This window comes from Ambystoma mexicanum, chromosome 3p (genome assembly GCF_040938575.1).
Source record: "Ambystoma mexicanum isolate Mex_15411 chromosome 3p, UKY_AmexF1_1, whole genome shotgun sequence".
In the NCBI taxonomy this organism is placed as follows: Eukaryota; Metazoa; Chordata; class Amphibia; order Caudata; family Ambystomatidae; genus Ambystoma; species Ambystoma mexicanum.
Window position 1 is genome coordinate 492,900,963 of NC_090925.1, and position 72,089 is coordinate 492,973,051.

Consider the following 72,089-nt stretch of genomic DNA (forward strand, 5'->3'; position numbering starts at 1 on the left):
CTGATAAGCACAAATGCCAGAAAGAAAATGTGCTTTGCCCTAAATTGTACCCAAAGGGAGAATTTGTTTTTTTTTTAGCAAAGTCAATGAAGACCTACAATGACATACCAGACAACCATTCATTGTTCAGCAGAACAGCAATGCTCTTTACTTCCTACTTTGCCCCTGACTTGCAAGCAGCAACACATGCCAAATGGTTACAAATAACCAGATGGGAGCTACTGCAAACAATACATGATGCAGTGAAGTGGCACTATGCAATTAAAGAGGAGTTGACCTCAGTCATATTAATGAATATCTATGGGAGGGGATGGGAATTTGTGCCAAGATAGGCTCATCTTGCTGTACATACTAGCAAACAAGCAGAATGGGTCCCTTCGAGAGGCCATAACCACCTTACAGGAGCTACACACTAAGGTGGAGTTAGATGTGCAAGGCATTGTAAATGATGATTGGTCTAATTACCAGTTTTCATGGGTACCCACCTAGTTGACAAACATATTCAAATTATTACTGACCATACTGGTACTGATCCTGACCGTTTCTGTGTCCAGAAACAATATAAAAAGGCTAGCAGTAAAGCTTTGGAGATGACAATAATAGTAAATGTGCGTGATCAAATGTACGGATATACACAGATGAACCAGCCCGTATGTACCCAATGGAGCATCCTATTGGACCCCCTGGTACAATGTTTGAATGTTCTGTGGACTCCCACAATTAAACTGAACATTGGGTGGATTGTGCAGGGAATGGAGACTTCTGTTTTAGGAAAATGTGGTCCAGAACAATACATACCACAAGGAGGAGCCTGAGGTGGGTCATGAAAATATAGCTAGCAATGAATGTCTACAATGGGATGGGCAGAAGTGAGGGGCTGGTTGATCATTTGCACAGAGGTGGGAGAGGTGGGAGAGTAATGGAGAATATGAATATGCAAGTATCACCTACTGCCCCTATTAAGATGAATATGCAAGTACCAATTCCTGCCCCTACTCCTCACCATTATCGTACAGGTGAGAAATGATGCAAGCTGAGGCAGCCCTTCTGCCCCATGAATTTAGGGAAGAGAGACGAGACAAACTAAGGCAAATTCCAAGAAGCAGTACTTTAAAGTCAATGTACATGCCTTTCCCAGAAAGACTCTCAAATACCAAGTGAGGTACTACTATACAGAAAGGGCAGATGAAATTATGGAAAGATAAGATGCAGCATGCTTCATGCGTATGACAGATGCACAATGTGAATGTAACATAAACATGCGCAAATATAGGTCTCTAACATGGAAGCGAGGAGTGCAGAAGTACGGCCGTTTTCCTTCACAGAGCCAACAGCTTGCCTAGTAATTAGAAAGTCCTCAGACAAGACGCTGAATTCATTAAAACACATTTATTTTAGAAGCTTTGACGCTGCACAGACATTAGTTTTCAGCAAGCACCAAGGTCAGATGTACGGAAGGGAGTAATAGATGTGCAGATGTGCAGAATGCAAGACTGAGATAACAGTTCCCATGACGAGATAACAGTTCGCTGGACGAGAAGCAGTAGGAGCACATAGATGTGCAGAAGCTTTAGATTAGTGTGCCAAAAGACTTTATAGCGTATAGATGAAGGGTGTCTCAAGTTGTCACAAAGAGTACAATATACATGTTAGAATCAGCTAAATTCCCAGTTAATAGGAAGACATTAATTATCCAACACTGTCCCCTAACACGTGATCAAGGCTTGAACAACACCTGCTATTCATTACGAGCCAAGTACAGATAAGAAACCTGCTGAATCTTCCTAGGAAACATGCTGACGTGAGATGATACACAAAGCCAAATATGAAGGAACAGATAGGCCACGTGGCCTGGGAATGATAGGGAGTATTTGTAATTGGATTTAGTGCAGACCATGGACTTCTCTCTACCACTACCCTAGGTGTCTCTCATACACTCACATCTCATTAACATGTCCAAGGTTTATGAGTGGGGTGCAAACAAAAAGAAATCCCTCTTGCCACACTACCCATGGAGAATAAGGCCAGCCAATCAGTGGCCAAATTAATGATTTAGCGAAAATATTATTTATGAAGGTTTGGGCTCAGGAGGAGCCATCAGATATGTATAAACCAATGAAGAAACTAACACTAATGTATTCCATATCTATTTTAAAATATTAACCAATCTTAACTATTTATAAGTTTTGCTACTGATATCATATTATGATTTCATTAGCTTACGTATTCTTTGTACAAAATCTGCTCACACTCATTGTAATGTTGAGAGCTGTTTGAAAGCTGTCCCGGCCGAGATTCTGTTTTTTGAATAAAGCTGGGTTTTGTTGTGCATTTTGAGTAGTTTAGTAAACTGGAGCCTACCTCTACATCTTAATGAGGCCCTTTATCTTTTGTAATCTTAGGGCTATTAAGGAGGCTATGCACCACCTAATGAATTGTAATAATATTATCCTTGTATATCCTGTGTATAAACGTCCCAAAGGGACGTGCGTGAACAATGCTACCCCTTGCTCCCACAACCTGATAGTGTGATCCTGGGCAAGTGGCCATGGCACTGTATCTGCTAACTTTCAATGGATTCTGTGAGATTTATTTTAGGTTATTACTCCTCCACTTAAAAGGAGGAGTAGTAACCTAAAATAAATCTCACAGAGAGCAAGGGGTAGCATGGTTCACGCACGTCCCTTTGGGACGTTTATACACAGGGTTCCAGTTGGACACTGTCCTAGCGCCTTTGGCGCCAGGGTCATGGAGAAACATAAGCAAGACTCTTTATTATAGGCAGGAGTGTTTTTCAGGAACTTTTCACGTGTGTGCAGTCAGTCCGGGTGTGGCTTTCCATCTAGAGCTGCACGTGCAACTTTCCATCTATAAGCTGCATGTGCAACTTCAAGGAGTGGCAGGATGTGGCAAGCAGAACAGAGCTGGTGGGTGTGGCCTTAAGAGCTCAGCTATAAAAGCCAACCCAACCCCAAGGTGCACAATTTGCGTTAATCTGCATTTGCATGCAGCGTAACACATACCGCTGCCTGGGATAAGGCAGCAATTACCTTTGGGAATCCAGTCGCCAGCCTTCTGTACATTTTGCAAGATAATTATAATTACTAAATGGTGATAGAAATAGGAGTAATTTTTATTATTCGAGGATTTTAAGATTTAAGATGAAGATTTCAATCTTGTTTATAGTCTACTGATTATGCATTTTATGTTTATTAATTGTTTAATTTCCAAGCCAACTATGTATTAATGTAGGTTTCTGCTGTGTGGGAAAATGTTGTGTTTACCCAAGAAGAATGTTTTTTGTTTTGCTGCATTAGAGTAAGCAGCAACATATGAGAATAGTACTTGTAATCTCTTTGGTTTACCAAGACTTTGCAACATGCATGTTATAGTTTAGGAAAGCCAGGAGGCTACGCACTGATTAAGAATAGAATTTGAGAACTTACCAGTTAGCCAAATCCTACCAATGCAAATAAATGGAGAATGGTTCTCATATTCCGACAGTATATGTTCAGTGTTTTTTTGTTGTTGACATTTTCAACATATTTTTAGAGATACATTAATTTGCAGATCAGGACTTTTAATAATGGATTTAACTCTTCAATATTTGGATAATCTTTTGGTGGTGTGCAGTTACCGGAGACACTCCACTTGTGTGTTGTCCCATCCATAATACTGCTTTCTGTAATAACTTCTTTCGTTTTCCAAGCTACTTTTGTATCTCCTATAGGTTCCAGCAGCATGGATGAGGCACACGGTACCAAAGGCCTACAGAGTAGCTACAAACCAATTTAGGAGCCATATGGGAATGTTGAGAGGTGGAGTGGATAGAGGGAAGAATCAGACAAAATACCTTGTGCTACCAGGACATATGAGAAGAGGGCCATAAAGTCAAACTAGAACGCTCCTACCAAAGCAAATACATGGTCAATATTTCTCTTAGCCACAACCTCTCAGACCAATTTTCAATGTATTTATTTGTACAAACGATGTTTTTGATTTTCCTTATTATAATGCCATTCACGAGAGCACACATTATAGAAAAATCAATTTGGATACTTATAATAAGGTAATGCAATAATGACCTGATCTCATATACAAAAGCACACTGTATAGTTTGTGCAATTATCAAAGTGAACCTATTATACAACAGCAAATTTAAGTAACATCACTAGCTTATGTGGGCCTCATCTGCTGATGATTACAATGGGCCCATATTACAGGTCTGAGATAAAGCCTGTGAACTATATGCGGTTGAAGTCCGCCGTAGATGATGTTATAGTGATTAGCACCCTGGGCCGAATCTCCAATCTCGCATTTGACTGTGTGCATGTTTCGCATACATGTTGGGTTCCATGCATATAGAAGTCAGGCCCCAGTTGAAGCCTCACTTTGTTTTTCATGGCACAGCAACCAATAGCACATGCACTGAGGCAACAAGAGCAGTACCGTTGCAATTCTGGGGACATGGGGGAACAGTAGGGAGGTGAGAACTATGACGTTTCCCTGCAGGCCGTTTTACCAAAGCCGGATTCCTCCAGCACCATTTTCGACCAGCACCCCCTTCCCTAACCGCTCACCCACCCTCCATCCCTACTCTCTGCCCTATGTTTCAAGTGGTACCCCCTCGCAGTCCCCAGACTCCTGGCCTACCCCAGCTTTCCCTTTTGTTTCCCACATATAACACATGGATACACTTAAACATGCCCACACCACGTCCTGGTCCTCTCATCACGTTTGCCCTGTAAGATATGATATGATATGATATGATATGGCATTTGTAACGCGCCTATACACAGGTGTTTCAAGGCGCGACGAGGCAGGGAGGGGAGGAACAAGGGGAGACAGACAACGATCCTACTAGGCCAGGTGTCATTCAGATCGCGCAAGTGCAGGGGTGTGGGAGGGGGAAAAAGTGCAAGGGGAAGGGGAGGGGGGGAAGTGCAGTACAAGGTAAGTGGCGTAAAGTAATAAATAAATAGGGCCAGCTGGTGGCAAGTGCAAGGTAGGTGCAGAACAAGTGCTGGGAAAGGGGGGGGCTGTAGGGATACAGAGACAGTCCCGCAGTGCAGAGGGGTTCCAAGGCATCAGTGCAAGTGGAGAGTGGCTGGGCCCAGGACCAAGGCCGTTAAGAGTGGTCCAGTTGCAGAATCAGTGCAGTTTCAGTGAGGACTATTAGCTGTTCAGCAGGGGAGAGGGAGAGAGAAAGCAGAAGCAAAGAGGAAGGTTTTGAGGTGCTTCCGGAACCGGAGATGGTTCTCCTCAAGTTTCAGGGAGGCAGGAAGGCTGTTCCAGAGGGAGGCCCCTGCCGCGGAGAGAGATCTACCCCCAGCTCGTTGCTTCGAGAAGCAGCTGACCCTGAGGGAGTTGGAGGCGGATGAGCGAAGGGCTCGGGAAGGAAGATATTTGGGAAGAGAGAGTTGAAGGTATTTAGGACCCAGGCCCCAGAAGGCCTTGTGGACAAAGCAGAGGGTTTTGAACTTTATCCTCGCAGCCACTGGGAGCCAGTGTAGAGATTTCAGTCCTGGAGAGATACGGTCCCTGGGCTTGAGGCCAAGGACAAGTCTCGCAGTTCTGTTCTGGATGAGTTGCAAAGGGCGGAGAGTGGAGGCAGGAAGATTAAGATGGAGGCTGTTACAGTAATCCAGCTTCGAGAGAACCAGGGCTCGGGAGACAGTGAGCTTCTGGGGGAAGGAAAGGAAGGGAAGAATACCTCTGAGGAGGTGCAGCTGGTAGTGTGACTTCTTAGCAACGTCAGAAATATGAGGAGAGAAGGAGAGTGTGGAGTCGAAGATGACCCCAAGGTTTTTTGCCTTGCAGGTAGGAGCAGGAAGGGGGCCAAGGGAGGCAGGCCAGAGAGCTGCAGGGAAGGAGGGAGTGGGTGTACCGATGAGTAGAATCTCAGTCTTACTGGCATTAAGGCAGAGGTCATTGGCGGCACACCATTCCTGGATAGCAGACAGACAGTCAGAGATGAGGGAAGGAGAGGGGGAGGCTGAGGGTAGCCTGAAAATGAGCTGGGTATCGTCCGCACATACAATGTTCCCCAACAGGCCGCTCTTCGGTGAAGGCAGCCTGTCTGGGAAATGTATTTGATGTAACTGGTAAATACCATGAGGTGGAATGTAAAAGACGTGGTGGACAAAAGATTTAGGAGTACCAGGGCATAACTGCAACAACGAGGTTGATGAAAGAAGGCCTGAAAAACAAACAGCTTCTCTCCTACAAATGGTAAATATTTCTCTTAGCCATATTCCACCATCCCAATTTTCGATGTATGTATATTTGACTTCACCTCACATCCATAGTTATGCTGTATACCCTATAGAATTAACATAGTGTGCTTATGGCACATTGGAAGATTTTATCAACAACACCCTCTTCAGCGAGTGGTGGCATTGATTTGGTGCCCACTTTACAGGCATTTTGCCATTCAGTGAAGCCTATAGAAGGGGGCATCATTGTTATTAATACCCTGGTCCTAAGCGCCAAGATGGTAATTGTACATACAAGTTTAAAGAAATATCCAAAGTCTGTGTATGGGTTTCAGGAAACACTAATACCAAATTATATTAAAGCCAGGCCCCAACCAGACTGCCTCTTCCATTTCGATAGACACAATTTGTTTCTCACCAATGCTCACAAATGGTAAAAATTTCTCCATATCCCGTCAACAATGTTTGGTTTGTTTTTTTTAAATAAAACATTATAAAAATGCTGCATATTTTAATGTCATTCAGTGTAGCAAACGAAAGTGAAAAGGAATGATGGAGTCTTGCATTGCATTAATAAAACACTATTGGCTTGACCTCAGTTTCACAAATCACAAATATGTTCTGTACTGTGTACACGTATGATCAACCATGTACACAATAGTGGCAGTTTTAAGCAATGACAACCTCTTTAGCTCTCATCTGTCAACATAACACAGCATATCCTTTTTCATTAAGGACAAAAGAAGGGGTGCTATAACCCTTGAGCACGGTGTTAGCCAAGCCAACTGCCCAAGGCGCATGCAAGTCCGTACACTTGTTTATGGCTAGCAGTACGTCTTCGTAGCCAAAACCCAGAGCAAAACGTGCCATACCAATAGTAGTCAATCGGTGTCTTGCCAACGGTTGTATCAGATTCCAGCCTTTTAATATGACACACCCATTGGGATTCGGGCAGGGGGTTTAACTCCACCGAGGAAGTGTCAGCTAAGTGCTGCTGATAGTAACCAAAATGTTGTATTGTCGTTGCTTCACAATATAGAGAACAAGAAGCACAAATTTGCATTCTTTAAATTGCTTTTATACCTGCGGAGCCAATTCTTGTAACGCATGCAGAGTTTATTACACAATGCTTTCCTTCCTGCCCAGGCTAAATTATGCCTTCTCTGGGTACTGCGTATTGCTCTGCACAGTAAATTCTTATTTGCAATGAGAATGTGAAACAGTCCCCTTTTTGCGAATACACACACACGTGGGCCGGATAGACCACTTTCATGGAGTCACTCAGCATACTTTGAAAATCCCAATAATATGTATCCAAAAAGGGATCAATGTCATGACTGTACTGGGAGAGCCAACTTTAGATTTGTTGACATTCAAATCAGTCACAGTACCCTTTTGGTCTGACATTTCTAAATAGTTCAAGTCATGCATATACAGTTTACTAGTCCAGCGTTGACCCCAGGAACACAAGTTATTCCGATGCATGGCAAGTTGTGTGGGATCCACTATAGGCTGGTCAATTTCCTCATCATGTTTAATTAACAATTTGCCAGTGGAGGTGCAGCGTGCGTTAAAATCCCCTGCAACAATCACATTGCAATTTGAGTGGGTAGCCACCTATGTTGCTATAATATCATACACATGTAACTGGAGTTTTTTTTACACAACATCCCCAGGAGGATTATACATATTACTAAGTAAAACATTCCCAAAGTGGGAAGATGGATGCTCAAAACCACGCTGAGAGCAGTGGGTACAGACTTAGTGGAAAATAAATCTCTTATCATTAAATGGGCTTTAGCCCCTACAGCCAATCACTCTATAGAGCAGCCAAGTATGGCTTTAGCAGGCCTGCAGATGACTTTGAAACCATCAATCAAAAAAAGGTGGCAAGCCCAAGAATTCCTGTAATATGAAGATATCGACAGTCATAATCCTTTGCATGCTTTAGGATCACATAGGAAAGATTGGTGCCCTCTAGTGTTCGAGGACAAGAATGTGTAGCTGCTTGGAAGGGGAGCCTGTCATTGCCCACTGGCGGACTTGACCACCCAGTACTAAGACCGAACACCCAGCGGGCCCTCAATCACAGCTGATTTACTTCATGAGATTAAATAGCTCTTTCAGAGACGTGGCCGGGATGTATGGGGGAGCAATATTGGTTTGCAGCTTCAGCTGTATTAACTCAGTGGAGGGTTTCTCAAGCACATATTTGGTGGCGCAATCACGTCAAAACCCAGCATAGCTCACATACATCAACTTAACAATTATCAGAGACACAGATTCAATCACCGCCCAATTTAGAGGGGAGTCAGCCTCAGGCAGTTCAACATTGCCATAAGTGAGGGGATTCCATGGAACAGTCTTACAAAGAAATCACGATTTAAGAAGGGTCTCTCTACAGTAGGGCAGATTTTTACACCAGTTTAACCCACTTGACAACGGTGGGGGGGGGGCGATTATTACATGATCAGGAGGGCACTATTCTCTCAGGGTTCTCTTTCCCCTTTTCCTATGCCAATGTTTGTGCCAGAGGTCTGATGTCCCGGGGCAATGGATGGGAGGCCACACAGTTTGTCAGGCCCAGAAACTATTTGATATATGTCCAAAGAGAACATGAGATGCTCGTATTTGGTGATAATTTACATATTGGGACAGCCAGAATGGAAATATCTTCTTACAATGGTATTAGTGGCTTGATGGTCAAAGCAATTATGAGCGAGTTGTTTCATGGACATACCAGCATGAGTGTATTTCTGCATGCTAATACTGCCAGACATGGCTGTATCCAGAGGGACATGTTTTCTTACTAAGATATTATTGACCCTGAATGCCTGTAGTATAGGTGTGTTGTTACATGGGGTTTCTGGCATATAAAGTTTCATAGAAAAATCAAACATTAGAGTATAAATGTGCTAGTGGGAGGGGATAAGTGCCTCGTTTATGTGCAAATATTCTTAGCAATGAACATATTTCAAATATAGCCAAAAATTCATGAGGGTTTTTTATGGTATGCGAATACTGGCACATATTGGTGCAGCCAGTATGGCATTATGGCAGTACTGGAATCATGGGCAAGCAAGCATAATGTATAATTACATGGGAATATTTTCAAATATTGGCACAGGCAGCCAATGTTTCCTGACTAGTGCATCACTGGCTAGATGAACAATGCAAATGAACAATGCAAATATGTGTGTGTTGTTACATGGGGTACTGGAATGGGAATGAGTGTGTTGTAACATGTGGATAATGCCACATATTGGAGTAGCCAGATTGAGGATATCTTCCTACAATATCATTATTGCCTGTATGAGCAAAGCAATAAATAATGAGGGTGTACTTGAGTGTGGATTCTTATACATAAGTGCTCTGGATGGCTTGGGGAAGGGGTTTGATGCCAAGGGGATGGCTGAACAGGTGCATATGGAATTATATGATGTATGGCCAAAGCAAACATGACATTTTTTTTTTTATGTGGAAATACTGGCCCATACTGTAGCAGCCAGCACGGGAAGGTTTTCTTACAGCAGCATTACTGCCTAGAAGGCAAGACAAATATATGGGCCTCATTACGATTTTGGCAGTAGCCATGCCGCTATTGGTGGCATGGCTGCAACCAAAATCGGGTCCTGGTTCCCAGAATGAGGAATTACCGGGCCATTCCGAGTTCGGAGGGCCCAGTAATTCCTCCCTCTGGGAACCCAGACCCGGGCACTCACCATTCCCATTCAGCCCAAATAGGGCTGAATGGGAATGGGAGAGGGAGCAAACAACGGGCCGATTCCCTTGTGGGACCAACTGTGCACGTCTGGTGCAGAGGGGACCTCGTAATCAGGCGGTACGGGGTTGACGGCGCCGGCACCTTTACCGGCGCTATTAAGCCCTTAGTGCCTGACTTGTAAAGAGGCCCAATGTGTGTTGCTATGAGGGGATACTGGCATGAGTCTGTTGTTAAGTGTAAACACTTGCACATGTTGTTGTAGCCTGCATGAATATGTATTTTTACAATGGCAAAGTGAATATGGGAGTGTTGTTACATAGGGATAATAGCATACATTGACCCACCCAGCATGGACATGTATCATACAATAGCATTACTGACTATTTTTGCAAATCAAACATGAGCTTGTAATTATATGGGGTTTCTAGAATGTGTTGGTCAATTCAACATGGCCACGTTTAACTGCAATGGCTTTACTAGTAAAAGGAAACATTAGGGCGTTCTTACGTAGTGATACGGACACTTATTGGCCCAGTCAGTGTGGATATGTTTTCTTAACATGACAATACTCGCTATAATGACAAATTATACACAATGCAGTTCTTATATGTGGAATCTGACTGGTGGTGCAGCCAGCATGTACATGTGTTCATGCAGCAGCATTATAAAAGGTAAGCAACTAAGTGCTCTTACATGGGGATATTGGAACAGTTAGCATGGACATGTTTACTTATAGTGGCATGTCTGGCATTATGGACAGGACAAATACAACTGTACCCTATGTGCCATGTACTTTACAGTGGCATGCTGGTAAAGGCATTATGTGAAGGTGTTGTATAATGCCATTAGGGCTTATAATGAGGATGGAGACATTGTGCAATAGATGGGGTAGTGGAGAGTTACTACAACATCTATATGAATGATTTGTTTTGTCTCCTTGTCCTGTACATTTGCTGTGTGTGAGTGAAAGGGACTGAAGATGTGCGTGGAGAGCTCTATGCACACTTCCATATTGTAATGCAAGCAAATTTGCACTCATTTAGAGAAGTTATATTTGATGTAGATCAGGGATTTGATGGGTACCCCTAAGCTATGGCAATATGTATTGACTTCTTGGATGAAGAATGGTATACTTTCTAGGAATGTGTTATTTTTACATATGTTGTTATGCTTTATGACGAGGTTGCCATTACTGTGATAAATCAAGGTTTTTCCTCGACTCACACAAATAGCGTATCTTTTACCCTCTGTGACAGCGAGGTGGCAGACTAGAGGCAGTCTGACTGCACACTCTAGACAAGAGAAGCGGTTGGTGAAGCCTACAACATGCAGCAAAATACGCTGCCATCATGGAGATGGAAAAACAATTATCAGCTGCAGGAACAAGGCTTCCTCACCCTCATAATTGAGTAGCAGCACCACTAAAGTAGCACAGTGGTAGAATTGTAACCTTCCATGTAAAGAGACCCGGGTTCAATTGCCCATTAAGGATCTTGGTAAATTGAATTTAAGTTAATAAAATAAAAACCACAAAGACATGGTGAAAATGTACCAGGGGAAGAAAAACACTGAGAGCTGCCCCTACCACCAGAGGCATTGCTAGGGGGGGCTAAGGGGGCTATAGCCCCTGGTCTTTTGGTTGTAGCCCTGGATAGAATCCCAGGAGCAACAACCAAAATGGTATCTAGCCCCCAGTCCTGAAAGTTCCGACATTAGTGTAACCCTGGGTCTTTTCCAGAACTAGCAACACCCCTGCCTAACACATACCCAAGAGGAGCAAACCAGATAAATTGGAGCAAAGCCCTTATATAGAAAAGTTAATTGAAACTCTCAATTGACCTAACTGATATTTGAACTGACCAATAGGGGATAAACTGCACTGCAGTGCATATCATGTAAGCACTACTTGTTACAGTTAGGGCAAACTAGTTGACTAGTGGATTACTGTATATAAAGAGAGTCAGTTCAGTTGCAATGTGTCTCAGCTGTGGACTGGTTCCCTGTCTTGGGGGGAAACTGTGGAGAAGAAGACTAAAGCAAGGAAAGGAAGCTTGCTTTGTGTCTGAGGATGACCGTCTTGTGTCTGGTAGGTGCCCTGCTATGCTGATGAGGGAAACCTGAGTTAGCCAAGCTAAATCCAAGGGGGTAGAAAAGGCCTGTACCTCTCTGTCTAGGATCCCATAGGAGCTGGAAGAATGGCATCCTATGCTAACACATGGAAGGGGCTAGGCAACCTAAAGTTCCCCAGTAAAGGAGGGACTGTTGACAGCTGGGCTACTGCTGGAGGGGATGAGGTGAGAAGGAGTGAGCCCAATTTGAAGGAGTGATCCCAATTTGAAGGAGTCATGTATAAGACTCAACCCCTTACCCTGAGTTCAAGAAACTCCAAGAGATGGGTCAGCGTGAAGATAACCCAAGAGAGGGGAACAAGAGTTAGTTCAGACACCCTGGAACAGGGATACGAGAGAGTAAAACCATGAGTGGAGCTAAAGAGAGTGTGAAGCCCTAAAGTGGAGGAGAAAAAACACTCCAGAATGGGGTAGACAAGTCAAAATGGCACGAGAGCTGATCAGAAAGAGAGACTACAATATCTCAAGTAAGACTTTCTTTGGAACTACTTTTAAAACACTTAGCCATTATACCGGTATCTGCCAAAATGTTCTATCCAGGGATACCAGAGTGGGAGTAAACCTGGAACAGAAGCAGTAAAGCATCTTTTTAGTCGATAAACCCTTTAGACCCATGTGTGTTCATTTTTCTAGGAAAGTGATAGGCCAGTTTAGGATTTGGGCTGAGACATCTTGACAATAGTTTATTTTCCTTGAACTTTTGGGGATTTTAGAATAAGGAACTTATCTCTTAGAGTTAGTTTTCATTATTTTAGTTTGTCATTTTCTTTGGAGCTAGTGAAAGAGTTCAGACTAACTGTAAAAAAGACAACAAAAAGTCCAAGTCCTATTTCTGGCTTGCCACCGTACCCAATACGTAACTCATAGTACGTGCTGTTGGCAAGAGCTTCATCTTGTGGCAACCAAAATCTCGGTCTCTGTGCTATTTTTCTTTCTAAAATTGTAATGGATCAGGAATAGCTACTACCCTAGGATGTTGCATGACTAGTATGTACACTGCAGACATTGTTAAAGTATGCACCAAAGGCATCGTATATGACATATGACATCAACGACTTCACTGGAATGACATTACCCAAGACATCACTTGTGACATCACTCATGCCATCACTAGAAAATAGAAGTATGAATATTTCATGTTCTTGATTTAAAAATTTGGGAGACATATTTTGCAGGTAGAAATGTATTGTATGCTAAAAGGGGTTAATTATACACTACAGTATGTCATGCAAGTACATTAGGTGCAGAAAAGTATTTTACCTCCTCCTAATATCAATAAATAATTTCTTTCCAAATATAATTGATGTTGCACATAATCTACAAGTTCATACATTCATACAAGATCATCTTTGTATGCCTGCATCATTTTCAACCACTTTGGATGCTCACAATTCATTGCTCAATGGCTCTGACTCCATACTACTGCTGCATTGTAATGTGGAATGATTGGCGTGTTAGCTGAAATAACACATTCTACTCACACATTTCATGTAGAATTGTTTTTTCATGCATATTTTGAATGCACGATAACATTGATGGTGTTGCTCAAAGCTATAGTAACAGTGAAGTCAGGCTGTAGTTTGTTGATGATCCCCGATGCAGGAGAAAGGTGTGTGTTTGTTTGGATGCATGCTTAAACATTGTGGGGCTGATTCATGGAACACATGTGTGCCTAAAATCTTGGCGCAAGCTGGCGCAAGCATGAAAAATCAAGCACACCCGCATGCGTGCGACTCATGGAAGGGCCTGCGCGTGTTCACTGCGGGATGTGCACCAAATCCGAGCATTGCACGCACGGGCGCACACGTCACAGCAACCAACTGAACGCTGTGCGCGACACGCACTGCGAAAGTGCACCACATCGGCGCGCACACCAAAAAGAGGGTTTGACACAGGGAGTAACACGCGGAATGGGGGATAAAATAAGGGAAACCCGCGCACGCTAAAAGACGCACACAGGCGTCAACACGTCCACCACACGAAGGCAGGCGGAAGCGTCCCCGTGCACAGTATAAAGGTGCGCGCAACAACAAACACGTATATACAGCTATGATGAATGCCCCATTTGTCGCAGCACTGATCGTGGGACACCGCAGGAGGAGGAGAATAGCGAAGCCCTGCATTATTTTGCCCCGGAGCAGCCTTTTTGGGATGCCTGACGACCAGGTCTATGGCAGGTATAGGTTTCCACCTCATATCATCCTAGACCTGGTCAGGGAGTGGGAAGATGACCTTATATCCCCCACCCTGTGCTCCCAAGCATTGAGCCCCTTGGAGAAGGGGCTCAATGTCCTGCATTTTTTGGCCACTGGGTCATTTCAGTGGACAACTGCTATAGCGGGGGGGTCTCACAGCCCATGCAGTCACGCTGCCTACAGCAGGTGTTCAGTCCGCAGGCACATATACATGCGCAGAACTCCTGCAGAAATGCAGGCCGTGGTCCAGGACTTTCACAGGGTGGCACACTTCCCCAAAGTGCTTGGTGCCATAGATTGCACCCATGTGGCCCTACGTCCACCTAGGGCCACTGAGCACATCTATCGAAACCGCAAGCACTGGCATTCCATCAACGTGCAGATTGTATGTGATGCAAAGGGAATCATCACCTCTGTCTATGCAAACTACCCTGGCTCAACCCCTGACAGTTTCATATACAGAATGTCCGCCCTAAGCCGGGCCCTGGAAGCTGGGAAGCATGGCTCCTAGGTGAGTACAAATGCCTGTGCACATGCATGCATGTCACACACAGACAAATACACAAACCCAAATAATCACAACCATTACCATCTCCCCAAGGGACAGTGCCTACCGTCTGAGCAACCACATGATGATGCCAATCCGTAACCCACCACACCACCCCAGCTAAGAAACAACGCTGCCCATATTGCAACCAGGGCCATAGTGGAGTGCACATTTGGAGTGCTGAAGTCACGCTTCCGCTCTCTTGACCGCTCTGGCGGACAGCTACTATATGCACCCCCAGTAGTGTGCAGGATCATTGTGGCAGCATGTGTCCTGCACAATGTTGCAACACGGCAGGGTGTACCAGTGGACATAGTGGTGCCCCCACATCCCCAACCACAGGCACAGGTGCTGCCCATGGGAGGGGAAAGGGCAAGTGGCGAGGAAGCCTGGAACCAGCTTGTGGCCACAATTTTCACCTAAACTCCCACCCCTGCTGAGTGCACACAGGCCTGGCACATACCAGGTGACAATCGATGATGACAAAGAGACAGTTAACTGTCACAATCTTACCACCCTGAGGATGTTGCCATGGAAGTGCTACATTGTGTGCATCCCTAGCTACTTAAACATAACCAATCCCGTGTGATCAAAATGAACACATGCAAGGTGTGTATCACCCCCCAACCTCTGCAAAACAGGTCATGACAATCACTGGTATGTCACCCAAATCACATCACCCTTGTCTGCCGCACCATGGCATGCAACAGCAAAAGCCCAACACATGACCAATAAGATACAAAGTGACATGTGATGAATGGAAAGTGGCCCGAGACAATGAAGCCTGACATGGAATCAGATGAAATGACTGACCAACAACCTCCCACACGTACCAAGTCATACACAAATAATGCCTTCCACCAGTGGTAGCTTGAACACAGCACGGAAGGCCTGTTCACATGCACATTGGGCAAGGCAAAATCGCTACTCCCGAACCCGTGTGCTGTGTGTGTCTCCTGCTACACACTGCTCAGCACACAGCACAGTGAGCAGCCATTGTGTTGGGGATACACCTTGAGCATCACATGAAAAGGACAAAGAAAAAAATAACCTATGGACGCATGTACAGTGTCCCCAATGGTAATTGATCATGCGCTGCAGGAACACAGCATGCCTAAGAAGGCAATGTGTGTGCACCGGTGGGCATGGAAGGGTGGTTGTACATGTGGTGGAGCATTGTGCAACAGTGTGTGTCAGTAGGGACATGCACTCAATATATGCATGTGAAATCAAGTGACCCTCAGTGTCCTGTACACATCACATGTGAACACTGCCCATGTCTACACCCCAGCATGAAAAGTAAATACAACATAGGAACAGCCATTGACCAGCAGAACACATCATGTACATAGTACCCCACCATGACATTGTCAGAGAGTGCCCAAACACTGTAGCCCAGGCATACTGTCCAACAACAAAAGGCCCTCCCTCATTTAGACATCACAATAACCCTCGGAACAACTGTATCTGGGGAATGTAGCATTCTCCCTTTTAGTCTACCTGGCTACAGGATCCCCCACGCCTCGGTCTTCATGTGTCACCTTGCATGTAAATAGGGTGCAGCCAACTCAGAGGACTCCTTGACTGGTAAAAATCCCAAATCGCAGAGAACTCCAAGGAGCCAAACCCCCAAACCAGGGAAAATTCCTGTAGGCATAAAAAAACCTGGAAGAGTCTCCAGTAGATTATTTGAAGTGGAAAAAAAGTCCAGGCACATGTACAAGCAGAATGATAGAACTACCAAGGTAGCACAGTTCAACAATGGTTCAACAGGATGGGTACCTTTTTCCGGAAACAGCATATAATGAGGATGCAACAACTGATGGGTAGTGTCACAGTTCCGGTCTCCATGCACAGGAGTGGCATGAACCAACCACCCCCTCTGTGGTCTGGGAGCCTGCAAGGTAAAACTTACACAGGCCTCCGAGACTCCGGTGCGGAAAGAGGGTCAGGGATATGTTGGTTGGACAGGCATTGGTATTCAGGATAACCGGAAAGAGGGGCAGGAGAGGGGAGTTGGATTGGCAAGGGAAAGTAGGCAAAATACAAAATACATCTATAGGCAATAACACATACTCCATCAGAGAAACCATGTTCTACATGCACATTGCACTAAATGAGCCAAATGGAAGACAAAGACAGACTTATCTCTGGGGTGAGTGCTGGCCTCCTGCCTGTGCACTCTCAGGTCCAGTAAAAGGAACAGTTAAATGCCGGAAAGAGAGTGTGAGTTACTAATCTGTATGTGTTTGCAACACACACACACCACCATTCATACTCCAAAGTAAGTGACTTCTCCACAAACAAACTCTCTTGTCTGCTGCTATGTACGTATACATTAACTTGCCCCCGTGATGGTTCATACACTGTCAATGCAGTAAGGCCGGCGCACGTGGGTGCGCCGTAAATAGAAGACCAATGCATCAAGAATCACACATGATAGAATGGTCCGTGGGTGAGCTGCTAGACGCGAATAGCGAGGTGCAACTTCAGTACAAGTCGTGTTCTGGCAGCCGTGGATTACGATAGGTAGTGCAATTGGCAATTTGCACATGCAAATGATATGCACTGTACACAAGTCTGTGCCTCGCTGGGTGTCCCTGTGCGCTGTATAACTTTCTGGCTAGTAACGCTACTGCGCTAATAACTTAGCTTCTATGGAGCAGGGTGGACTGGAGGATATGTGCGACGGCCCCTGTGTGTGCCCCTGACAACTTGTAAAGCTACTTGGCATTTGTCCCTCAACAGATCTTAGCTGTACTGTGCGCTTCTACAACAATATCTGGACAAGCTCCGAGAACTGGCTCTACTTAGCATGCATGTGCAAGTGGCCTGGTGGAAGGTTAGCTGTGCTGTGGCCCCTTGTGCTGCTCACCTTGCTTGGACCTCATGGAAACACGTCTGCTTCTGTCGGACGTCTGAGCACAAGGCCTGTGCTTCTGCTTGCGCACACATGTGCACGAACATGGCCAGGTTTCTGTGGTACTTGGCCCTGTGTCTGCTGGCAAAGGTAGTCTGGAGGCTCATTTTCCTGCAGAAAGGCCAAAAACATATTAATAATGCTGGAAAGTTTCCTGTGTGTGTGTCTTCATGCTGGTTGTCACTGGGCCATGTTAGAGACCTACATCAGAACTTCTCCCACCATCAGTGCGACTTTGACAGGCAAAGGGTACAGGCTACTGTCTACCGCATGAAGTCCATCAAGCACATATACAGGCAAGAAAATAACATACATCACAATCCACATCAATTAATAGACACATCAATCATGTACTCACCCAAATAGATTACAGACATGCCGTGGATAAAACCCACTCAACCCCCACCAGGGGTGTTAACACAAGTAGTACAACAGCAGACAGGCCACAGATATGGGACAGACGAGACAAGCTTGAAGGGCCCAGCTGCAACAGACAGTGGGTGCTTGCCAAAGCCACAAAGCACCACACCGTCACATGAATGCACAATAGACAAGCAATTTTAAACTATATTAACTGATTAAACTAGAAAACCTACATAACCTAACTATCAAAAACCATATTAACTAACTAAACTAACAAGAAAAGTAAAAAATGACCACATACAACCCGGGGGGGGGCACCCAGGAGGGGGGAGGTACAGGGTGCACCTCAACACCCACATGCAATGATAATGGGACCAGAAAAAACCTCCATGAGCTCAACGCCTGCACAGCCCGACCTGTGTGGGAGATAACTCATCGTCCTCCTCACACTCTGGCTGAAAAGGTTGATGTGGCACAGTACCCTGACCACACCTAGGCGCAGTTTGCCCCTCGTCTGCGGGATGGGTGAGCCTGGTTCTGTGCGGCGATGACACGTAGGTCAGCATGTAGAACCTTGCGTGATACGGCTGTTTCCTCTTGCAAGGTAACACATGTAACACATGTAACACAGAGTTCTTCCTGCATCGCCTGGCTGGACAACTGGTACACCTCCCAGCAAGCACGTAGCACAGCTGAGATGGTATTCAATAGCTGCTCCAACCTCTCCTCTGACTACTCCTCTAGGACATCATGAGCACAGCCAGAGTAGATTTGAGGGATTCATAGCCAACCCTCATGGCCTCCATGTGTGCCTCTGCATGAGCAGCAATTGCTTGACGCAAAGACACCATTTAAGCCCGGCGTGCCCTGTCTAAGGCCGCCATGCCCAGCCTGAGCGAGCGGGCTGTGGACTGTGCCACCCGCTGCTGGAGTTCCACCTGCCTAGCAGGGGGTAGCACGGATTGGGCCACACGTTCCATGCTCTCAGCAATGTTAGCAATTTCTGCCCCTGGTGTTCTGAATTGGCAACCATGGATTGCTCCCCTCAGTATACCCCAGTGTCGCGCGGTCAGCACGTTGCTGTTCTTGACACCTGTGGGGCCCAAGGAGTAGATGTCTGTGTTGTGTTGGCACCGCCTGCGGCTGCAGAACTACATTCCTCTGTCGGCCTGATGCCCCAGGCACATCAGCAGCTGGAGTGGAGGGTGACCCTGTGTCCCGATCCACCACAGGCAGAGGTCCCACCACCGTCTGGCCCCTCAGTGCACGTGTCGCAGACAGAGCAGCATCCACATCAGAATCACTCACCCCTGATGAATGGACCCGATGCACATCCAACTCGACATTGTCGTCAGAGTGCTCTTTTGAGCTAGACTCATTGCCAGCCCTAGAAAAGATGGTCTGTAACACAAGTGGGTTTGCGTGGCCTACTACCCCACGAACCCCACTTGTGCTGGGTTGCTGGTGTGATGGCAACCCTGTGTCTGGCATGACAATACCATCCTCTGGCTCCATTGCGTCATCATCTGAAAAGTGGAGAAAAGATAAACATTAGTACAAATGTCAGAAGCACATAACACACACACACATAGACATCACATTGACAGCCAACACATGAAGCTGACATGTCACACACAAATGAGAACCTGGCATGCATCCAGTGGCCTTGATATGCAAACACATCCCAAAAGCAGAAATGGTTGTGTCTAAATAGCAAAGTCTACACAAGTACAAAATGTAGTATGTGAACTCCATCAAACACCACCTCTGGCAGGCACATGTCACAGGCAGAAAAGACAGATGACAACTAAGAGATGCAACACACCATAAGCATTTCTGAACTGCAAAATGACCACAGCTGCAAGTGATTCCAAACACACAATGACACAGGTACCATGCATATAGACATGTATCACTAAAGCATCATCATCAATATAGCTACATCCATCTGCAGCTCGGCCCGAACTGGGTGGCATGGGCCATGTAGATATAGTGAATGTCACAAGCAAAGCAAGGGCCTGCAACCAGGCATGAGAGACCATGACGCCCAGTACTGTCCGAGCTGCAGGCCATGAGGCCTCCACAACACCTCTCAGGGCTTGATTGAGCACATTGGGCTATGAATGTGCCAGATTTCATCATTCTGTGTGGAAATCACCACGGCCAGGATCCACCATAGTAGCTAAATTGGCCTGGGCATACACATACTTCACAACAGTGAACCTATGTGATCATGCTAGTTCCACATGATGTGCGCAATGCAGAAATCTCACCAGCATACACGTTGATCAACTACATATTAGTCAGTCAACAAAAAAGCTGCGGAAGACACATGTGTAAATGGACACTTTCACAAACACATAAGTGTGTATTCGCAATGTTACACCACACAACATTGAAGCTGCTTGCATATGTACATGTGAAAGAGTTCAAAAACGCCAATTTCCCCATACACCTGTATTGTGAACATGACCAGCATCCAAAACACCAAAGCAAGCAGCTGTAACGCTGCTTGCTTTGATTTATGTGGAAGTGCACACATACACACGTTAAGGATGCTCCACAGTCATTACAACCCAATTGGCAGGCTACATCCAATCAGTGTCCTATGCCAGTTGGTATAGGCCGCACATTGACCAATAAACTCATCTAAACAACCACTAGGGAGTTCCAATACTGAGTACATATGTCAAGGATGCACCTGTGCCTGTCGCATACATAACAGAGAAGGTATGAAAAACAGTCCATATATGCCTGGTGACTTTGATGTTGCATCAATGAGTAGTCATGTAGAAGGGTGTAAACCGGCTCAGAAGTGGGTTGATGCAGTGCAGAACATGTGTATGTGACCCACTATCTACATGAACAAATACATTAAGAAGTCTACCAATACACGTGAAGGCAGTGCAAGTGAAAGTTCAGGCATCACGTGCAATGTGCATGCAATGGGTTGCATGGCTACAAGCAAACCCCCCACACCTCCTAAGTGAAAATGCAGGAAGCATTGCATGGCAGCTAAAGGGTGACCAGAGACCTGTGTATTGCCAGACTAGCGTCAATTGCATCATCTGAGTCAACTGATAACACAGCAGATGATGATGGGACAGTAAGCAGGACTCATGATGAACCCTCAGTAGTATACCCATGTGTGCAGAAGCCACTACACTATTTGAACATAGTCAGTGGGCCTGAAACAGGGGGAGGCCTGTGCCCCACACAGACTGTGACACCCTAAACCTGTGTGTGATTCTGGCCTGAGCCAGAGTGAGCATGGAATTGATGATCAAATGCCATGAAATGTAGGTCATCCTGGACACGTACTACTATGATCATCCTGTCAAGGACACATAGGGGCATGCATGGAATGCACATGTAGCATGAATGGGCACTCATGTCCCTGCAGAGCATCTGCCATCTGCACAGTCCAAATGAGACACCCTGCATCAAGGACAGAGGATGTACCCCACTGCATGTGTCTGGCAGGTTGGCTGGTGGAAGTTTGCATGTACACAGGAGCCTTGAACAGGCCATTGCAGTACGCCAACATGATACACACCAGTGCCAGGGTGGAATTGGGGTGCAGGGGGGTGGAGGGGCAAGGGAGCATGCCTATGTGGTGTACCCGCATGCAGGCAGAAGACACAGCACGTCAGTCATGCAATGACCCAGTGCTGAGAGGAAAGACACCCTAGGCTACATGTAGAAGGGCCAGTGAGCTGGAACATGGACCAGAGGGGCAGCCGGGTGACTAGCATGTGAGTAGGGTGCAAGTGTGGCCACGAGGACAGTCTCCATCTGCTCTACATGTCCAGAATCCTGCACAGCAGGCACACATCATTGAAGCATTGCATGACTTACACATGGGAACCATGTACACATGACATGTAGTGGCAGTCAAGCACAAAACATCACACAAGCAAACCACACATTTCCAAGACAAACGCGCAACAACGCTCACTGGGCGGGGCATCAAAGTCCAGCATCTCTCCCACTCCTTCGACCATTCCTGCTGATATGAACTCTGCAGCGACTGACTCGTGCGAAGTGAGGTCTTCCTCCTCAGGTGGTGGCCCACTGCCAGTCACCAGAGTCATGTTGTAATTAGAGGCACGCTTCGCCTTAGTACTGCGTTTGAGGTCATCCCAACGCTTTTTGCGCTCTTGTGCTGTGGACAACTCATGGCTGCATGCACTCCCATGATCCTCAATGTGCTTCCAGTGGGACATATGATGGGCAGCTGTAGTTTGACTATTCGGCCCCACTAGCATATTATGGTTGTGGTCCCGCACATAGTCCACAAGGCAGTCCAGTCCCTGCACGCAGAAAGGCTTCTTCCTTGATGTGCCGGAGCCCAGAGCTGTGCCTGGGGTCCCAGTCTCTACTGCAGGTGCTACCTTCCTCCTCTTGGACAGTGGTCCTGACCCTGGCTGGCAAATGCTGCCCTGATCAGTATGGGCTGTGGCGCTAGTGGGTTGAACCGAGGGAGTGCCAGGTGGAATGAGGATGGAAGACCTGACTTGCATCAGTGGCTGCTGGGTGCCCTGGAATGGACCCTGCGCAGCAACATCCGCTGTGCCAGGGTCATTGACCAGGCCTGTCCTGGATGGTACACTCACAAACGGGGTGGTGTCGGCTGCATATGCCCATGCACTTGCCAACACCTGGCTGGTCGGGGCACCAGATGACATTACTGCCCCAGGGACATGTGCCTCGGTCAGGGCAGCACTGCGTGCACCTATGGTGTGCCTCCTGAATTCCTGGAAATCTTCAAGGGACTCTTCAGGTGCCAACGCAGACTGCACTGACAGACCCTGAGCCTGGGTGGTGGTGTCCACAGCTGCACCTGCAGCTACCACTCTCCTTGGGCCTGTGGCTGTCGATGAAACGGACTGCCAGGTCACATGGGTTCCAGTGCCAGATGCAAGGACTGCATCTCCCAGATCCGCAGGGGGTGGTGGCATGACTGCACCAACATGTGGTTCAACATTGTGCTGAAGTGGTGCACCCCTGCCTCTTCCCACTCTGCAGCCACCCTGGACACCCTGTGGTCCCCCTACTCCCTGGTCACCCTGGCCACGTCCCTTACCACGCCCACCACGTGGAGTATGCCCAGCTGAGGCGCCACTCACCTTTCATGGCCTCCCAGCCATGGCACAGATGTAGTAGTGCCAGCACAGATGTAGTATTGCCAATGGGAGGTGTACACGACAATTTTCCTGGGCAATTGGGGTGAAGGGAGTGGGATACAAGATGTTAACAGCACCCCTGCACCTGCAAGGCTGCATGTGACACCGATGATTAAGTGACTGGTCACGCAACGCTCAGGCACCCCAAAACTGCAGTAAAACTGCGCATACAACCCCGGTAGCCCACGTGTGTGGAATTAACCTCCTGCAGTACGCGGTGGCACCCAGGGACACAAAATACACATATGCATGGGACACGCAGGCTACTTTGTACTCCAAAACGGGTACATGATACACAGGGGCACCCGCAGTGGGAAAAATAGCGTGCACGACTCACCCTAAGACTAGCGTGAAAATGAAAAACACGCATAGCCAATAGCCCTGCCAAAAGAAGAGATACGTCCTTGATCCGCTGTGAAGTTGTTATGGCGCGCAAAACAACTCAAAGTAGCAACACACACGTCGGTCTCCATGAAAGGCACGTACAGCAAACTGCTGGCCCCGCTCACCTTTAACTCGTGCTGAGGGAAACGCCTGTGCGCGTCACTTCTCTTACGCGCTTAGGCCCTTTCCTCGGATTACACACATTCACACGTATGCAACCGTGCTGAGGGAAATGCACGCGCGTATCACATCACATACGCGCTTACGTGCAAAGGGCCTTTCCTCAAATTACACGCTGACGTGCACTTTTTTCAAGTGCCAAATCACTCCGTATCAAGCTGGCTACATGACAACACATGGAAGACCACGCTCCCGTCCAGAAGGCCATTTTCCTGCCCCCCAGGGCCCCGAGCACGGTCCCACCTGCCATCTGCTGCTGCCTGTCTGCCTGCTGGCCGCATGCCCTGCTGTTTGGTACCTGCATGTCAGCCATCTGCAGGGGACCAGTTGCTGTGACCACCCCTGCTGGAACAGAAGACTCCCAAATGTTGTTCCATCGCTCCACAGCCCAGCCCCAGGACCCAGTTGCCCACCCACACCTGCCTCGGGGGTTGCCATGTCCGACACAACACCATCTGGCACCAGTGGCAACCCCCCAGCAGAGAGGCAGAGGGCTGCCAGCTTCAGTGACAATGAAGTTGGCATCCTGGTGGAGCAAGTCCTGGTGCATTATGATGCCCTCTTTGGAAGTTCACGCACTGACCATGAAGGACAGAAGAGGTTCTGGAAAGGCATCGTGGCTGCCATCAATGTGGAGGGGGTGGCAGCCCGCGACATGCTACACATCCGGAAGCGCTGGGAGGACTTCAGGTCCATGACCCTCAGCAAGGCCCGGCACCTCTTGAAGGCAAAGCATGCAGAGGGGTGCCGGGTCCGCCTTACCAACTTCCAGAGGAGGGTCCTGGAACGCATACACCCAGCGCTCCACCTTCAGATCCTTCAGAGGCAGACCCGTCCGGAGTCGAGCGGTAAGTGTACATGCGTACTGATTGGACGCTGTGCATGTTGAGGTGTGGCAGGAGTGTGCAGGTTAGACATATGTCTTGGTAGGCCCTTGTATGGATGTGTATGTACAGGGACATGAGCCTGCCGCATGTGAGTCCAGTCATGTGTGAGGCACATCAATGGTGGATGTGTTCAAATGCATGGTGTCCAAATGCATGTGTGGTTGCACACATTTTTAAATTTCTGTGTATGTACTGTGGCATGGTTGTGGTGTGACACATGGATGCTGGTTCCACCTTCATGTATGTGCACAATGTACATGTGCATGTGTGTGTATTTGCCACTGTGATACACCATGGATGCATGTGACACTGACATGTAGGAGGCTGATTGGCAGATGTGACATGGATGGCGATGATAACACTGCGACAGGTGGTGGAGATGTACAGATGCATGTATGTCTGGTGGCGTGTGTGCATGTGTTCATGTGTTCTGCACTCCCCGTGTTGCATGTGATGTCAGGCTAACCTTCAGATGCTCATGCTGTTGTATGTGTGTGGATGGTGCTGCCTGCTGCAAAGTTCCAGTTAATTTGCCCATGTGTGTGGGTTGAAATGATATGTGTGTTGGGGAGTGTGATGCCATGTGTGAAGTTTGACACTGCCACTCATGTGCAACTGTCATGTGTGTATCAGACAGTGCCCTGATGCCTGTGTTCTCTCTCTCCCTGTCTGCAGCATCAACTGATGAAGAGGGCGGAGATGCGTCCGTGGCCACAGCTGCCGAGGGTAGGTCCAAGAGGCGGAGGTCGGTGGTGGACTCCTCGGCAGCAGAAGGGGCAGAGGAGGAGGCTGTGGAAGGGCCACACACAGGGTCTGGAGGGGGGGATTCCACTGGTGCTAGTGGTGCAGTCCAGGGGCAGGGACAGGAGGCAGCACAGGCAGGCGCATAGGTGCCTGTGTGTAATCCTGTCCCCGATCCTGTGACTGCATCATCCCACACCAGCAGGGATGCCTTCGTCCAGACCCGTTCTCAGGGAGGGGGCAATCTGGGACCGTTTTGAGCCTGTCCTGGCTGGGGTGGCGTTGCGGCAACATGGCATCTGGGATGACGTGCAGGGTTTTCGTGAGGACTATGCATGTTATTTGGGATGCCTCATTGACTGCGTCGACCTACTAGGACGGGTCACCAGTGCTGGGTTCCTCCGTCTGCTCACCTGGGCAACCTGTGGAGCTGCCTCTGACCCAGTGGCCAGGCTGGTGGAGGACACATCCCTGCCACAGTCGGGAGTCGGAGGTCCAGCAGGGGTGGCCACTCCACCAACTGGACCCCAGCAGGAGGAGGACATGTAGGCATCAACAGGAAGGGGAAATGCACGGCAGCAGCAGGCTCAATGTGGGAGCGATGATGGCTCAGGGCCATCAACATCAGAGGGGCAGGCATCGGCCGGAGGGCAGGAGGACCCTGGATTGGGACTGTCTTCCGTGTGGCAGCGGTTGGGCCAGCAAATAGATGTGGAGTGGCGGCGGGTGGAAGACGCACGGCTCACTATGGTCAGGGCGGAGAACTCCAAACGCAGGGTGCTGAGGCGGGCTGAGTGCCTCGAGGAAATTCGCAGGGAGTTGGAGGTGGACATGGTGTTATCCCTGCGAGATCTCGGGGCCAGGGAACAGGCCCGCCTCCAGGACATTGATCAGGAGTTCGATGATGCCCTGGCCCGGGAAATCAACAAGTGAGCCATAGGACTTGCCCGCCGCCATTGTATATAGTTCATTAGTGTTAGGTTTCCTTTCTATGTTTCTTCCATTTGGGGCGCATGGACTATGCCCCACCTTTTTGTATATAGTTATTTGTTAGGTAGGGTATTTTGTAGGTTTCCTTTGGATTGTTGGGCTCATGGACCCTGGCTGTTTACATTGTATATATATCTGGACTGGATTTGACTTCATTGATTTTTTTTACCCATGGAGCAATGGTTTTCTTTTTTGTTTACCTTTGGATTTATTTTGATGGACGAACGCATTGGAGCCTTTTTCTTTGGATTTATTTGGATTCAGCGTTCATATATTTTTCATTCATTTTGGACAAACAGCCTTTTTTTTATTATTTCTTTTATTGTGAGATTTTCTTTCATTCCCTTGCTTTTGTATTTAATACATTTTGGTTTCATACTTCATTTGTGTGATATTCTCTCATTGGTTTCATGCATGTCATGATGTGGGTTTTCTCATTCACTTGCACCCATTGTGTGTGTGCGTGACGGACATTTATTGATGTGCATACTTGTCATTTGGGATCTATCATGACATGGGGATTTCAATTTGTAGTGGATGGAATACTTGGTTGGGTGTTTGGACTGGGGTGGCGTGGGGTGGGATTTGGGTGGCCATAAGGGCCATGAGTGTGGATTGTGATGACGTGTTTGGGGGGAAACATCAATCGGGGCCTGCTGGCAGGTGCCCATCACTGCTGGGTGGGTGGGGGTGAAGGGAGACATGAGTCGGGGCCTGCTGGCAGGTGCCCGTCACTGCTGGGTGGGTGGGGGTGCAGGGGGACATGAGTTGGGGCCTGCTGCCAGGTGCCCGTCACTGCTGGGTGGATGGGGGTGCAGGGGGACATGAGTCGGGGCCTGCTGGCAGGTGCCCATCACTGCTGGGTGGGTGGGGGTGCAGGGGGACATGTGTCGGGGCCTGCTGGCAGGTGCCTGTCAATGGTGGGTGGGTGAGTGGGTGGGGGGACATGAGTCTGGGCCTGCTGGCAGGTGCCTGTCACTGGGGGTGGGTAGGTGGGTGGGGGACATAAGTCAGAGCTCAAAAGTGTGCTCACAAGTGCATGGTGCCATGTGGGCTGCCTTCAGGGCATGGTGAGGGTTGTAGGGTAGTCCCCTGTGGTGTGGGCTGCCTGCAGGGCATGGGGGAAACCGCACATCCGGGAGGTCACATGATGCCAAATCGTGTGTGAAACTCCCCATGTAACCCCCAAATACACGTACACTGCTCTCACATGGAGTATCGCATGTGCAACTTCCCGCACACCCCCGAAATACACGTACCTCGCTTGCACAGGCCCTATTGCATGTGAAACTTCCTGCGCACCCACGAAATTCGCACAGTGTGCCCATGCACCCTATCCATTACCCACAGGCAGTCCATCCAACCTGGCCATGCCCCACAGGTAGCCCACACCACAGGGGGGCTTTTTCCATGCAATTTACCTGGCGCGAGCGGGGTATGTGTATTCTGAGGGGTGCGCAGGGAGTTTTACACGCGATTTCGCTAGCGCAAGAGGGGTATGTGTATTCTGAGGGGTGCACAGGGAGTTTTACACAAAATTTTGCTAGCACAAGATAGTTACGTGTACTCCAAGGGGTGTGCGGGGAATGTTACACGCGCTTCCGCTAGCACGAGAGGGGTACGTGTATTCTGAGGGGTGTGTGGGGAGTTTTATACGCGTTTTCATGGTTTGGGGAGGCTGTATGCTGGTCCACTGGCCTTTGCACCATGTACTGGATTTTCGCGCTGTTCATGGCACACGGGGCGGGTTTGAGGGCGTAACTGGCTCTGCTGCAGGGTCGCTGCGCCATTCTGCGCCTCGGCTGGTTATGGATGTTAAAATCCATGGATATGCTGTGCGCTGAAATGGGTTTTGGCGCACGCAGCTGGCGCAGACTGCCACACGCGCACACTGTGCGCCAGCCGCGTGCGCCACTTGTGCGCTAATTTTTATGAATTACCCCCTGTATGTCTTGGCAGGGTGACAGACCTTTTTTTAAAAATCATTTGCTCTATAAGACAAAGACATTTCTGTAGCTAAAGTATATTTATTTTTACTAGTTTGCATACCCACAAGGAATTGCTCACTGGCACTGAATGGATGGTGACCTTTGGGGGATGGTACTGCGTGCAGCTGAATCATGAGTGACTCCTCAGCAGCAATTGTGAAATCCACTCTCACGGTTCAAGCTTTTTTTAAACCCATGATAACATTGATTTAAAAAAAAAAATTATTTCAGGATGATGGTTGTCACCGTGTAAAGTAAAAACCTCAGAATAAAACCCATTAGATTTGAAAAACTAAGCGTAATAACCTTTGATCGTTTGCATGTATCTGTATGACATTTTCCCAGAACATTCTGTGGCCTGTGCCCTCTACAATGAGTTTAAAAGATGCAATGTGTGGGAAAAAGGAATGGTTCTTACGTTTTCCATTAGATTTGCTATTGAGAAAATTCAAACAACTGGATGGATTTTGGCGTGGTTTCGAAAGTGGCAGAAACACAGAAGGGCGTTCCTTTGTTGTGTCCATCCAGTATTTAAAAAAAATAATGTATTTAAAGTACTTGAAGAGTGGGCAGCGCCTTGCACGGAAAAGACTACTTTTCTCTCGAGTGAACATTTTTCAGGAGTGAACATTTTTCAGTTTTGGAAATCCGATTTTTAAAGTTAGGGTTTTTGTCCTCATTAAGGAAAGAGGAAACAGCTTGAAATTTCAAATGCAAATATGTCTCACAGCCGGATCCCTATGGTGAGTATGAAGGTAGTGTGGGCGTGAGGGGGGTTCTGGAGGAGGATTTGGAAATGTGTTCTCATCGGATGACTGAGTCTTTTTTTAGGTTTTGCAATTTGCCGACATCTCAATATAATGTTGCAGTGTTTCATCAGCATGATACAGTGGGAGTTTTATGTGTGAAGGATGAATATTAGAACTGTATTAAGTACGTAATTCTGCATTTTGAGAAACAAAAGGGATTATTATCTAAATATAACTATATATACATGTTATGAACTACTTGATAGTGTTACACCAAACCAGCAAAAATTCTGCAACACTCACTGTCCAATGTCCAACATGTTTCTTATTTTGTGGATACCCATCAATCGATGTTTGCTGTGCGCATGCTCAATTGAAACACCCCCTTTCTCTATGGGAAAATAGTGGGAGTAGACTGAAAACAGTTTTTTTTTTGTTCTCTGCTTAATAACTTTTTAAATGCTTGACAAATGTGCCCCAGTTTGGAGGGGCTCATACCAGGCATATTTCTGGGAAAATGTTCATATTTTTCCAGTAAATCAAAAGTTATTACCATAAGAATTGTGCGAAAATTCAATGCAAATTGGTTTATTTTTACTACAGGGCTTTGACTGTTGGCTTATAATATTTTTATTTGCAGTAGGATAAGCCATTTGAGCCAAGCCACACATGCCAAAGCGCTACCCAGTATCCACCACTGAAAGCTCACCTTCACTTCAGCACCACATGAATTGAGCCTTCTTGTTTGTTTGTTTGTTTGTTTGTTTATTTATTTATATTGCGCACCAGACCCTTAGGTTACCGGGCGCAGCAACAAGTATATGCGAAGCTTACAATGTTACAATGTTATATAAATGAATTTACAATATTACACCATATTGCACAAATTACAAGAATGTACAGATAAAGATTTGCCGTATTTACATGAATGTACAGTTAGCAATATACAGGATTTGCGGTAATAAGCATAAAGGTTGATGTCACGTCAGGGTGCATTGGGTCGGACTACACTTGTGAGTGTTCGGGTGTTGAGTCGTTGTTGGCGATAATGTGTTTGATAAGGTTCCTTCTGAAATGGGGGAAGGGTTGGTCAGCTCTTAGGTTAGGTGGCAGGGCGTTCCACAGGTTAGCAGCTTTCACAGGGAAGCAGGCGCCACCAATTTTGGCGAGTCTGAATCTAGGTACTGCCAAACAATTGGAATTGGCGACTCTCATGGGTCTATTAGAAGTTTTTCTTTTTATTTTGTCCATTAAGTAGCTGGGAGCTGCATTATTTAAGGCCTTATGGGTTAATGAGATCATTTTTAGCTGGATTTTATTCTCCGTAGAGAGCCATTTATGTTGCCGCCTAGTCGAGGAGATATGCTCCCTCTTTTTTATTCCTAATGCAGCTCTAAGAGCATTATTTTGTAGAATTTGAAGTCTTAGGGTAGTGGCTTTATTGGCGCTACTGTATAGGGCATTACAGTAGTCTAGTCGGGAAAGAATTAAGGCTCTAGCCAGGATTAGGCAGCTGGTATTGGACAGGAATGGCTTGCCTGCTCTGATCAATTTACAAGTGTAGGCAGTAGTGGAGGCTAGGGAGTTTACCTGTTTAGTGAAGGACAGGGTAGAGTCGAGATAGAAACCAAGTGTTTTTACTTCCCTCGAGACTTTAATGGCATTTCCGTCTATGCTGAAGGCTGAGTAATCCGGGCCCAATTTGTTAATATTAGCTTGTGTGCCCAGAATGATCAACTCTGTCTTATCATCATTCAGGCAAAGACCGTGAGTGGCCATCCATGCCTGAATGATGAGATACACTCTATTCACCAACTCCCCATCCCTGCTGTGATCCCCAGAAAGTGGGAAGAGAATCTGTGTATCATCTGCATAGTTAGTGTAGGTGATACCGAGATTGTCCAGATCGTCGAACAGAGGTTTGGTGAATATATTGTAGAGGGTCGGAGAGACGCAGGATCCCTGAGGGACTCCACAAGTAATAGGTATAGGGTCAGCTGCTGCCGAAGGGGAAAAGACTCTCATAGTTCTCTCACTTAGAAAGGATTCTATCCAACTGATGGCTTGGGTGGAGAAGTGAGCGGCAACGTCCAAGTGTTTGCAGAGGACTTTGTGGTCCACAAGATCAAACGCAGCTGAGAGATCTAGTAGGAGGAGGAGGGCTGTCTTGCCCTGATCTCTCAGTTCGTCTATTTGGGCCTTTAAGTCAATCAGGGCTGTTTCCGTTCCGTGTAGTGGGCGGAAGCCAGATTGTCTAGTTCCTAGTAGTTTGTGCAGTTCAAGGTAGTTTTGAATCTGTATATAGGCCACTTTGTCCAGGATCTTTAGTAGAAACGGAACTGTAGTGATTGGGCGGTAATTGGTGGGGATAAGAGGATCTAGAGTTTGCTTTTTAAGCAACGGGAGCACCCAGGATTGTTTTAGATTAGCTGGGATGATGCCTGTAGAGAAGGATGCATTGACCAGTTTGGAGATAAATGGTGATAGGTCTCTGGCAGCGTCTTTTATTAGCTGTGCTGGGCAGATGTCACCTTTGCAGTTGGATGGTTTGAGGGTGAGGATAATTTTTTCAATCTCAAGTGTGGAAGTTTTGGTGAAGGAAAATTTGGTATGTTGAGGCATGTGGATCGCCTTAGGTGGTGACAGTGTAGGGAGTTTAAGCGAGTCTTTTTTCAGTTGAATTTTGTTTTGGAGGGTAGTGATTTTATTAGATAGAGCATATTGGATGTCAGAACACCAGGTCTGATCTTTAGTGCAAGTGTCTGGTATGGCAATAGGTGACTCAAGTTCCTTTAGGATGGAGAAGAGTTCCTTCATGCTTGATTTAGAATTGGCGATACGATCGTTGTATGAGTTTTTCTTAGCCAGACAGACTGCGTTTTTGTATTGACGGGAGATAGATATTAGGTTAGCCTTGTTCTCAGCAGTTGCACATATTTTCCAGTTGGATTCATATTTTCTCTTGGTGAGGCGTAAGGCCTTGAGTTCGGGCGTGAACCATTTATTTAGATGGGCTTTGGGTTTACTTGTGCGCATTTTAAGTGGGGCAATTTTGTCCAAGGTATCAGTCATAATTTTGTTATACTCGTGAACTAAGGTGCCGGGGTCTAGATTGTCAGGCAAGGCGTTTAAGGTTGGAAGAATAGCGGGTATGACATTATCTATTGTCATAATCTTTTTATTTCTTGTGGGGCATGAAGGTGCCATGGGGACGACTGTAGAGGATGGTTGGGAGGTTAGGAGGTCAAAGGACACTAATGAGTGGTCAGACCATGATAAAGGCGAGATAGAGGAGATGACTGTAGTACAGTTAGAGTCAGCGATCCAGTCTAATATTCTACCTTTCGTATGGGTAGGGTTGTTGACTTTTTGGGAGAAGCCTAGGGAATTAATAGCTTGGGCGATGGTCGCGGCATGCACATCTGTTTTGTCGTTAAATCCTAAGTTAAAATCCCCTAATACCAGCAATTGAGAGGTGGTTTTAGTATTGAGGGTTAGTAACTTGTGTAGATCCTCTTCGAAGGTCCCAAGCGGGCCTGGAGGTCTATAGATTAGGTGAATAGTTAGGGATTGATTATTATTTATAAGGAGTTTAGCAGTGAGGGCTTCACAGGATTGTAGCGTTAGTGCAGGGGCTAGTCTTAGTGAGAGGCTTGATTTAGAGATAATGGCAATTCCGCCTCCGCGGGTGCCCTCTCGGTCTTGTCTGCATATAGTGTAGCCGTCAGGTATGGCTAACATAAGTGATGGGCCTGCTGCCTGGTGTAGCCAGGTTTCAGTTATAGCAATGAAGTCCAGGTTATTCTCAGTGATTAGATCAGCTATCTCAAGGGCATGTGCAACTAGTGACCTGGCATTGAGAAGTGCTCCTTTATAGGAATGGTCCTTAGTTTCCTCTTTGGTAAGTGTAGGATTAGGAGTGTTTTTAGCACTGGATTTAGTCTTGGGCACAGGTATTTGGGTGAGCGTTGAAGCTCGGGTGCGGTTGAAGGCGTAGCCTGTATTGCCAATTTGGTGTTTCATATCAGAATTTGTAAGAAGGAGGAGTCGTCTAGGTGTATCATGGAGTTTGTTAAGTCTAGCGCGTAGTTTGCTATTTCTATCGCGGGTGGAGCTAGGCTTGGAAGTGTAAGCTAGAGGTTCTGGCAGAGCTTGGTGTTTGGAGTCAGTATATGCATGCGTGTTAGTCATAATATCTGGTGATATATGTAATAGAGGTGCATGTAAGTGTAGTGGGGTCTCTGTGTAGCTGCCCAGCTTGCTAGTAGCAGGAAGTGTAGCAATAGCCATGATGCAGTAGAAGCTTAGTAGGCTGGACATTGTGCGTAGCTAGTACTTGGATTGGTGGGTAGGTGGTTTACAACACAATAGTCTCTGGGCGACCATAAGGCACTACACAATATTACAATGGTCTCTGGGCGACCATAAGGCACTACACAGTATTACAGTGGTCTCTGGGCGACCATAAGGCACTACACAAAATTACGATGGTCTCTGGGCGACCATAAGGCACTACGCAGTAATACAGTGGTCTCTAGGCGACTATAAGGCGCTACATAATATCACAAAGGTCTCTGGGCGACCATAAGGCACTACACAGTATCACAGTGGTCTCTGGGAGACCATAAGGCACTACACAATATTACAATGGTCTCTGGGCGACCATAAGGCACTACACAGTGTTACAGTGGTCTCTGGGCGACCATAAGGCACTACACAAAATTACGATGGTCTCTGGGCGACCATAAGGCACTACGCAGTAATACAGTGGTCTCTAGGCGACTATAAGGCGCTACATAATATCACAAAGGTCTCTGGGCGACCATAAGGCACTACACAGTATCACAGTGGTCTCTGGGAGACCATAAGGCACTACACAATATTACAATGGTCTCTGGGCGACCATAAGGCACTACACAGTGTTACAGTGGTCTCTGGGCGACCATAAGGCACTACACAAAATTACGATGGTCTCTGGGCGACCATAAGGCACTACGCAGTAATACAGTGGTCTCTAGGCGACTATAAGGCGCTACATAATATCACAAAGGTCTCTGGGCGACCATAAGGCACTACACAGTATCACAGTGGTCTCTGGGCGACCATAAGGCACTACACAATATTACAATGGTCTCTGGGCGACCATAAGGCACTACGCAGTAATACAATGGTCTCTGGGCGACCATAAGGCACTACGCAGTAATACAGTGGTCTCTAGGCGACCATAAGGCACTACGCAGTGGATTGTGCATTAAATGTTTCGTTACAGTTCAGGAGCACAACGGTGCATGTGGGACCTTGGGCGTAGCAATGTTGGGAGGTGCTAGGTCAGGGCTCTAGCTCGATGGTCGGGAGTGGATATTGGAAGAGGGGGGCAGTATGCTTACCCTGTAGGTGGACGGCAGGGGTCCTGGCTCTAGGCTCGACGGTGCACTCCGCCTGGAGCAGCACGGGTAGAGTTTGTAGCCCCTGGCTCCTGATGCTCCAAACAGGCTCTCAACAGGCCTTAGAGTGGCCTTTGCGCTGGCCGCCGGCGTGATCCGCCTGCCGGCGGTTACAGCTGATTTTATGATATGCAAATTAACCCAAACGCACACCTTTAGCCCTAACAAGTTGACTCTGTCTTACAAAGCAATGCAATTTCACACACAGCTTCCTGTTCCCAAATAGAGAGAGAGAGCTCTAAAGAATACAGACAACTGAATACCAGTGTCACCCTTATTAGGGATGATCAGTGCAGTATATTCCGGGAGCCTTGTGGTTGGAGCATTGAGGTACATGTAGTAAATACCAGCAAAGTAACAGTGGGTTTAAAAAGGCTTGGAAAAAAATACTTAAATATGGAATGTGGAAGTAGAATAAACCATTTGAGCTTTGTCACATATGCCAGAGCACCACCCAGTAGCCAACAATGGAGGTTCACCTCCTGTTCAGGACCACACGAGCAAAGCATTTTGGGTATATATGTTAGCCCAAATACAGGCCTTGATCTCCAGAATATAGTGCTTGTCCTACAGGGCAGTGGTATTTTGTGAACGGAGTATAGTACAGAGGCAATGCGCTGTTCTTAGAAGCAAGATCACACAGAGCAAGAGAGGTTCGAATCCCAGATCTGCGCTTCGAAACCAGACTCGGGTACAGTAGTATGCAAGTTATAAAAAACCAATGAAATACAAAAGAATATATACATAGCTTCTTCAACTGAGAGCAGACACTTTGCGAGGATACGGAAAACGTAACGCCACTTGCACCCTTCTTAGGGATAAGTGTAGTATAGTCTGATTGCCTTTGGTTTGGAGCATTGGGGCATGTGTAGCAAAGACCTGCAAAGTTATAGTGGGTTTACAAAGGCTTCAAAAAATCCTTCCAGCTGATTGTGAATGTAGAATAGGTAATTTTAGCCAAGTTGCATACACCACAGCTCCGCTCATTAGACATCACTGAATGTTCTCTTGCATTTCAGTGCTACACAAGCAAAGCATTGTGAATGTGAAAGTTAGCCCAAATGCAAGTATTTAATCACAGAATATTGTCGTTGTCTCACCAAGCAGTGTTGTCTATAGATAGTTTCTTTAAAAAAAGGAACACTTTTGAAAGCCGCCTACCACTTTCACCCTTATTAGGGATCATCAATGCTATATAGCACAACAGCCTTACAGTTGGTGCTTTGGTTAATGTGGAGACAAACGACAGAAACATTAGGTGCATTTAAAAAAGCTTAGAAAAAAAAAACATGCATCTGAAATGTGAAAATAGAATAAGCCATTTCAGCAAAGTCACATATGCCGGAGCACCACTCAGTAGCCATCATTGAAACTTATCCTCAGTTCAAAGCCACATTAGCAAAGCATTGTGAGTATGCACATTAGCCCAAATGCCAGTCTTTATATACAGTGAATTATCTTTGGCAACAGGCAGTGCTATTTTATACATAGCTTCTTCAATACAAGATATAAATAAATATAAATATATATTATGGTTCAGTTTCTCAACCCATAGGAAGAGTACTTTTTAAGTGGCTTATAAGTTTGCCCCTCCTGGACGCATCCTACTTGAGGAGAACCATCTCCGGTTCCGGAAGCACCTCAAAACCTTCCTCTTTGCTTCTGCTTTCTCTCTCCCTCTCCCCTGCTGAACAGCTAATTAATTCTTCACTGAAACTGCACTGATCCTGCAACTGGACCACTCTAAACGGCCTCGGTCCTGGGCCCAGCCACTCTCCACTTGCACTGATGCCCTGGAACCCCTTTGCACTGCGGGACTGTCTCTGTATCCCTACAGCCCCCCCCTTCCCCAGCACTTGCTCTGCACTTACCTCGCACTTGCCACCAGCTGGCCCTATTTATTTATTTATTACTTTACGCCACTTACCTTGTACTGCACTTCCCCCCCTCCCCTTCCCCTTGCACTTTTCCCCCTCCCCCACCCCTGCACTTGCGCGATCTGAATGACACCTGGCCTAGTAGGATCGTTGTCTGTCTCCCCTTGTCCCTCCCCTCCAAGCCTCGTCGCGCCTTGAAACACCTGTGTATAGGCGCGTTACAAATACCATATCATATCATATCATATCATATCATATCCCCACCAAACTTTGCAAAACAAAGTATATGGCACCCTCGGATTGATTCTGTAAAGATTGTGATGTTCCTCATAGATGCCATAGAAACAAATTGTTGCTCACGCCTACAGCCCAAACCAGTGGATGGATTTTCACCACATTTTCAGCAGGAACGGCAGCTTGCACCCAAAGACGTGCTTCTGTAAATTTGGTTTAAATCTGTTCAGTAGTTTTTTTAAAAATGGCCAACAAGTAGGTACAATAAATTAGTGACTTATGGGTCCAGTCAGCTAGAGTAGTTAAAAAAGAGAATATGCTTATTGAGAAGCTTATTACTGGATAAGTAGCAGGAACGCTTTATATATATATTTGTAAAAAAGTTGAAGAAAATACTTTAAAAATATAAGCATACCTGTATTGTCTTGTTAGATGCAAATGTTGTTGAATCTGGAGAGTTTTTCAGTAGTTTTTTTATGCAGATGGCTGTGGGCAGCTGGATATATGTACTCTCAGAGTTCAAAGGTGCATTTGAAGCATTCAACTGAGATGACAGGGTTACATGTAGAGTTTTTATTGGATGTGATTAGTGGATGGATGTGTGACTGTTTGAAAGCAGGCAATGAAGGAGTGTTACAAGCTTAAAGATAAAAAGGGGAAAAGGGCTTCCCTGTGCTAATTGAGTTTAAACCTGCCCACCCCCTTCAATTGGACGTCATGTCCGCAGACACTGCGGTAGTCTGCAGATGGCACATGCTACATCTGGGTCTTTTGACAATACCTGACATGGAAAGGGGACTGCAGAGACAGCGCACAGCCGTGGATATCTGCGGGTGTGAGGGGATCAAGCAATCAGGTTTCTGGTGTGTGTTGTGTACAGGAAGACAGAGTGGCAGGAGCTTTGTTTGGTGAACACACTGAAGATGGCTATGGATGCGTCTTTGAGGAGGCAGAGTGTATGGATTTTGGGAGATTCTTCGATCCAGTCATTGAATGTTTATGCTGAAAATCATGGCATCTGTGAAAGTATTGGATTCCAAGAAGTGGAAGTTTTGTGGCATGCAGTTTGTGGGATAAACTGGGCAAACTGGCTGTCTTTCTGTCAGAGTATGGCACACTTTAAATATACAGACATTATAGTTGTACATTGTGGAGGTAACAGTTTGGGGTATTTGACTACAATGTATTTGCGGGTTACCCTGAAGGATTTTTCTCTAAAGTCTAATGGATCGATTTCTCTTGCTGCAAAGATTGAGTTGTTCAACCATTTTCATTGTACACATGCAATGATTGCGACAGCTTGTCAATAAAGCTGTATCTGCTTTTTTATATGCTGTAGGAGTGTCATTTTTTGAGAATGACAATAAAAGGTCTGATTGTGTGAATCTTTTTCTTGAAGATGGAGTTCATTTTACAGATTTGGGAGATGTATTTTTTCTTTACAATATTAAGGATGCATTGAAACAATTCCTGTACGAAAATTGGAAGGAACAATGTAAAGGGTACAGTAGTATTGTACATAAAAACAAGAAAAGGAAAAAAAAGGTGTTTGTTAATAAACCCCCAAAAAGCAAAAACAAAATCAATGATTCTTTTCAGAGCCAACACTAAAGAATAAATAGCTGAAATTTAGTTAAAACTCCACCTACCGCCTTTGATTTGATCTTCTGTCTGTGGACACTGTGTTAGTCTGCAGACACAGCACGTGCCATGCGGGTAATTTAAGGATGCCTGGCATGGAAATGGGGTGCAGAGACCGAGGACAGTTGTGTGTGCCCACAGATATCGGGGGATAAGCCAATCAGGTTTCCTGGGTTTGGTGTACCAGAAGAGAGGGTAGCAGGAGTTTTATTTGGTGAGATCACTGAAGATGGCTATGGCTATATGTTTGAGGAGGCACAGTGTATGGATTTTGGGGGACTCTTGTATCCATTGGCTGAAGGTCTATTCTGAGCACCGTGGATTGGCTGAAAATCTTGGATTCCATGAATTTGAAGTGCTATGGTATGGAGTGCGAGGAATGAAGAGAGCTGACTTACTCCAATTTTGTAATGGAAAACCCCCAGAAGTTTTCCAGTATTACAACAAATTTGTGTGACAAGTATCATCAAGGACCTAAATAAGGTTTTGGAAATCTGCCTTGTGTTTTATTTTTCCAAAGTGTCAGAATGTAAGTGGAAAAACTAACGATATAAATTTGGTGTCTGTGTAATGGGCCTCGCCATTGGCAAACACAAATATGTACTCTGATGTGCTTATTGGGGATTGCAGCATGGCCGAAGCCCATGCCCCATGGATTTGGAGATTTGCCATGGCTGACCATTGGTCACATTATTAGGGTATAGTGGACACTGAGCTAGGATGCAGGGTAGGTGCAATGAATAATAGGGGTCGTTTGGTGGAGCTGGGGTCATCGTTGAGCCTCATGCCATAGGAAATTCAATGATGATTTGCATCCACAGCATGTGCTTCTGATAACGATTGACATAAGTATGAGTTGCAAAAAATATGTTTGTTAAAGGAGGTTTATAATTCTTTTATATATATTAAAAGAGGAATTATTAATAATTTATATACAGTGATGTAACATCATGAGACAATTTCACTTATAAAACCTATTAAATTGACAGGAAATACATTGTTAAAGTGACGTTATGGTTAAGATGCTTCCTACCCTTGGGACTCCTTTGCCCAAGCAGTTAACCAGTGGCCTCCCAACTTGGCATCCCGTGGCACTTCCCTCCTGGGCTCCCAAGAGCACTTGCCCGTCCGTACTGCCCCTTTATGCACTTTTCTCACTGCACACTGTATATATGCATTTGTTAAGTGGCAGTTGGTGTGTGGAAATGTACAATGTTGATAGGGTTATATATAGATTGTTTGGAATCAATTGGTGGATGGATGTGTGACTTATTGAAACTAGGCAATGAGTGAGTGTTACAAATATACAAGTAAAAATGTGAGAAGGGCTGTCCCATCTGATGGTGTGCAATTGTCATCCAGGTCTTTTAATGATTCATGGCCTGGAAAGGGGACTGCAGATTCCGCAGATAGTTCTAAAGGTCCTTTGATTATGGTCTTTATTGTATGCTAGAGAAAAGTATTTGGGACAGAAAATTGTTTCTGTTCCTTACCATTTTTGTCTAGTATACAATTGCCAATTATTTCCATTTGCGTAATGCAAAATGTTAATGGAAATGTTGGAGAATCTTAATGCATCGAATTACTTTACTGAGACATGGAAAGTAGATGGAGTTTATAAGATTATTTTATTTAGTTCTATTTTTTAACAGTGAAAGGTGGAACCTTTTTTTGTGCTGTTTTTTGCTTTTGTATTTTTTTGTTCGAAGCAGAGGCCAGGAAGTAAGGTGGGGGAGGGAAGTGAGGGAAGGGGAACCAACCACAGATAAGGAATGTCATGTTCATAGGGCAAGATGTTGGGCATGTGTTAAATGTAAGGTAGGGGAAAGTGGTTCTCATGCTTCTTGATTACAGCCTCGAAAGCACTTCGTAACTGCTCCACCCTGCAGAGTGGTGTGTTGCAGTATATACAGAATTCTGTTGTCTTGGAAAGATACGGAAAAACAGCCTATTCTATGTCTTGTAACGTTACTGGTGGAATCTTCTGCTCCACATGAGTGCCCTGTGTGGTGGCAGCAGCGGTTGAGGATGATGAGGTAGAGGAAGAGAGCCTACTACTTCCTGAGAAAGGAACAGCCTTTCTAAGAGCATCCTGGTGGTTGTATTTGGTGTTGTGTTGCATGGAGGTGGTCCGGTAGTAGTACTTCCCAGGTTGTCCGCGACTGAGTGTAATGTTGCACTTGGTGCATTCAACCTAAGTAGCCTTAGCCTTCGGTACATCCCAAACGGTGTTAAAAAACTGCCACACCCAAGATTCTCCCTGGGTGCTGGAGGTAGGCATTTCATCTATCTCATCTTCCTGATCCTCTTCATTGTTTTGTACATAATTGTGCTTTTTCTGTTATACAGTCCATCCAGGTGGTGGTGGAGGTTCCTGGGGAGAACACATGGCCATGGTTGATGTAATTTTTGAAGTTAAATAGCAGTTGCGCTAATATTGTTCCAAGCATGTGCTTTCTCCTGGATTGCAGATGGAAAATCAGTAATAATAGGTTTAGGAGCTGTGCAAGGGTACATTTTCAACTTGAAACTTCCTAGATCAGCTGAAAATGCAATTTTAAACTGTTCATGAAGCACAGACACGTTCGTCAAGTGCCGAATCATTCATGAACATGTCATCACACCACGTGCGCACGTGGTCATGTGACACTGTCTGTAAAATCTGCGATGTTGTCAGAAGTCCGCAAACATTGACAAACAGGAAACAGTACTAAAAACTTGCAGAAAGTTAGAGTGTTAAAAATGTTGTTAGGATGTGGGGAATGGCATAGTTTTTACTAGATTGGCTGAAAATGCTGATTTATTTGGGGTAAGTATGATGTTAGGATGTTGTAGCACATTAGGGTGCACTGAGAAAAACCTATGAATTTCACAGGAAAACTTTGTTAACGGGACGTTATTGTTAAAAAAATAATAATAAAAAAATAAGTTGCACTAATAAAAACCTATGAAATTCAGTAAAAAATTATTTTTATAGGGATGTTATGGTTACAAGTAAAACCGAAAACCCCCAGAAATTCAACAGTTATGGTAAACTAAGCAACCATAACTCGCAACACTACCATGCACTTCTAAGACTAACACCCAGGACATCAAAAAGGATATCACAAATGTCCTTGATGACATCACTGATGACATCACATATCTGGGCCACTTGTTTTTGTTCATTGACATATGTAGGCTAGTTGTTTTTGTTCACTGATAGTAAGAATTTGAAAAATTGAAAAGGTGCTATATATGTAGGAATTAACCTTCTCATATGTAAGTACTTTCCTTACAGTTTGATATCAGCTAATGGTGCACATACATGGGACAATAAGCAGACCGCAAACACACAATTCATTTGTATACATGAAGATTAACTTTAATATTATTTACATTTTCTGGTGATATTGCTTCTTTCTTCCACCCCATGAGACAGCGAAAGAATGGCTGAAGAGGTAGGAGGAGAGCCTGTTCAGAACAGGGCCTTTGAAGCCAAAGGAAGAAAGAGTGTGGAGAAGTAAGGGTTCACCAACGGTATGAAAGGCAGCAGAGAGATCAAGGAGGACGAGGACAGAGGATTGGTTAGAGTAGCGAGCGATAAGGAGTTAGTTGAGAACAGAGGTGAGTGCAGTTTCAGTGGAGTGCTTAGGGCGGAATCCAGATTTAGAAGGGGGAAGAAGAGAGAGATTGGAAACAAAAGCTGAGAGTTGAGAGTAGACTAAGCGTTCGGGGAGCTTAGGAAGGAATGGAAGAAGAGAGATTGGACGAAAGTTGGAGGCAAGGAGGGGGTTAGCTGAGGGTTTTTTCAGAATTGCGTTGATTGTAGCATGCTTGAAGGCGAAATGGAAGGAGACAGAGGAGAGACAGATGTTGAAGAAGGAGGTGAGGTAAGGAATAAGAAGAGGGAAGATTTTAGAAATAAGAGGGCTGTGGAGTGGGTCGGGGGGGCAGCAGTATGGTGAGTTTTGGACAGGAGGAGGGGTTGGGGAGGAGGGGAGTAAGAAGGGGAGCTAAGAATGTTTTGCCATAGAGTGAGTATTTTGGAAGAGAAGAAGTTTGCGAAGTCAGAAGGAGAGAGAGGAGAGGTAGTAGAAAGGTCAGGGGTAGGCGGGAGAGAAGACGAGATAGGGTCTAAAAGATGCACGTGGGTGGGAGGATACTATGTACTGTATACTATGTTTGGTACAATTTTAGTGTATGATACACTGTTGTTGTATTGGCATGAAACAATCATTGGGTCATTGAGAAACAAAATAAACTATTGTAATTATGTGAGTGTAAGTGTGATAGTATGTTTGTTTGAAGTGTGTTGTTATTAAGGGCATGTAGATACCTGTTGGCATATTCTAACTAGATTAGACTTTAGAAGAAGTTTTGTAGTAACAAAAATTGTGATGGAGTATTTGAAGGGTATTGTAATGAAGGGTATTTTTGAAGTAGTTAGAAACCTGTTGGTGTATTCTATCTTGACTTTTAAAAGTACTATTATAGTATCATGTATGTAGTTAGATACCTGTTGGTGTATTCTAACTGTTCATGGTGCAACAGTTTAGTGGGTACATTTGCGTTGAAGGAATATTAAGTAGGCATTTGTTAGATTTGCTAGTAACCTATGTTTTGGAGTAACAGAGGTGTCATTAGATTCAAACCAACCACTTATTTTTTTTTACATATGCAGTATATTACACTGAAGTGGTTGTGGCACCATTGTGTTATACTATGCCTACTGTTGTGAAGGTTTTCTTTCCAAGAGATACTTGTCCGTGAGTAAAGCTAGTGAGTTTAGAGTTATGTTTAGTGCAATCTGCATTGTACCTTAGAAGTAGTAGTATGACATATTGGTTATTTTAGTTTATTTGTATGCTGGAACGATTGTCTGAATTGCAAAAATGGCATACTATGCCATGATTTCCCTTCTACAGAAGATGGTGAAAGGGAATCGATCCACAATTTGGTATGGATACATATGCATATCTTTCATTAGCGATGTGCTCTTGTGAAACATGGTTGCAGAGAGTGCATGTATGTTTCCAGGTTTAGAAAATCTGAAGATTTCATTAATTGGGGTGTTTTCTGTTTCCAGTACTTGTAGTACGTAAAATGGGATTTCTTGACAGGCTTCCTGTGTGTTTATGGTACATTTTACCATTCCTGCACAGTAGTCCAATGTTTGCCTTATACCTGAGACAATGCAAGTGTTGTCAGGATTATTTGTCGAATTTCTATGAAGGATGAGCATTTGAAAACACAACTGGCCTAAGTCGTTACGTACATAATGTGAACAATTGGTGACAATTGGAAGATTGATTGTAGCATTTGTATAGCAATTTACTCCAGTTGTGTGGCTGAATTTAAATGGACCAGAGAGTTGTGTCTATGCATCGTTTCAGTGGCCTGGAGATTTTTGTGGAGAAGAGATTTTTGTCTTTTTGTCTTTTGATAGACGTGCAGTTGAGTTTGAAGTAGACAGTTTGTGATTGTATTATTTGATGAAGAAGCAGTTGGTCGCTGTTAGTTTAGCAGTGTTTTTGGGAGATCTGCTATATGTTATGTTTGTATTTGTTTTCTTTTTAAACATTTTCTATTTTGAGGTACAGGGTACATATCTAGATGAGGTGTACAATGCATGTAGGCTGTTGTATTCTAAGATACAAGGAATGTCAGCATTGCCTTTGTAAACTAGGAATAGACCATTTAGTGTACAGAGACATGAAAGTACCGCATAACAGTTTTGCTTTTGCTTGGCCACGTGGAAGGACATCAAATTTACATCCCCCTAGACCCTAACAAATCAAGTTATTGCACTCAGATAGGCAAGAAATCACACTTAGACCAATAATTATAAGAAAAGAAAATGATTTGTTTTAGGCTTTTTATTCAAACCTTATACATGCACACATAGTTAACACATAATATATAGTCATTTATAGATAAACATAAAGAACATGCATCACCATTATAATGGTTTCAGAAGACACCTTCATCTCGGCCACCTCAACACTGCTTAGTCCCAGAGCATATAGGCAGAGAGATCACTTGTGCTAATGGGATCTGGAGCAGAGCATCCTCCCTCTCAGCAAGACTGAATCACCCGGGGACCCACATTCTAACTGTCTTCTCAAGAGGAATATCTCTTCTCTTTATGGGGGAATCCCCCACCCCTCTTGGTTTTGACTGCCCTCGGCTGAAGAGCAGATGACATGTATAAGGAGCACAAAGAGGACAGATACAGCTAGAAGTGAAAAAAACAGCTTCCCTTCCTTGCCTTCGTTCACAGTACCACGAATCACTGCACCTGCAGAGCGCTCCGACTCCCTTTCTGGCTCGTCCTTCAGTGGACAATACAACAATTATTCTCAACAGTTAGTTTATTTGATATCATTATGTGACCTTACCTCTGCTGCAAAAATGCCTGTTCACTTACTGAGCCCACAAAAACATAGGCTTTTATTGCATTGATGTAAGTGAATGTCAAAAATGGCCGCGCACCGGCACCATGTTGTTTTACCTTGTTTATTGCATAAACGCTACAGTAACTCACACATATCTAGATGGGGCTCTACAATAAATGGAACCTTTTGTATTCTAGGATATGAGGAATGTCAGTGTTGACATTTTTAACTAGGAAAAGAGAATTGATTGTACAGAGATGTGAACGTGCTATTGTACTCATACCTTCTGTGTAGAGCTAGGAATCTTTCTGTTAAAGGCAAAAAGTCTGAATTGATTGAAAGGTTGTTAGAGAAACAAAGTCTGCAGGGTGGATCTGAAATACCTAACCACTCAGCAAATGTGGAAAATGATGAGGATGATAATGTGTCTATTATTGATGAGTTAGATGAAACAGGTGTGTCCCACAATGTAGGCCTTACTGCTCCTTTACCTACTCAGCAACCTCAACCTTTGTCCACTGGGACCCCTACAGGTCCCACACTCAGTCCTGAATTCATTGCTCTAGAAAAGATGAGGCTTGAATTGGAATTTAAATGTTTAAATGCTCAAACTGAACAAAAGCATCAAGAACTTAAGCTCAGAGAAATGGAGATGAATCATGCCTTATCAAATAAATAAGTTGTCTTTGGAAAATGCTTCCCTCCCATAGTCTTCTAGGTCTTCCAGTCCTAAGAGACCCTGGGCCTCATTACGACCATGGCGGAGGACCATGGCGCAATAAGCACCATGGTCCATGGCGCAAAGCTGCCAACTCCGCCATGGTGGTTGGCGGATTTACCGCCCCATTCAGACCCAGGCGGGGCGGTAAATCCCCAATCCCCATTTTACCCTTCCCCATTCCCATTCTTGCCCCATCGGGCATAATGGGAGTGGGGAAGGCGTTAATTACACCACCGTAAATTACGGTGGCGTAATTAACACCAAGGTCCCTTAGCGCCATGGATTTTAACGCCTGCAAAAAGCAGGCGTAAAAATCACCATGGCGCTAAGGGAACTCGTAGTAAGGCGGAGGGGGTCGGCGTTTTTAACGCCGGCGTAAACCCCTCTCCGCCAGGGTCCTAATGAGGCCCCCTGTATACCTAAAGAAATTGTGGGTATGTATGAGGTTAAGCTTGATATTTTGGATTGGTTGGCAATGTTTGAATATAACCATGGGATTCAAGACATTACAGGGAATCAGTTGCTTCCTTGGCTCTTCTCTAGGCTACCCACTGTTGCATCTGATGTTGTGATGGAGTTGGGGGAGGTGGATAGGATGGATTATGAGTGTGTGAAGCTAGCTCGAATTGCTAGATTTAGAAAGACCCCTTCCCAGTACCTTAAGAGGTTTAGGACGCTCGAAAAGCATGATGGAACCCCTTGGGCTACCTGGGTATGTGAATGTTTGAAAAACCTAGATGGTTGGGTAAAGGGTTACAGAGTAAACACTTATGAAGGTATGACAAATCTTGTTATGTTGGAGTAAATGGATGATGCCTGCTTTCCTGAGTGCAGACAGCACTTGGCTGATTCTAAGGAGATAGATCCAAAGAGGTTAGCTCAGGCTGCTGACTTGTGGTTTGCCAACAGGGCTACTAGTTAGGCTAGGCTACTCACAAGGATTCTGGTGCAACTCAGAAGAAGGATGAGGGAAAGCAACCAAAGAAAGATAACAAGGAGAATTCAAATACCTCTTATCCAAAAGAGGGCCCCAAACAGTAACATAAGTATAAACCACAAGGGAAACCAAATCAGGCTGTGTACCATCTGGACCCAAACCAGATCGAGGTCAGAACAAACCCCCATTCATCAAAACATTACGGAAATGTTATGTTTGTGGGTCATCTGACCATGTGAAAGGGGATCTCAGATGTAAGGGTAAACCTTTCGAGGGTCCCCACTGTTTCCTTAGCCTTCTCCCCAGAGGAAGAAGTACCTATGGCAAGTGGAAACGTTCACCTACTGGCTGATGAACCCATGAGAGTCTCAGTTAGTGTTTCTTTAACGTCCCTGGGCTTGTGGGAACAACAGAATTTAGATGTCTATAATTCCATCCCAGATAATACTAAAGAGTATTATAAAGATACTGTTCTTGTGAATGGCCAGGAGACCTCTGCCATCAGAGACACTGGAGCCAGCATAACTGTGGTTAATGAAACATGTTTCAAGGTGGAGGATGTTGCTAAGGCACCCAAATCACATCCAGTGTAATGAAATGACTGTCAAAATGCCTGTTAGTGTGCAGAGTGAAGTGCCTGGGAGAGTCCTGTAGGGTAAGGACCTGAAAACTCTTGGAGTTGTGTCTCATACCCCCAGGCCTCCCAGTAAAAGGAAACAGGAACTCACTAGGCCTGCTAAGGAGAGGACCTCGAGAGGCTCTCCAGAGGAGTTGATAGAGGAAGCTATCACTCCCACTCCACAGGAGTTGCTCAATGCTATTTCTAGAAAGAAAGATTCAAAGGGGAAACCATGACCTCTAAGAAAAAGACAGACAGCACCCCTGTGCTACCAACAAGGACATCCTGAAGATTGTCCAAAGTCACACCTGTGACTCTTCTACCTGCTGAGGCAGAGTGTGAGGTAAAAGCCTGTGTGGTTGATCCAGTTTCTGAAGAGTCAGATCTGGAGGAAGACATTGTTTTAGTTGGAGATCTCGACCCTGTTGACAATTCTGAGCTGCAGTCTCAACTGGCAGAAGGCGGACCCAACAGGGCAGACTTCAGCAGGGGACAAAGAGAGTGTCGTACTTTCGAAGGTCTTCGACAACTGGCAGCTTCTCAACTTGATGGGCAAGAAGTTGGAAAGCATAGGTTGAGCTGGGAAGATGGCCTCTTCTACAGTGAACCGACTGAGTCTATCCCTGGGGACTGCAAAAGACTTATAGTGCCCCTAGAAAACGGACTCCAGTTCCTACAGTTGGCCCATGAGCTACCTTTGGATGGTCATCTGAGTTTCAAAAAGACCAAGGAAAGGCTCTCTTTATACTTCAACTGGCCTAAGATGGGTTCAGCAGTTGACAAATTATGTAGGAGATGTCAAACCTGCCAAATCTCTGGCAAGAGTGGAGCCAAGAAGGTGGCATTGACACTGTTGGTCCCTTGACCCTCCCACATCTTCAGGAAACAGGTTTATCCTGATTGTGGTAGACCATTCTACTAGGTATCCTGAAGCAATACCTTTGGGGACTGTTACGGCTCAGGCTGTGGCTAAGGCTATACTTGTTTTTTTTTTTTTCTTTTTTTTTTTTTCTCCAGAGAAGGGTTTCCTAAGGAAGTGATATCCGACAGGGGATACAATTTTATGTCCCACTACATGCAAGCCATATGGGAAAACTGTGGTGTCACTTACAAGTTCTCTACAGCCTACTATCCACTGACAAATGGACTGGTAGAGAGGTTTAATGATAGTATGAAGAGCATGATAGGTGCTTTAGAGGAACCCCTTAAAAGAAAGTGGGACCTTCAACTGCCATGCCTTCTCTTTGCTTATAGAGAAGTCCCTCAGGAAGGAGTTGGTTACAGTCCCTTTGAACTTCTCTATGTCCATCCAGTCAGAGGTCCTTTGGCCCTGATTAAGGAGGGGTTGGAGAGTGCCCCTTCCCCCAAGCCGGTCAGAGTGACTGATTATGTGATAGGTCTCCAAAGTAAAATGTCACACGTGATGGCAGAAGCTAGTGATAACTTAAAAGCAGGTCAGGCTCTGGTCAAACATTGGCATGACCAGAAGGCCAGCATGGTTGAGTTTGCTCAAGACCAGCTTGTACTAGTTATGGTGCCAACAAGGCAGAGGTCCTTGCAGGACAAATGGATAGGACCCTTCAAGGTTGTGGGCAAACTTGGAGAGGTGAACAGTTTGGTGGACTTAGGCAGACCTAAGGAGGCTCCCAGAGTCTTTCACACCAACTGTTTGAAGGCATATGTCTCGAGACCAGAAGTGGGAGCTTTGCTTCTAGCTACAGCTCAAGAGGAGGACAAGCATGAACCTCTACCTGACCTCCTCAGAGGTCACCCGTTAGATGGGAATACAAAAGGAGTTTGTCTCTCTTCAAAACTGACATCTGAACAACAGGAGGAGTGCATGTTTCTGTTAAATCAGTTTGCTTCCCTGTTTTCACTTTCCCCAGGCTTGACCCCTTGGGGCCAGCATGATATTCTCACTGGTGACTGTTTACCTGTGAAAAGCAGTGGTTACAGAATGTCAGAACATGTGAGATCCCACATCAAAGGAGAGGTCAACAAGATGCTTGATTTCAGGGTTATAGAGCCCTCTACAGGTCCATGGTCTAGTCCAGTTGTTCTAGTACCAAAGGCAGGATCCAAGGAGTTGAGATTCTGTGTGGATTATAGAGCTCTGAATGCAGTCACTAAGACTGATGCCCATCCTTTGCCAAGGACAGATGAACTGGTGGATAAACTTTGTGCAGCCAAGTACCTCAGTACATTTGATCTGATATCAGGCTATTGGCAAATAGCCCTGTCAGGCCATGCCAAGGAGAAAACTGCATTCTCAATCCCAGCAGGCCTCTACCAGTTTAAGGTTATGCCTTTTGGATTAAAGAATGCACCTGCTACATTCCAAAGGATGGTCAATCAAGTTCTGAATGGGATGGAGGACTTCTGCATGGAATACTTGGATGACATTGCAGTGTTGAGCCCTACTTGGAAGGAACATGTTGATCACTTAGGATATGTTTTGCAGGCTCTTGAGCAGGTCCATCTGACCATAAAGGCACGCAAATTTCAAATGGGTCAGGGCAAAGTGGTCTACCTTGGTCATGAGGTAGGAGGAGGTGAAACAAGGCCATTGCCTAGCAAAGTACAAGCTGTACAAAACTGGGTCACCCCTACTATTCAAACCGAAGTGAGAGCCTTCCTAGTTCTCACTGGGTACTACAGGAATTTCATAGAGAACTATGGGTCCATAGCTTCTCCCTTGAATGTGATATCCTCTCCAAAATTCCCTAAAAAGGTCAAATGGAATGAGGAGTGCACTCGAGCCTTTGACAAACTGAAGAAAGCCCTTTGTCAGAGCTCCTGATTATCACCAACCCTTCATTGTGCAGACAGATGCATCCAATACAGGTATAGGTGCAGTCCTACTGGATGAGAAAGGTAGGGAGCACCCCATTTGCTTCATCAGTAGGAAACTGAAGGAACCAGAAACAAGGTGGGTAACCATAGAGCGTGAATGTTTTGTCATTGTGTGGTCTTTGAAGAAGTTTAGACCATACTTGTATGGATCTACTTTTGTGATTCAAACAGACCACCAACCCTTGAGATGGTTAATTCAAATGAAAGGGGAAAACCCAAAACTTCTAAGATGGTCAATCTGCCTGCAAGGAATTGATTTCACCATTGAACACAGAACAGGATGTCACCATCAAAATGCTGATGGTCTCTCTAGGATGTTTTTAACCGACTAGAGTGAAAAGATTCATCCAGGAGTGGATTAAATCCTCCTGTCCCTTACTCTGAGGGCAGGGGGGCGAGTGTTACGGAGAATTGTACAAAATGGCTAATTTCCCTTACCTACCGAGTCCCTCAGCAGCTTTGATGGATTTCTAGGATTTATTTCTTTCACCTGGTAAGAGTGTGAGCCTTTTTTCCCACTCTTACATGTGTTTTGCTGGGTGTGTTTAACATGTTTGTGTTCATAGACTGTGGAGCCTCACCTACTCCATAGGCATCATCTTTTTGCTGTGTGTTACACAGAACCTTCAGTGCAGTGACACAGGGTTCTCCTTTTAGACGTCCCACTCAGACTCCATTTTCTGGGACTGACTGCTGTCTCCCAGAACATGTAAAGTTGCCATTGACTTTATTAGTCTTTTTAAAAACCGCAGACCCAGTACAAACTCTCTTACATAGAGTACTGGAAAGGGTTAATAGTTATCCCTTTTTGTCTGTCTCTCATGGAACGTTGTTACGTTCCCTTTTCATCCAGACTTGGTGGTGGCAATGGTATCTACCCTATTTTTCCTACTGTGGTTATTTTAAATAGCCTTGTTTTTTTTTTTTTTAGGCTATCTTAGTAGCCTTGAACTTAAACCCGCTGGACCATATATGTTTTTATTTGGTTCTGGCTGGGTTTATTCGCCATTTATTTTTGTAAAGGTCTTTCTCGTGTTTTACTCTGTGTGCAAAACCAGGTTTGGTCCCTTTGTTCGCCGACCTTTGGCGGTCTTCTGCACAAAAGCCCTTCTTAGGCGCCTGAAAGTCTGGGTAGGCAGGATGTGTGGGAGGGATTTTAGGACCCCTGCCATGGGTTCCCTTGGTAACCCAAGTCACACTCCTGTTTGATTGGCTAGGTGACTGTGCCGCCAGGACAACAACCCTGCTGTGTGATTGACAGCAAGGCTGTGTGATTGCGGGAAAACTGCATAAAAAGCAGGTCTCTGGGACTGAGAGGGCCAAGTCACCACTGGATCGAGAGAACCGAGGAGAAGCTGACAGAAGAGGACCTCTACCACGACTGAACCTCCCGGTGAAGCCCTGCTGCGGGTCCGAATCTCCAAACTTCGACGACAGGGAAGATCTGCAAGGAATCTTCTCCCCTTGAGCTGGTTGGAACTACCAGTTCACCAAACTGCAAGCCAGGCCTCCCTCCTCTGGTTGAATTTTCTGTGCACAGCTACAGTGAACAGGATAGCCAGGAGGATCGGACCCTGATTGGGTTTTAAGGAGCGCACCTTTTATTTGTCGCTTTGCTCCGCTGCTGGTTTCTTCATTGGGCAGGACCCTCCAGTCTTCCTCCTTCTTGTCAGGCCAACAGTCGCTTCAGGAACCGTGAGCCTGCAGGACCTGCCAGGAACGTCTGCCTCAGCTACAGCATTTTTCTGCTCTAAAGGTACTGTGCTAACCCGGTTGTTCGTTTCGTCCAGCCACGGTGAAAGTGTGTGAAGGGCTTGTCCTTCTCTATTCTTTAAAGTAACTTTTCGTCCGACCGACTTCGTTCCAAACTCTTGGCAAAGACTTAACCACAAACTTCCCTGAACTGTGTGATCCTCTGCAAAGACTTTTGTCCACTGACTTTGGCCCAGGCCTCTTGATTTAATTTCCTCACTGTAGTTCCTTTTTCTAGATTGCCCTGTTTACTTACTTGTTGGTGCTGCTCAACTTCTGTCTAACTTTGTCTTTCCATCCCCTTTAAATTACTGGAGTGCGATTTTGCTCACACTCCATTGTAAGTCTAACTTGTCCAGGGGTGGGTGTGGTGTAGTGTATTAAGATAGTGATTTCTTTACTGCTTGATAATAGTGAATTGTTTTATAACTGATGTGCAAACACATGTAAATTCTTTTACTCAGAAACCTTGAATCAGTGTTTGTTTGAATCATAGTAATTGTTGTCCTTTGCGTAACTATTGATACTGCTCACTTTACTCTTGAGATACGTCTGGCTGCTCAGCCATCGCTACCACTTTACTGTGTAGTACAGGCTTGTACCAAAGGTGAATTTGCGCTGTTACTTGTAGTCTTAATTGTGTGTGGTGTTCCCAAAGGGTACTGCATATAATTCTGCCAAACACGCGCCACACCCGGTCTGCTTCCTGATTGGCTACCCATGTGTGATGCTGGAAATGCATTGGAGGGACAGGGCCTCCCTGTCCTTGTCCTGTAGTCCTTTTTTTCATTTGTGTTCTGATTTATTTTCTGCCCAGGAGTCCATGTGGGACTCCTGGCAGTGCAGCTCTTCCTGTTTTTGGTTGGGTGTACAGACCCATGGGATACCCTTATGGCACCCATAGTGGGGGTACAACCCTGTGCCCCTAGTGTATGTTTTTGGGCACCTGTGGGTGGCCCGCAGAGCAGGGTATGGGCTGGTAGCAGCTCCATGCTGAATTTGACAGGTGCTCTGGGTGTCCTCCATTTTGAGATACCCAGGCCCTGCCATTGGAATCAGTTGATTCTTGATAGGAAACAAGATGGCCCCTGTGGCCTCTTGCTTTCTATTGCCTATTACCTTGTATTCCCAAAGACCTGGGAAGCCCTGACTCTGTCCATCCCCCCTGACTGGCTGTTGGGTGGAAGTTTCATATATGGTGTTGTTGTGACGTCCAGTCCAGACTGACTGGAGCCTTCCTAGTGACTGTATCTTGTGGGTACGCCGTGTGGGTGGGACCTGGGTGAATGGAGTGTGTGACCAGTATGCACTTCTTGTTGTGGCTGTCTGGTTTCTGGTATGAGAGACAAAGACTGAGACAGCCCTGCCCGAAACTGGCCTGAATGCAGTGTGTAGTATTGAATGGCTGGCTACTTGTCCCAATCCACATTCCTAGTTGTGAGTGTCTGAGAGGGAGGAGGATGGCCTGAATGCACTGTGTGCATGATTGGCTGACTGACTGCATGAATGCCCTTCTGTATGATTGGCTGCCGAGAGTGACCCAGCAGTGTGGATGAGAGACAAGATAGTATATCTGGGGACCTCTCACCACTGGAAATTGTTCAGAAGCGTTCAGAAGTTGTGTCTACACTTGAAGAGTAACTGGAACCGCTGATCCTTGACGCCCAGCTGGAAGAAGAAGACTTGCTGTTGCATTTGCTTCAACTGATCTGAAAGCTGCCGAATCCGTCGAAGACTGATCCGAGAGAGGACCTGGTAAGGCGCCCTCTTCCCGTGCTCTGAGGGACCATCGAGCACTGCTAACTTTCGCCGAAGCTCCCTGGAAGTCAGACCCTCGCAAGGCTGCCGACCGGAGACGGGGACCGCTGAGGAGATTGAAGTGAAGCACCCGGACTTCGCCGCCGTCGAAGTCCATTGCCGTCGACCAGGGTTCGCAGGTTTGTGTAACCACTGGAGGCCCGTCGAAGTTGTGTTGCCCAGACGCGGGGACCACTTGATGTCGTGCCACCGATGACTGGAGCTGCCCGCTCCTGTGCCTAAGAACATTGAATCGAAGGACTCCCTTGTCCGTGCCGTCGACCACTTTATCCCGCTGGAGAAAGTCGAGGAAGACCAAAGCGCCGAGGAGAATCTGCCCGTGGGTTTCCCGCCACCTCACGACCGCAAAGACTTTGACGACTCGACGCCCTTGCTGGGCCACAGTTCTTTACACTCTTTGCGGTCCAGAACTATCATCACCTAGGTGCCCCGCACGCCTCTTCCTTGCAGGACGCCAACGCTCCGTCATCGACGAGCACCGCTCGGATCGAAGCTGCCGCCTCATCGATACCGTTCTACCCTGTTCACCGTCGGCCGTTCGATGACCCGTGACTCCTGCATTAAAGGGAGGGCACTCAAGAATGGTCGTCGATTCCCCAACGCTGAACACCAAGTTCGCCTTCTTTGACGCCTCTCGACGATCCGTGACTCCTGCTTTAAAGGGGGTCACTCAAGAAGGATCTGTTGACGCCTCTTCGAAGAACTCTACTCCACCAGGTACATTGGGGGGGTAAAAACATTATAGGAGGGAATAAGACTATTGAACAATTGAACAATATACGGGCTGGGCTGGTGCTATATATCTTATTTTACAGGTTGCCCAGGTGGGGGGATCTCCACACAAAACTGTGTCTAGGTAACGGGGCGTCAACCATCTTGCTTTCCCTCCTCTATCTATTGGATGGTTTCCTCTTTATTGATCTGTGTGACATTTTTACATTGCTATGGATGCACTTTAATGAGATCTAATAATATTGGTGGTACCACTTTAGAATTATAGATATTTACCATTGTTGATTTTCCTGAGCACAAAGTGAGTTATTGTGATAGTGTACATAACCTTTGAATCATGATCATATAAAGACTGTGTTTTCAGTAATACAGTGTGTGGACATTCCTTTGTGGGGGCTTGGGGACTACACTGTACTTAAGAACCAGCCCACATCACCTCCCGAGAAGCTAGGCCTTGATTTCTTGTCCATTGCTACCATAAAAGAGAATCTTGGCTGGGGTCTTCTGTGCCTCTCCTCTACCATATAGAGAGCAGACGTACAGACACCCCCTCCAGTCTTTACACCATGCCCAAAGCATGCCAGGCAATGTAGTGTTGGCATGCATCCAGCCTACAGAGAGGACAAAGCAGTCTCCTGTAAGGCAGCACGCCCTTCCCCATAGGTTTCAGGACTCTAACAGTGTTTCTGAATAAATGGTGACTCAAAGCACCTACACATCTGTTGTCTTTTACAGTTTTTATGTGTTTTGTCCATTTCTTCCGCCCCTTTCCTGGTCCGCCCCAGACATCACTCCCCCCCCCTCACAGAAGGCAGATGGCCTGGGTTTATTTGGATAGTTCCTATCAAAGCTGTGCAATAATCTTGGAGCATGTACATGAGTCGAAGGCTCCCAAGAGCGATCCTCAGGTCCATATCCAACCCAATCTATCAGGTAGTATATCTGCCCATTCTTATGTTTCTTGGAATTCAAGATGGCCTGAACCTCATATTCGGGTTCCCCTTGTATCATAATGGGAGGTGGCTTTTGAGTCAAAGTGGTCTTTGTGGCTGGTTTCAGCAATGAGGTGTGAAATGTCAGATGAATTTTCATTTGGGGCGGTAACTTTAGGCGCATGGCCACTGGGTTAATAACTTTTTCTATGGCAAACGGGCCCAAATAACGTGGCTGTAGTTTTTGAGGTCCATGCAAGGATATATTCCGGGTGGATAACCCCACCAGATCACCCACGTGGTATAGAGGGCTGACTCGATGATGTTTGTCAGCATATTTTTTGTATGTGGTTTTAGATTGAACAAGATTACCCTGCACCTCCTTCCAAACTTGCTCAATGCACGTTCACTGCCCTGTCAACGTTGGGAGGGCTACCGTTGATGGTGCAATTGCAACAGGAAGCACCCTAGGATGATGGTCGTACAGGCAATAAAAGGGTGATTGCTTGGTGGATGCATGACCTGCATTATTATATGCTAGCTCGGCTAACCAAATATGTTGAACCCAAGATGTTTCTCTACTGCTAAAACAATGCAGGTATTGCTCGAGGCCTTGGTTCACCCGTTCTGTCTGGCCATCCATTTCCGGATGGTAACCCGATGATAGACATATGTCCATCCCTATGGCCTTACAGAACACCCACCAAAACTGGGAGTGGAATTGTGGCCCTCTTTCAGTGATGATTCGGTGTGCGAGTCCATGGAGACGTACCACATGCTGGATGAACAATTCTGCAATACTACCCGCTGCCGGCACCCCTTTACAGGGAACAAAGTGTGCCATTTTTTAGAAGGTTTCCATGATTACCAATATAGAGGTGTAGCCCTGAACTGCTGGTAGGTCTACTTTGAGATCCATAGTAATGGTATGGCACAGTGTGGAAAGAGTAGGCATAGGATGGAGCAGACCAGCTAGTTTCTGGTGGTCCGCCTTATTATGGGCACATACCTCACATTCAGCAACATACAGCCGGACATCTCGTTGCCATGTGGGCCACCAGAAATGTTGTGCTATCAGTTCTTGAGTTTTAGTTCTGCCCGGATGCCCTGCTAACAGTGAGTCGTGACACCGAGACATGGCCTTTTCCTGAAGCTCTTTTGTGGGTAAGTATAATGCCTGAGCATGATAGGGCAGCTCAACGACGATACTATGTTGTGGGTCCTGCACGCACCATTTGTGCATGTCCTGCATGGTTATCTCCTTTTGAATGGCCTCAAACAAGTTGACCGTGGTGCCCACAATACGAGCTAGAGCGACTATGGTTTGAGGTGTCGTCTCGGATTCTTTTACAACCGGTTAAGGATAAGCAATAATATATCGGCCTTCCGGTTACTGGTTCCTGGTCTGTATGTGATGATAAACTCAAACTCAGCAAAAAATAAGGCCCAGCATAATTGCCTCAGACTCAGGTTTTTGGCAGTTCTAATAAACTGGAAATTACGGTGGTCCGTTATCACTGTCACCTTGTGACAGGCTCCCATCAGGTAATGTCGCCATTCACTGAATGTGGCCTTTATAGCCAGCAGTTCCCGGTCTGCGATTGTATAGTTTGCTTCAGCTGGAAGTAGTTTCCGTGAATAATAGGCCACAGGATGGAGTAGCCTGGACTGGGGGTCCCTTAGGGACAGAATAGCCCCTAAGGCATAACTAGAGGTATCTGTCTCAACCACGAAAGGTTGTGACAGGTCAGGGTGCCTTAATACTGGTGCATCAGTAAAGGCTTTCTTAAGCTGTTGGAACCCTCGCTCTGCTTGAGCATCCCACATGAAAGCGCATCCCTTACGATGGAGCCTGGTGATTGGGGTAAACAACTGTGAGAAATGTTTAACTAAGTGTCGATGAGAATTCGCAAAGCCCACGAAGGACTGAATTTCCTTTACTTTAGTTGGGGATGCCCAATCCATTATTGCCTGCACCTTTTTGCAGTCCATCTGCATACCAGATGGTGTCAAATAATACCTGAGGAATTCCACGGTGGTAAGATGGAATTCGCACTTCTCTAACTTGGTGTAGAGATGATGTTCTCTTAGTTTTTTCAAAACTGCATGTACATGTGGGACATGTTCTTGGGGACTACGAGAATAGATTAAAATGTCATCAATGTAGACGACAGCACATAGGTCTAAATATTCTCGAAGGACCTCATCCAAGAAATGTTGGAAAGAAGTGGGTGCATTACAGAGACCAAATGGCTAACCTGATATTCATACAATCCGAATTTTGTTCGAATGCGATTTTTCTCTCGTCTCATTCATGCACCCGCACCAGATGGTATGCGCCTCGAAGGTCCAACTTGGTATAGACGACCGCGTCCCAAACTTGGTCCAAAAGAACACAGATAAGGGGGAGGGGATACCGGTTTTTAATGGTGATCCGATTCTCCCCGCAGAAACTATGCAAGTCCGTAGATCCCCGGACTTCTTGGGGACAAAGAACAAGGGCGAGGAGACTGGCGAGTTAGAATGTCGAATAAAGCCATTCTGTAAATTGGTAGCAATATACTAGCGGTGGAGTAAGTTTTCAGCTTCAGTTAGCGCGTAAATGCAATTGCATGGTAGAATGGCTCCTGACTCAAGATCTATTCTACAGTCGAAAGTCTATGCGGGGGCAGAGTTTACGCAGCCTTTTATTGAAAACATCTGCAAAGTCTGCATATTCTTTGGATAAGTCTTCGAGGTGTACTTCAGGTTGTTGATCCTCCGTGGTCCTGATAACCCAAGGGATCACTGATGGCCTTTGTATGCAATGTACCTGGCAGTAGGGGGAATTTAACTCTACCGTCCCAGAGATCCATTGAATCTGTGAGTCATGATTCCACAACCAGGGTAACCCCAGAATAAGCCCAAATTGTGGGGCGGCAATTACATCAAAGGCTATTTGCTCCCAATGAGAGCCTCCACACCGTAAGGTCATTAACTGGGTACTATGAGTTATGGGCCCAGAACAGAGAGGCGTGCCATCCACTTCCCGCACAGATTCTGGTTTGGGCTTTGGCTGCACAGGGATACCCAGTGTAGCCATGTATTTGGCATCTATAAAGTTCCCTGTTGCTCCCCAGTCCACCAATATGGTCACCGACTGTTTCTGCCCTGAAAAACTCAATTGACCCGACAATGTGACGTGTGGGGTGAAATTGAAATATCCAGCAATTGGGGCCCTACTATCTGATAAGATCGATCGGGTGACCCCCACTACCGTCAAGCTGCTGCGTTTCCCTGGCTTTTGGGTTTGGTAGGACACTCGCGAACAAAATGTCCTTATGTCCCCCAGTACAAACAAACGCTGTCCTTTCTCCTTCATTCTTTTTCTTCCTTGGATAAGGGTCCTCTGATGGTACCTATCTGCATAGGTTCCTCCCCACCTGATTTCTTTGCAGACCCTCGGGACCCCCTGGACTGATATAACCGACCACTGGACGTGGGTCCCCTCTTCGCTTATCACCCCGTCTTTCTGCCTGGCGGTAATCCAGACGTAGAGCTAAGTCTATGATGTCTGAGCACTCGTGTGGCTCGACTTGGGCGATCAGGTCTTTCAATTCATCCCGTAGCCCTTGATAAAACAACATTTTTTTTTTCTAATGGCCACTCTGCTTCAGCTACCAGATCGTTGAACTGTGTGACATATGTCACCAGTTCTTTGCTGCCCTGCTTGAGTGCTCATAGCTCTCTATTTTTGCACAACGTGGCATCCCGCCGATTGAATATCTTCTCAAACTCACTCAGGAAGTCGTCCCAATGATAAGAGAGTGCCTCATCCTTTTGTACTAAAGAATCGGACCATGCTGCGGCATCTCCTGAAAGGTATCATGTTACAAAGGCGGTTCTTGATTGAGCCGATTGGAAAGCTGCGGGTTTCGTCAAGAATTGGAGGCGGCACTGAGTGAGGAAGGTAGTGAGTTTTTGAGGATCTCCTGAATAACGCTCTGGGGGTGACACCTGCACTTTTTAGTCCAAGACTACCCCTCCTTTGAGATTGATGGCAATATCCATGGAAGTGAAGACACTTGGCTTTTATCTGGATTCCACCCTCTCTTTCGATAAACAGGTGAAATCCATGGCATCAGCCACAGCTTACACATGTAAGCTCATTAGAGCAGGTAAACACTTTCTCTCAGATGACAACTGCATTATCTTAGCTAGAGCCCTGATTCTGTCTAGGCTCGACTATTGCAATGCCCTATATATTAGTGCTAACAAATCTATCATCCACAGAATTCAAATCCTACAAAATAATGCCTTGAGAGCAAATCTTGGCATGTCCAAAAGATCGCACATATCTAAGATAAGGCGCCAAACAACTGGATGTCTACCCAAAACAAAATCCATTTAAAAGTTGCATCCCTTATTCACAAAGCTTTGAATAATGCTGCACCTAGCTATCTCACGGTTCCTAAACAGAAGCTCCACCCGACCGGCAAGAACCACCAATGTCAATAGCGTTATCATACCGGGATTCAGGCTGGATAAGGCTGGGGGCGGCAGCTTCCCGGTCCGACGACCCAATTATGGAATTCATTGCCACATCCTCTACGTGATGAGCAGCCCTATCTCAAATTCAGATCCAACTATATCAATCTGCTGAAGCCTTCCGACAACTAGTTGCTCGCTAGCTCTTACAAGACCCTGATACCACCTTGTTTACATATATATACTCACCATCCTGCTGCCGATTTGTACATTCTCCCTTTTGTCTAGTTTTGTCACTGTCTATTGCCTGTACATATTCTGTCCTGCTTGTAATCTGCAACTGACCTTCTATGGCCTGTATATATTCTGTTTTGCTTATAATCAGTAACCATGTAACTTCAAGCCTCGCATATTCTGTACTGCTGTGCCCTGTACCTTCGGGTTTGGTGCGCATTATAAGTGAATAAAACAAACAAACAAACAAACAAACAAACTTGAACTGGGTTGGGGCTGGGCCGGGCCAGGCAATGGTGATGTCTGTGCTGCTAGGCTACACACTTGTGCCGACAAGGTAGCATTCTCCTGTCTGGATGCAGCTAGTTCCCTCTGCAAATCATGTAGGGCCTTGGCAATCTGTTCCATGTTGCACTCGGGGGTTGGCTGCACGACTCGGGCACTGTTACTGCACGTGGGCTTGTGCTTCTGTCATGATCACACAGGTCCCTGGCGCAGGAGTGGATTTAACCAACCACCCCCTCAGTGGTCTTGATGCCTGCAAGTCAGAGCTTACACAGACATTCGCGACCAAAGCAAAAGCAAGGAAGGAGGGTTAGGGTTTCCTTGAGTGGATGGGTATGGGGGAGTTTAGGATAACCGGAACGAGGGATAGGTAGAGGTTATGGATAAGGATGGGGACATTTTGGAAAGGGTTTTGATTGTTGCGCACCTTTTCCACCTGCTAAACAAGGTGGTTCTAACAATCCTTGAATACTGATGCACGGTTCATAGAATTGCATTAAACAGGCTTGGTTCACAATTTTATACCACCAACATAAGAACTGAGCGAATTGTACATAATGCCAGTTGAAAACTTACTAGCGTTACACATAAAATGCATGCACACTTAGCTCTCAAGTAGTCCTAGTCCAGAGATGTGGTCCTTGGTTGTTGCCAGTCGAGAGCTGTCAGTCTCGCGCTGTGTCCTTAGGTTTCAGGCAAGGTGCAAGCTACAAAGGAAAAGTACAGAGTTACTGCGTGTTAATACATTTTGCGGTCATTCTCTCCTCATGCCACACTGGTACACCCACACACACACTCTCTTGGGGTCACTATTGATATGTGTCCTGCGCTCCCCAGCACCCCTCTGCGATGCAGCAGCACTTATCTTTAGTGAGCGAGGGACCGGATTGATTGTCTGGTGGGCGGGGCCCCTCGCGGGTACATTTGCCGGAGCTGTTCTGCACACGTCCTCTTCCCTCGGTCTCTCAAGCACAAGCCCCGTGTATCGGAGCTTGAGCATGCAGGGTAGCGCGCCACACATGGTCTGCTTCCTGATTGGCTGCCCATGCCCAAAGCATGCTGGGCAATGTAGTTTTGCCATGCTTCCAGCCTACAGAGAGGACAAAGCAGTCTCCTGTATGGCAGCTTGCCCTTCCCCATAGGTTTCAGGACTCTAACAGTGTTTATGAATAAAGGGTGACTCAAAGCACCTACAAATCTGTTGTCTTTAATATTTTTTATGTGTTTTGTCCATTTCGTCTGCCCCTTTCCTGGTCCGCTCCTCACAAGAAGTTAATTGAAAGTAACATCATGCAACCTGGTACCCCTTGCAGTTCTAGTAGTGCTACTAGCTCTGTGTCTATTTTTACAAATGTTTCCACCCATACTGACCAGATACTGACTCTCTGGGTTTCCATTCCAAAGTAAGCTAAGTCTTCAGTCTGCACATTGCAATAGGACAGGGTGGAATGTGGTTCCTTCTTCATTTGCACATTTTGGCTGGTAGACTATATCTGCAAAGCCTTTTATGACGGGTCTCACTTTCAGAGTTTTCAATCCCCACAGTTACTATGCCCTTCTGACTTACAATTGTTGCTGGTCTTACTGTCCACCCGACTATATGGGGTATATCCTTCTGCTCAGTCCAACCTTTGCGTGACTTAGTCCCACCAAAAATCCTTGGGTGCCTGAGGTAAGGAGTTGACACGGCAATCTATATTAATAAAAGCCAAAATGTGTTTGTGGGTTTCTGGCTTGGCAAAGCGTTGTTCCTTATACAATTCCACACGGTTTCACTAATCTGCACCACATTTTGCATAGTTACCTACTAGGAGCCTCTGGACATTAATGGCTAAATGACATTTGGACACTGCACCCCTTTCCCTGGCTTTCAGCAAAAGTCAAAATGTGTATGTGGGTTTGTGACTTGGCAAAGCATTGTTCCTTATGCAATTCCACACCATTTCCCCAATCTGCACCACATTTTGCATAGTTACCTGTTAGGAGCCTCGGGACATTACTGGCTACATGACATTTGGACAACTCACCTTTTTGCCCAGATTTTAGAAAAAGTCAAAATGTGTTTGTGGGTTTGTGGTTTGGCAAAAGGTTACCTTTTAGGATCCTGCGGACATTACTGGTTATGTGACATGTGTACACCTGACCCCTTTCTCCGGATTTCAGCACCTTCACACATGAGACGGTTGCCTGAAATCAGTGAAACATCAATGTGGTCATAGAAGAACTCATCTGGACACGAGGAACAACACTGGATAAAACCACGCTTCAAGGCCATAGGATGCACAGTTTCTGAGATATTTGCACTGCAACGCACTGCAATGAACTGCAGCACAGCAGGGTGAGGCGACAGTTAAGGAGAAAGCAAAGAAGGTCCAAGTATACAGCAGCACACCAACTCTCGCCTCCCCCAATGTCTGTTCCGGGGTATGTCAGCCAGCCACATGTGCCCATTCTCAGTGCAGTTTACTTGAGGGTGTAAAGCACATCAAGCGATAAGCAAATCGAAACAGCGACCTACAGGATCATTGTTTTTCAACAATTGATGACAGTGTTATCATGTCTGTCTACAGAACTCGTCCGGAGAACAGGTACCTTTTGGTAGTGCGCTTTGAAATTATCATTCTCTTTTTGAGGAAGCCACTGTCCCATCATGGTTAACCTGGAGGGCAGCCCATTAGTCTGCAATCACTGATTGTTGGTTAGAGTAATTCTCCCTGAAGTCAGCAACATTCTGGCAACATTCAATAAATAAAGTGTGCAAAATCCATTTTAGCCTGATGAGGTTGTGGTCAATAATCAAACAAACAATTAAAATTCCTGAAGGCGCCAGTCTTGCAGGTATTGCAACTTACTCTTTTTCTTATGGGTGTCTTGTGAAATTCTCAGAGAGTGAGTCAGAGTTTTCCCAAGCTTTCAGACAAGTGCTAATCCCATGCTACAAAATATTTCTTTCTCTCAACTAAAGAATCATGAAATTTACAATCTGATGTAATCAGCCCAATGTGCAGGCAGACTTACTCAATGTGTTTATCATACATTCCAAAACATATGGGAATAACCAGGATGTGATGTCGGAACCAACCACATAGATCCAAACCAACTCCTGTCAGAGACGGGAAGATATGAAGGGTTTACTCCATTGCCCAATCTTGGGTGCATTGCTCCAGCGGTTCCTCTTCACCTTTTCAAGCACAGGTTCCCTAAACTCCATCTGATGAGCTCTGTCCTCCTACTTTTCTGGCCTTTCTGCCCATGTAGCTTCCCACTTTGGAACAATGAGATCCAATCATCCTTGTTTCAGCTCTTGGGCTCTCTTCTGATCAGCCAACTAGCCTCTCTTGATCTCTTGATCTCTAACTTGAATAGTCTCAGTGTTTCCTTTTCTGCTGGACTTGTCATTAAGATGGAACATACAACAGAAGGAATTATAGTGGTTTACATTTCTGATCTGTCATCAGCTTTCAAACTGTGCATCTCTTTGTTTGCTTCTAATAGATTTACTATCTCACTGAAACCTTTCGATTGCTGACATACATTTTCCACTGAAATGCATCTGGCATGCCCTTCCAATTCCCTTAAATCCAACTTCTTGAAGAGCAGAAAGGCATTCTCTGTGACGGACTAAATTGCTTTATCCTTTCCATCATTATATTCAGTAACAAGTTAGCACACAGATGTTATTCACTGCAATATTTTCATTTCTATAAATGCTCAGTCATTCCATCTCTGCAGCCATATGACAGGACAAACAGTTGTATCCCTGTTTTGTGGGTATGAGATCATGTACTTGTATAGGCAAATGGAGTGTCCTGTAAGATTTCCATTGCTCATCTAGTGGTAGCTATAGTTGAGCAATCATTCTCAATGTGTAGGAAGGGAGGACAGTAGAAAACCAGGATGACACTAGTGCAGTGCAACACAATATTGCTTAGACAAATTGACAATATCTTCTTACAGAAAATGACTACAGTGTATATGGAGATGATGCAATGTGACTATGAAAAGTCTTGGGAGTCTCTTTCACACATTCAACAAATGGTTGCAGTTCACCATGTGGCCAGCATGGGAGACTTTCTAGAAATTAAATATATCCCAGCTGTGCACTCTGTAACTTAACTCTGGATGTGTAAGTAACTGAGATATCCAGACTTGGCCACTTAATTGGAACATCTTATGTATGCTAACTCACTGCTTCATCACCACAGGCTGTGTTATGACCAATGCAAGCAAAGCTTAAGCAGGATATCAGGTCTGAGAGGACTCACTGAATCCATGCAAGAACACCAGCCATGCTTTCAGAAAGCAAAGGATCTATCATCTGGTTGCTACAAATGTTAAGTCAATGGAAGAACTAACCATGCAGGGACTCATTCGGGTCAAGACAAATAAGTCTGGTGTTCGTAGACACTTGCAGAGCTTTGCCATTAGAAACAGTCTTGGAATAATGCAGTCTGGATGGTTTGGATGAGTTTATGTACGATTCTGTTTTGAGTGGCTTTGTCTTCCTTCTCTTTGACTTGTCCCAGGAATTGACAAAGGACACCTTAACATTATAAAGGAAACCAAGTGCTGAGTGGAGCCTCATCTTCCAATCACAGAGTAGTATTAATCAAATCATGAAGAGGCCACTCAGTCAGTGAATGCTGCATATTCCAACGTTCCCAGGCATCTTCTCGGGCCTTTGCTCATGTGTGAATTCAAAGTCAATTAGTCACCATTCAAGCATCTGGTCGTATCTAGTTCTAGTTCTGACTGTGCACTGGATTTACATATAGGTTACCCAGGTTCTTTTGAATAAATGAACTCTGCTCTGCAGATGTGCAAAGGTGAGTAGTAGTGAAACCGATTACTCAGGCTTAACCCTTCTACAAACCAACAGTGATCCCAATGCTAAAGGTAAAACAGACACAATTAAGAGTTATATGTCCTTTGCCTTTTGTTTTAATGTCTGAGGGAAGACTATACTCCAAAGATTTTGGCCTTCTTGGCTATGTGTTTCTGGAAGGAAAGATTGCTGTCAATGATGAAGCCTAAGGATTCTGCTGAGTCTGAGAGTTGTGAACCTCATACCCTTCTAGGTGCATTTCATTGAGCCACTGTTGTACAAGTTGTTTTTCAGCGGGCAGACCAATGAGAACAAATTCAGTCTTGTATGGGTTTAGTTTGAGGCAGTCAATCAACATCCAGGACTGGATGATGGCTAGGTAATCACAGAGATGAATGATGCCCTGTATGCTATTTACTCTCATGTTCAACTGGGTATCGTCTGCATATTGGTGGATGGCTATATTGGGATCTTTGTGGAGAGTACCCCGAAGCTTCATGTAAAGGTTAAAAAGAATTAGAGCATGGAGCCTTGGGGGCTGTGCAGGAGACCTGGAGTTGATTAGAATGCAAAAAGTTCATCTGGACAGCTTGTCGTCTGCTGAGAGGTAGGAGGTTAACCCAATTCAGGACAGTGTCAGAGAATCCCATCCTGTCAGAACATAGTGAGAGAGGGATGTGGTGATCGACAGTGTCAAATGAAGACTAGAGGTGAAGGAGGATGAGATGGCTTGAGTCACCCTTATATTGATTTGGAGAACATCATCCTGTCTCGATGCTACACTTTGGGTGGAACTCTGACTGATAGTCATTTAGGAGGTGGAGTTGTTCGATTCTGGCAAGTAGTTGTGTAGCAACTACTTTTTCCAAGATTCTGTTATAAATGGTTGTAATGGGCCTGTAGTTGGCCAGGTCATCTGGATCTAGGGTTGGGTCAATAGTACCATTGTAATGGTTCAACAGCGTCATCATCCAGACTTCAAGCTGTTGTGCAAGTGGACTGAATACAGTTCGATTGCAGCTTGTCATGTTGGCCCAAGTGGCAAGCTGGCGTTGAGTCGGTTCAAATGTGGTTACTAATAGCAGTTTGAAGGCGGCATTCAGTGATGTTGGTAGAATTGCTCCCCAGGACTGGTTCACAGTAGAGCCGGTTCAAGAAATGTTGCATCCAGCATCGATATATGACAATCTAGTGGCTTCAGTCGAATGTTGGCAATTGTTTTAAGTGGTGATCCTGTTGTTCCTGTGTGGAGTTCGACAAATCAATGATTCGAGGTTGAACCGGGTTGAGTTGTTAGCTAACTGCTGGTTCAAGTCAAGTAGTGACACTCCAGTGGTTCGAGTGGTGAGTGATTGATTCATGTTGAGCAGATAATGGGCTTGGCAAGGACATGGTGCTTCGTCGAGCTGGTACGAAGTTGCAAGCATGTAAGTTTGAAGGTTCAGTTTTTTGCCAAAAGCAGCACTGGCAGGTCTTGAAGTTTGAAATGCAATGAACCCGGTTCAAAGGCAGTTAGATTGATTTAAGGCAGTGAACAACAGGGAACCCAGCTGTCTTGTCTCTCAGGATGGCATGTTTCCCTCTCTGGGATCTCAGGGACAAGTTCAGTCCTTATTCCCGGACTCCCACGGTCAGTAGTCCTTCAGCAAAATGTGGTTCAGTCCAGTAAGTTGACTGGCAGAGATACAAGTCTTATTCCAGCAGCAGGCCACCCACCCCAAAATTCCCTGGAGAGGGGTAGTGAACAGGGCTTGCCACTGACTTGGACACTCAGTCAACCCTCCCAAAAGAGGTCCAATTCATTCTTACACAGGTGTTTGTTCCAGAGTGAATAAGAGAAGAAATAAGAGACTTGTTCTGTCAAAGACATATATCCAGAGATAATGTGTCATCAGCATGCCTGCTTTAAGGGGTCCAATCCCTGTTCCTGAGAAAAGTGGTCTTTGCCTTCTGACATCATAGACAAAGTGTGTTGTGCTAAAGGAAAGGGAGGTGGTGGTAGGAAGGAATGGTAGAGGTAGAGATTAACAAGATGGTCAAATCTTTCCCACATTGTACTGAGCTTCCTCTGTCTACACTAACTTGGCCCCTTTTGATTATCAATATCATCACCGGTCATCTTAGTATGCAGCACCCTGGTGTGAGTTTAGTACTTTTTGGATGGGTGTGCCCTTTGATTCCTTTTTCCTAAGCAAGTTCCTACTGGGAGGCTGGCTCATTGGAGAGAGGTGTTACCCAACCTCACAAAAGCTCAAAAGGAGAGGCAGAGCCATCCAGTCTTGCCCTGCCACTTGGCTGGACTGGGCTGTCTGAACAGAATAAACACAAGCCTTGGATAATTATGAGAGATACTAGCAACCATAACTTAAACTCAGGCATTGCTTCATTTCAAGTTGTCAAGTGACACCAGGATAGTAACTCTCATAGTTATATGGTTTGGTGAACAGGGGTGCATGTATTAAATACAGGCCCTGCACTGCAGAGACTTGGCTGTCACTTCAGGTGTCAACAGAGCACCTCTGACACCTGAACCTGCCCTGTGTCATTGTAGAGTATGTGCTGCAGATCGGGGTACTTATACAGCATGCTATAGGTGAACACTATGCTTTTTTGGCTTGGATCTTATGAAATAAAGAGTCCTGATTAGCCGATTACCCTTTCTAAAATGAAATGATCTGCATCATTTTGTTATAAAAAGAAATGCCTTCTACAACCTTGATAGATGGCAATTGCTCACAGTTATAAACAACCTGCAGAGGCCACACAGCTGTCTGTGAGAAGAGAACCATATTTCAAACAGTGCACTGTGTGGACACCTTAATTGTGTCTGATTTGCCACCTTACATGGGCATATTCGAAGTTGCATTCCCAATGTTAGTTCAACCCCAACGGTCAATTTACCATGCTGGAAAACAGATACATAAACCGAGGGCTTGCACCATAGGTGGAGTCTAGGGGGCTCATGTTGTATTAAAATGTAATTTGGTCGTGGGGACTTGTTACGTTTACATTGTAATATTAGTGGCTCCCCAGCCCCAAGTGATTATCATTTGCACTGCAGGGTGCCAATATATATGGCAAAAGGCAGTGTGCAAGCATGCATGTTGCCTTTTGCCCTACACATTTGCACTCTGCAGTGCAAAGTGAGTAAACAAGCCTGGCATGCCAGGCAGCATTAACTCTTTATTATGAGAGCCGCTTGTCATGCTGGCCTGCTGGCATGGCAAGCGGTGATCACAATTAAAATTAAACCCTCCCTGACACGCTTGGATTTAGGGGAGCGTTTAATTTCAATTGTGAACACTGCTTGCCATGCGCACATGGTAAGCAGTGTTCACAAACACAAACCCTCCCCATCATGATCACATGTCTCGGAGACGGTTTCATTGTAATAGTACACGCTCTCTACCATGCTCACGTACAATGGATACATATGGATCCATAAAAGAGGCCGACCCGATAGCGTCTCCAGCATTTTATCCAGCATGAAAATCCATGCCTGTATAGATGCAGGAGCATTTATATGCCAGAGGGGAAGAGAGAGGCGGAAAAGCAAGATGTATCCCGCTGCCTCTCCGCCATACAAGTGCTTGAGTCATGGCGTGAATGGAAGGTATTGAAGCCTTACTCAAGGCTTTAACACCTTCCGTTCACGTTATGGCTCACATCAACATGAGCCCCTAGGACTCAGTTTCGCATCTGGCCCGGCCATATTGTGGAAGAACCAGCTGGTGGGATCCTCCTGCATTTCATGTAGGAATGAACAGGCAACATGTCTATATATTTACGCTAGGTTATAGGTGGCAGACATTTACAAAATAGTATGCAGCCACTTTCTGATGTATTCTTTACTCTCTGTAGATTGTATTGACTGCCATTGGCACGTTGAAATATGTACTATTTTTGGCAGATGACCTACCATGTATGTCTCTCTTGCTCAATATCTGCATACATGCCCTGTGACGCAATTCTAATTAGCAGCTTTTTAGCAATAGTTTGTGCATTTGACTTTCACTCTACCCCAATAGCAGTAAGAAATTAGCAGTGCCACTATCAAAGTGCAAAAACATTGTGTTTCTCCCTCTACAATTGTACTGGAATTATACAAGATAGCGCTGCTGGGGATACGTGCTATGTTATAAGATCAGGAAACGAGTATGTGCTTATGTAGCTAACTATGCATTTGAAAGTAAGCATTTCATCTAAATCATATTTGAATCGCTCGGGACTAAATGTATCTATCCTCAAATACTCCAAATCATTAGTCCGAGAATTTGCCGTTGTCATTATTTTGTCTTTAATTAAGGGCGGAAAGTATGTTTCAGAACTAAACATCTGGTGCTCTCTTCCTAGCCTCGAGGGTAATCGGTTTGCTATGGAGTATTGCTTGCCAATCAGAAACATATTTGCACATAACATCGTGAGCTGTAGTGCTGTGCTTACCCAGTTTGGAAGCCATCTGCCTCCAAAGAAAATACAATTATGGAAAAAGATTCTTCACATGTTTTCAGTTGTATGTGCCTCTATCCTACGCAGTAATGTAGCATAATTCAACAGATGGGCAATGTGAGGTTACACAGACGCTATATTATCCGCGATATGACAGAGTGAGGAAAGGAGAGTGAGCAATTGGGGAGCAGAGGTGTGGCAGAATAATATCACATGACCGATGGCGAATCACTGACCTTTCAGGATGTGACATCCGATGATCTTTGATTCTATTGGTGGGTTATGGTATGTTGTTTAAATAACTTTATTTCAGCAATCTGCTATGAAGGGCAATGTAAATAGACAAACATTACGCACATAAGTACATAGTCAATTTGTTAATAAAATTCACAATTATAAATAGATATATGAAATAGCACAAAGCTTATTTCACACGTGTCCCTAGTGTAATACGACTTCAATTCTCGTTGCCACCAGTTCAGTTATTTCTAGGCTGAATGTACATTATGTATGGACAATTTTCATAATAAAGTAATCTAGTTTGGCACAGATTCATCTCATTGTGTTTGATCTATAAATTAAAAGTCTCCAAACCAGTGCTTACATTCTGGGAGTGTTTGCCAGGGCTCAGCCCAGGCACTTATTTTTGAGCCCCACACTTATTTGCTCAGACTCTGTCTGATTATGATGTGCTGTTTTTGCAACTTTATTATTTTAGATCTCATTCTGTAGTTGTCGCACAACAAGCAACAGAAATGTGAACTGAGCACAGTCTCTTAATCAGGGCCGGCTCATTGTTGTTCATGAATTTGATGACACAGGTGGGCAGGACAGTGCTTGTTATATATTTCCATGGATAACAATGAGTGAGAAAGTGACAATGCTTGGTGTTTGTGCTGGTCATGCCAACACACTGCCCCGGTAATCCTGCCAAACATTGGTGTAGCTCAGCTACTGTAATAACCAGTAACACTATCAAAGTAGTGTGAGTTGACAAGAGGACAGTCACTAGCTAGCAACAACCACAATGCGGAAAAGCCAGGGAAAAGGCCACTGCCTAAGAAAGGTGTATGTCATTAGTGCCAACCTGTACAAAAAGAGTTTGCTGCATGGTTTGGCAAGCAAGTTCATCAGTTGTAGGATGATCTTTTCAGCATTTGTCAATCAATTTACCACAGGAGGAATAGCACTTTTGCTTATTTTTTTTCTGTTGATAGATGGGGTAAACATGTGCCACCTATAGAATCCAAGCAAAACGTTAACAATGATGATGTGTATAATGAAGCACTCAAACATTTGTCTTAAACTAGTATGTTATGTTATTTTATGTCAATTGGTATCTGAAAATTACACCTCTGTTATGGGTAGTGGAACTATCACCCACAATAGTCAGTGGGAGTTGCTGCTTTAACCCTGAACATGCTGACACTGTGGGGCACAGTTGTGGGTGGTGGCAATAGTGGACTAGGGTTTGCCTGCCCCGATGTGTTCTAGGTGTGCTAGAAAATACTAGGGCTATAGCCCTTATTTTTTTGCAAATTAAGCACTGTCCCAAACACTTTTCTTGTCTGATCGACCAGGCATGATTCAAAACTTGGGCTACCTTTATAGTGATGGCCGGGTCATCTGAAGAGCTACAGACATTCTGTGCAAGTTCCAACTGCCTGATTTCTACCGACCGGAATATAGGCTTTAAGACAGTGTTCCAAATTGTACTATTTACTGAGCAAATAAACATAACATGTTGAATATTTTCCAATGTGTCTAAACAGAACAGACAACCTGGGTCCCTTCTTAGAATCCAGCTGTAAGGAACACTTCTTACTGGTGAAACCCCAAATCTGTATTTCCAATGTATTGATATTTTCCTGACTGTGTAGATGTTATCTAAGTAAGCTTCACAATTTCCTTTAGGTTTGGAATTGTAGGGTATTTTGTGGAGATTTGGGGCCTGACGGTATTTTCTTACCGCCGAAATATAACTTAGCAACAATCACTCCTTGTATTCAGATTGGGCCATGTACGACAATAATACAGTGAACATGCATTATTTCAGCACCCAGGCATGCATATTTGGTATGCGTGGGTGGTAGGCGCGGTTGGTGGTATTTTGGTGAGCATAATTCCCTTGTTTTATTTGTGGCCCCAATGTCCAAAATCCCTTATCTTTGCTTAGATTTTTCGTGTGATCACTAGAGAGACCTCAGACCTACATTTTAGGAATACCACATTTTTCAGTGATAGTGTTGGTGTGCCACCATGGGCGAACTCATTGACTTATTTACGACAGAGAGCTATATATGGTAGTCTTGTGGTAATTTCCACTACCTTATATACGGTAGGGAGCTATGTTCAGAGAGTCTCTCTTCCCGTTGGCTCATGTACCTCCAACAAGCTATGCTACAGTCACTCACAATTATTCATACTGATTCTGACATGCACACATCTGTCTTAAAATGACCATTGCACTGTTTAAAAATTTCCCCACATCATCGGCATTGTAATGGTAAATAGTAAATACACCACCCGTCTGTTTTCAAATATTTTTCTGTATTATAAAAGTTGCATTTAAACACGATCTCATTCTTTACAGAAATAAATAAAATGGTACAGTAAAAGCATTGTCTATGACACACTGCAAAGAGCGTGGCAGAGAACAGAACTCAAATTGCAACATTGGTATTTGATTAAGAC